The sequence below is a fragment of the Nelusetta ayraudi genome, unplaced genomic scaffold (genome assembly GCF_046127955.1).
Source record: "Nelusetta ayraudi isolate G7.1 ecotype Tasmania unplaced genomic scaffold, CSIRO-AGI_Nayr_v1 ptg000011l, whole genome shotgun sequence".
NCBI classification, from domain to species: Eukaryota; Metazoa; Chordata; class Actinopteri; order Tetraodontiformes; family Monacanthidae; genus Nelusetta; species Nelusetta ayraudi.
The window spans coordinates 5,035,091-5,096,038 of NW_027466061.1; the positions used below are offsets into that span (position 1 = coordinate 5,035,091).

General features: G+C 42.7%; 7 protein-coding genes across 10 annotated transcripts in view; all 7 read left to right on the plus strand.

The window, feature by feature from the left end:
• The window catches only part of flrt1a (fibronectin leucine rich transmembrane protein 1a), a 15,080-nt gene extending 13,402 nt beyond the window's left edge, over positions 1–1,678 (plus strand). Inside the window, exon 2 of the mRNA XM_076020200.1 lies at positions 1–1,678. This exon is cut by the window's left edge and continues 2,617 nt beyond it. The gene's annotated coding sequence lies outside the window, so the exon portion shown is untranslated.
• Positions 1,679–17,140: 15,462 nt separating this feature from the next.
• Positions 17,141–21,157, plus strand: zfpl1 (zinc finger protein-like 1). 2 transcript variants are annotated; one of them, XM_076020217.1, is made up of 8 exons: positions 17,141–17,324; positions 18,415–18,530; positions 18,905–19,016; positions 19,352–19,545; positions 19,676–19,754; positions 19,837–20,016; positions 20,125–20,248; positions 20,334–21,157. In XM_076020217.1, exons 2-8 carry the CDS (start codon positions 18,429–18,431, stop codon positions 20,518–20,520), a joined length of 978 nt encoding a protein of 325 aa, XP_075876332.1. In that variant the 5' UTR covers positions 17,141–17,324; positions 18,415–18,428; the 3' UTR covers positions 20,521–21,157. The 2 variants fall into 2 exon arrangements, with proteins under 2 accessions (XP_075876332.1, XP_075876333.1); XM_076020218.1 differs by having other exon boundaries at positions 18,420–18,530.
• Positions 21,158–21,307: 150 nt separating this feature from the next.
• LOC142884511 (uncharacterized) lies at positions 21,308–28,521 on the plus strand. Its single transcript, XM_076020201.1, has 9 exons — positions 21,308–22,164; positions 22,866–22,972; positions 23,189–23,460; positions 23,613–26,073; positions 26,419–26,447; positions 26,635–26,796; positions 26,926–26,992; positions 27,084–27,188; positions 27,523–28,521. Exons 2-9 carry the CDS (start codon positions 22,901–22,903, stop codon positions 28,315–28,317), a joined length of 3,963 nt encoding a protein of 1,320 aa, XP_075876316.1. The 5' UTR covers positions 21,308–22,164; positions 22,866–22,900; the 3' UTR covers positions 28,318–28,521.
• Positions 28,522–29,445: 924 nt separating this feature from the next.
• rom1a (retinal outer segment membrane protein 1a) lies at positions 29,446–32,988 on the plus strand. Its single transcript, XM_076019710.1, has 5 exons — positions 29,446–29,561; positions 29,777–30,006; positions 31,086–31,516; positions 31,681–31,927; positions 32,143–32,988. Exons 2-5 carry the CDS (start codon positions 29,857–29,859, stop codon positions 32,356–32,358), a joined length of 1,044 nt encoding a protein of 347 aa, XP_075875825.1. The 5' UTR covers positions 29,446–29,561; positions 29,777–29,856; the 3' UTR covers positions 32,359–32,988.
• Positions 32,989–33,811: 823 nt separating this feature from the next.
• On the plus strand, positions 33,812–44,235 carry frmd8 (FERM domain containing 8). 2 transcript variants are annotated; one of them, XM_076020225.1, is made up of 12 exons: positions 33,812–34,007; positions 34,408–34,457; positions 35,078–35,175; positions 35,336–35,503; positions 36,190–36,291; positions 37,164–37,222; positions 37,398–37,564; positions 39,194–39,409; positions 39,497–39,620; positions 39,752–39,901; positions 41,533–41,758; positions 42,117–44,235. In XM_076020225.1, the coding sequence occupies exons 3-12, from the start codon at positions 35,085–35,087 to the stop codon at positions 42,230–42,232; spliced, it is 1,419 nt and encodes a 472-aa protein (XP_075876340.1). In that variant the 5' UTR covers positions 33,812–34,007; positions 34,408–34,457; positions 35,078–35,084; the 3' UTR covers positions 42,233–44,235. The 2 variants fall into 2 exon arrangements, with proteins under 2 accessions (XP_075876340.1, XP_075876339.1); XM_076020224.1 differs by lacking the exon at positions 34,408–34,457 and having other exon boundaries at positions 33,813–34,007.
• Positions 44,236–44,695: 460 nt separating this feature from the next.
• vps51 (VPS51 subunit of GARP complex) lies at positions 44,696–50,693 on the plus strand. Its single transcript, XM_076020223.1, has 11 exons — positions 44,696–45,141; positions 45,590–45,719; positions 45,808–45,954; positions 46,042–46,261; positions 46,644–47,562; positions 47,659–47,874; positions 47,973–48,056; positions 48,164–48,298; positions 48,407–48,528; positions 49,534–49,621; positions 49,703–50,693. The coding sequence occupies exons 1-11, from the start codon at positions 44,950–44,952 to the stop codon at positions 49,961–49,963; spliced, it is 2,514 nt and encodes an 837-aa protein (XP_075876338.1). The 5' UTR covers positions 44,696–44,949; the 3' UTR covers positions 49,964–50,693.
• Positions 50,694–50,934: 241 nt separating this feature from the next.
• On the plus strand, positions 50,935–59,984 carry tm7sf2 (transmembrane 7 superfamily member 2). Of its 2 annotated transcripts, none has more exons than XM_076020226.1 (11): positions 50,935–51,031; positions 51,926–52,009; positions 53,477–53,673; positions 53,834–53,888; positions 54,282–54,476; positions 55,302–55,405; positions 56,272–56,391; positions 56,476–56,644; positions 56,735–56,815; positions 57,765–57,887; positions 59,532–59,984. In XM_076020226.1, exons 2-11 carry the CDS (start codon positions 51,937–51,939, stop codon positions 59,690–59,692), a joined length of 1,278 nt encoding a protein of 425 aa, XP_075876341.1. In that variant the 5' UTR covers positions 50,935–51,031; positions 51,926–51,936; the 3' UTR covers positions 59,693–59,984. The 2 variants fall into 2 exon arrangements, with proteins under 2 accessions (XP_075876341.1, XP_075876342.1); XM_076020227.1 differs by lacking the exon at positions 50,935–51,031 and adding an exon at positions 51,138–51,196 and having other exon boundaries at positions 51,932–52,009.
• Positions 59,985–60,948: the final 964 nt, after the last annotated feature.

A 60,948-nucleotide genomic window follows, 5' to 3' on the forward strand; every position in this document is an offset into this window, starting at 1 on the left:
TGCCTCAACTATATTGATGTGCCCTACCAGCTATCCAAGGAAAGGGCTTTTGTAAAGCTGTGAATTGTTCTATTTCAAACAACCCAATAACCACATGTCTTAAAGTAGGCTTGTATTACTTAATTCAGTTGTTGACAGGTTGAAGCTCTTATCAGAGCAGGTCAGCCTTGGTTATACCTCTCAAGTCCATTCACCTGAAATCAGTATTGTAGTGCTGCGTCAAGAGATGCGACACTTGTGTTGTGTAGATAATTTGTTTAGATACAGACTGGGCTGTCTTTCAGAAAGGCTTTGCTATTTTTATCAGTGATTTGTTTAGTAATCAAATCCTGCAGAGCTTGCTTTCTTGATTCATTTCTTTCTTTCTTATGTGCTGTTTTTTATTATTATTATTTGGTCTCTGTTTAAATATTTTTTAAAGAATATTTTCACCCCGATGCTTGTCGTGACTGTTGAAACTTGGCTTTGATAAAGCATTTCTTTTATCTTAACAATAGAATAATAGAGGTGAAGAAAATATCCTGATAGCTGTCTCCAGGTTCACATTTTCTCAAAATGAGCAAAGTGTTTTTCTTAATACACAGTTTGAAAATTAGACCCCGTCAAAAGGACTAGCAGGACTTTCTAGGACAGGTAGAGAAAATAACCTCATTCAGTCTTTTTTCATTTTTGACTCTCCGACCCTGTGAACTCCATTGCTGACTTCTGGCTGCAAAATGAAGGCTCTGACAGCATTCACCGAGAATCCAGACTGGTCAAAATACTAATGCGGATCCTCATGTGTGAGGCGGACTCTAATTAAGTGAACCTTGAAATAAGGGCAAGAACTGTGAGTGAGACTGAGAGGACTCAAACCGTAACACTGTTGACCTGCACTGTGGAGCAGCAGCCCGGCTACGGCTGCAAGGACGGACTGGTGAGAAAACTTGCGGGTTGGGGTGGGCTCCTCAGTAAAGTGATTTCATTGCTGTTTGTTTTAGCAATGTCAAAAGGTCTCCGCTCATTCCACCTCTTTTATTACTGAGCAGCACTAAAAATGTAAATGTGTTAGCACTTAGCAGGGAACTGGGATAAATGTAACGACAGGTGCGGTGAGACGGTGGGTACAAAAACATCTAGGGGGCCTGGGAAAGACTTGATGAAGACTGAAGAATTGATGACTACGGTGCGGTGGAGTTCAGCCATGCATAAATCTGTTCGTCATACTCCGCTTCACACCTTTGGGTTCAATATTTTTCATCGGTTGTTTACCACTGTTCGCTTCTGAAGGGGAAACCAATTGTGCTTCCTTGACTCTTCTGTCCGCTAGAATTACACACAGTGGTGTCGGATAATGTCAGTGGAATGTATTTTTTCTTTCTTTTGTTCCTTGCACCCAAAATCACTGGCTTAAGTGAACAGCATTCTGACCCAGCTAATTCTGTTTTGGGGGAATGTTGATGTAGTCTAGTTACTACCTTACAGTGGGTTTATTCGAGTCACATACATCATTTGTACAAATAAAATCATGGCCACAGCCACATGAATATTTTTGCTGGTGAAATTATAGAGTTACGGTGCCATAACCTTGCGTTTTAAAAGAAAAGAAAAAGAAACTTCTGTGAATCTGAGATATGTGTGGAATTTGCTTTATGAACTCATCTTCAGAGGGGATCAATAAAAAATTTTATAATCTTGTTATTACTGTAACCTCTTATTTCACCTCATGCCCAAGGATAGTGTTGCTGTCTCTCTGCTCTTAAGGAAACATAGGGATGCATTTTCTATTTCAAGAAACTGAGCAAATATCTGGCCTACATATAATTTCCATTTGATGAAGGTCCTGAGTAGTGCTGGGATACAATGAGGCCAACACCAGCCTGAGGCCAGGCACTTGCAACTTGCTGAGATGCAGCGTGGAAGTCAACAGGCAGCTGCCCTTCGTGACTGCATGTTGGACACGCAAAGCCTGAGACTCCAAGGCTGAATAACCTTGGCTCCAAATAAACAACTTCATCAAAAGGTTTCAAATGGAGGAGAGACTGAGATTTCGGGCCTTTCAGTACTGAAACTCGAGAGTGAGTTGAGAGCAAATGTTTTTTGGGGGGGGGTTGTTTATTAACTGCCCTGCCTGTCTCCATATTTCAAGTGTATTTCAGTTTTGATCGCGCCGTGTCGACGGAGAGTGAAATGACACAAAAATGATCCCTGCTGCACCTGTGACCTCGCCTGTCAATACCCTCACGTTTCCGAGGACACACAGCGCACGTCTAAATTCCTGCAACAAGGTAAAAAATGTTACCCTTTCTTTGAGAACACCCAGAGTACTGAGGCTAGGATAATAAAAAAAAAAAAAAGTCAAATATATATATATCTATATATAAATGTTGCCAACTGTGCACAATTATGTTATAACCAAGTGTTGTGAAATGAGGTAAAAAGTTCTGAACATGTATTCAAGACAATTGTGCCAAACACATGTGCAGATGTATGGTGCACATGTACAGCATGTGCCACTGCACGTGAACAAACATTTGTGTAAGTGGTCTGAAAAGGAACATCTACTTACTCTTTATAGTTTGGTAAAGTAGCTGAAATTCTCAACAATTACTGCTATTGTTTATTTTTAATTGAAAGGGATTGACAACTAAATCACATATCCAAATACAACAGATCAGGTTTGAGTCAGCACAATGTGCTCATCAATCTAGAAAAAACAAAACCATCTTTTTTTTCCTTCTTCTTTTGGCAGCAGGCTGCTACTGCAAATAAATGTGACATTTAGGTCATAGATTTAAAAAAAAAAAAAAAAAAAAAAAAACAATTATATGGTTGTCAAATAAAGAGGCTTTTGAAAAGCATCTTCCAAACCCTTCTATCAGAAATGCTAAAAGTTTTTGTTCATAGAGTGATCTCTTGTGGGCATGTGTTCACTAGCAGTGGTTCCACTGCCATCACTACATATGCTTTGGATGGATTTTGGCCTCTGTAAATCCTCCCGGATGTCTTTTGTGCTCATAGAGGTTAAGAAACTGCCCTGCTTTCATGGTCAACAGGATCATTACTTAAATGATATGGCCTGAAGGTTGACCGGTAACTTAGTCCCACATCGCTCCCATGCAATTTAGAAGGGTCCGCTGTAAATCTCTCTGTGCAGCGCGTAGGAGGGTGGGTCTGAAAAAATTAAAGTAAAATGAAGCCAAAGCTGCGCTTGCCATTGAATCACTTGGATGTCATAAAATAATGTCTTCTCAGGTTTCAGTGTAATAAGTAAAAATGATACATCGACGGCGCGACCACCCAAAACTTTTACGATATCATAAATCAAATGGGGAGAATTCAATGAATTAAAAAAAAAAAGAGGGTCATCTATTATTGGCAGCTCAATGCACGGTGGGCAGCACGATAACTGAAGACTGTGAGTTTCATTGAGACGTCTCACTGAGCAACTCAAATCAAATGAATGAGCTAAAACCCACCAGAAAAAATGACATTTCTTTTTTCTCCAGCGCTGCTTCATCCGTGATCATACATTCTGGCCCAAAAATATGAAACCTTTCGGCATGATTAAAGAGGAAAAAGGGCTACATCAGAGAAATATCAAAAGGAAAATGTAGAGATCATTCGGTGCCAGCTGCACCAACAGGAATCTGGGAATTACAGCCCGTCACGTCGCTGCGTCGTCACGATGATTGCGCTGACATGTTTCTCTGCCGCTCTGCCAATTTTTGTTTTGTTTTGATTTTTTTGACACTGACCACAAACAAAGACCAAACTCAGAAGCCGGTCATAATCCCCATCCCCAAGAGACATATGGATGAGCTTGTTAGCTGGAGCTTGCTAGAGTGACTGTGGCCTGAAGTGCACCTCAGTGCTGCACATTGAGGGAGAAAAAAAAAACAAAAGAAAAGAACAACAGCAGCTCTGTGTTACTCTCGAAACTGCCCCGACTTCAACCGTGCCCGCAACCACACTGCTCCCAATTGGACTGGAACTAAAAATATTTACGTATCCGGTCCCGAACGTATAACAGTATGCGCTCTTCCCATTTTTAGCCTGTGTCTTCCTCCAAATGGTACTTGAGCATTTTCAGGATTTCTTGCCCGTGGGCGTTTTGTTCCGGCTCAAAGACCCTACAGTAAGAACGTCTCCTGTTACCCTTGTCTGCTCCAGGACATCAGAAACAATCTGCATTATGTATGATGAGCTGCTCTCACGCTGTTTTCTTTTGATGTGCAGAAATACTAGCAACCTGGGGTGTGTGTATGTGCCTGAGTGAGTGCATGCGCACACTTGCAAGGAGTCCAAGAAGAGAGAGGGCTCCGAAAAAAGAAATGGGTTGCATTGCCGCACACGCTGCAGGTAGCCTGGTGTCTGTATGAAGTGGGCTATTTATTGTGAAGTGGTGGTAATCACGATGATGTGGTTCAAATTGCTGTGGTGGTGCTCCAGCCTGGCTTAAAATTACATTGTGTAAAGCACTTTAGACTAGATGTTTTACAATTAGATCAGGGGAATATTACTGATTTGGTTGTTCTGAAATGGCCCAGATAATAAATACCGTCTGCAGAAGTCACTCAATAAAACTAATACCATTAGGAGCTTATGTACATGCTGGCTGAACACGGCCACTCTTTGAGGACAGGCAGTGAGTGTGTGTGTGTGTGTGTGTGTGTGTGTGTGTGTGTGTGTGTGTGTGTGTGTGTGTGCCCATGATGTTCAAGAGAAAGAGCAGCACAGATGCAGCCGATGCTGCATTGTGTTCTCAGGAAACCCAGCAAGCAACACCGTCATCATGACTTCCCTCTCCCAACCAGCATGTCACTGTAACTCCACTTCCTGTCAAGAAACCATTTCCAGGAAAAAAAAGTTATAGCTTTTATTCTGACGTGATACCAAGTTGTCTTCATCCTTTCCTTTATTTCATCCTGTGAGTTGTTTTTTTCTTCTTTTTCTGTTTCTTTTGACTGCCTTTGAACGATCAGACTTTGCCTTTGTGGTCCAATGAAGGGAAAAATAAATATTTTCCGCACAGGATGTTTCATCACTAGCTGATTAAATGTGAGTCACGGGCTAAAAGGAAAGGCAATTTATGTTGCTCCAACCTTTTTAATAGTGTTTTTCTTTTGAAATTATTCACAGTGTAGTATTGAAAACACAGCTGGTGTGCAGCTTGCTGGTCTGTCACTGACACCCATGTCCACCTCAGATGTTTTGTAATTATTTCACTTTTGCTTTTCACATTCAGCGACCAGTGGATGAAAATTACCATCTGTCAAGAATTTTGGTTGCATGACTAAATACATAAATAAATGAAAAGGCACCTCAATCGTGAAACTGGTGATGACAGAGTGATGAAGGCGAGCATTAAGATCCGCGTCTAACCAGTAGTACGCTTGATCACGCTTTGACATGTTTTGTGTGTTGATACTGAAGGTGGTATAAGCAACATTTATACCTCCTCGCCAGTGGGGGTCACACTCACTCTCATATCACTGTATTTAGTCAGAGTAATAATTTGCTATATTAACTCATATCATTTAAAATTTAGAATATCATGTATGACTGGATGTAAATGTCGCTGTTGCTAAAGTAGCCAGTTAATAATTGAACCTGATATTTATAATCTAATGGACAAGCCTGTTAGGACTGTGGCTGTCATTATTTGCGCAACTTCAACTTTGTTGAAACACACTTTCATGTTCTGTTTTTGTTTGTATGTTTTGGCTAAGAAACCTATGGACAGCCTTCGAAAAAGCCTAAGAACACTGTGGGTTGTCGCTACTGCCACGACAGCCGCTTTTCAACTCCAGACGAGACCACCGAGGAAAGGCTGAACCAATATTTACCCAAGTTTGCTGGTGCCACACACTATACTATATGAGATGGATAGTGAAGTGAAGGGGTCTGTTCCATTTATTCAGTCAACCCAGACTCTTGCAAATCCTGACCTACTGGCAGGAGATTCAAATAGGAGCTTTTTCATATATAGTTTATCCTCTGTAACATCATCAGAAGTCCATTATGTTTTTGTTTTGTTTCGTTTTTTGTCAGGGTGTACAGATTGGTACACCCTGACAACTGCTCTTCCCGCGCATGAGATTAATAGCTGAGCTGAAAAATGTGGGCGTCTTCAAAAAAAAGAAGCATGTTAGCATTCTAACCAGCGTAAAGCACACAGCAGCACTGATGCTGCGGATACCTCGCTTTAAATCTCCAAAGCCTTGTTGCAGAGCGGCCCCAGGTGCGAGTAAATGCTTACCGTAGATTTGAAAGAGGCTGCATGGGTGAGTAAGCAAACAGACAGCAAGACCCAAAGTGCTACAGAATCACAACATGCTCAGTACAGCAAGTTACTTGTTAAAGTACTGGCTTGGCAGCTTGTTTAATACTCTCCAAGCATGGGGTCAAACAAAATGAATGTCTTCCATGTAACATGATGTTTAAGTAACATAGCAAAATGTTCCTACTACGCTTGGATTTTAGAAAGCAAGTTCACTGATTCACAACTGGCCTCTTATCCCCCATACTACTACTACAAGCCAAATTGTTGGCACAATTAAAAAAAATCAATTTAGTACCACAAGATTGACTCGAGCACCATTAGAAAACCTGCTTACTGCACCTGCCTCTTTGTTGAAAGCTTTATTTAGCTATGACCCCATTTACAGCCTGTATTAAACTGTGATTTTTATCTGTATGAGCTCTTCAGATAATGTAGAATACCTGTTAGTGCAAGACAAAGCACATGAGAAGCATCTTCAGGAAAGAACAAGACTGTGTCTTGTAGATCATATTCAGACATTGTCTGGCTTGCATTGTGTGTGTTTCTGAGGAAAGCGTGAATACAACCCATACAACATGAAAGCAAAGGCTGTAGGTGGTGAAATGCACCTTCAACACAGTTTTAAAGGCCAACATTAAACCTAAGAAGGACCGGCATCAACTCACAGTGATCGCTGGCCACCATGCTATCTTTTCATGCTGGGCTGAATACTTCAGATGACACATTCCTCAAAGAAAATATAATAAATAGGCCTTACATGTCCGCATGCCTCTCACCTGCCATGTTAACAAGGCACGGCTCAGCTGCAGCCGCCACTCCAGCTCAGTTGCAAAAGGTGATCGATAGCAGGCGGCATCGCTGCAGAGATCCTATCGCAGTGCGAACGGCGAGAACGCATTAGAAATTCTCTGTGTAAACACACATGCAAGATTGGATCTTTCCTTATCTGGATAGCTTATGCAGATCGCATTTTAATGGCAGGTGTGAATGGGGGTGTAATAGATGCAAGCACTCTTAACAAAAAAACAAAAAAACGACTTACCCTCACCTGCCTTTTTGCAGATAGAACGCTCTGCACTTAATCTGCCCAACACAAAACCTGAGCAGGGCGCTTCAAGGATGCACCTCCCGCCAGAGCTGTTGGATGCAGGTAATGCAAAGTTAGCTCTAACGAAGCCGTGTTGTACCGCTGTCACATCTAATTCCAGAGGATGCAGACTCTCTCGGCGCTGACACGGACCCCGCCGCATGTAGGGCACCACTTTCAGCGAGCTAAAGTTCCTCACTGTCATTTGTTTGCAAAGTTCTAACAACTTGAGACCACTGGCCTACTTTTTGGAAAACGTGCTGCTCACAGTAATCCAAATCTGCTCCGTCTCAGGAGCCCTTGTGTGTCTTACAGCTTTATCTTCAGCAGATAAACTGTTACCGGGCTTCGAGTCACAGATATTGTTATGACAAATTCACACTGACTAGTCATCTTAATCTCAGGAGTTATTTTCTCAGTGCGACAGCTCCGGCGAAGTGTTTAATCATTCGAGACTCGAGCGGCGCCGCGATATTGTCGACACAGGCGCTTTGACACATCACAGGTAGGTGGTAGTGACACGTCACTTTAATGGTTAATTTCCCTTCACTTTGACTGAACATTACATTACATGGCGAAAATGATTGTAATTAACCGTATGCCTTGTGTTTATCTTTCATGTGTGGCACAGTGGGTGTAGATGTTAGGACACTGAAAGAGGTTTTGGCACAGCAGGTGTGTTTGGCCATGTCACTCTTTTGCTACGACATTGAAGGTCAGGTACAGTTTAAGCTCAGTTAGCCTGGGCCTAGCAGAGCTACCGCACCACAGATGGCTCACTTGCCATCGCACAGCTGCTGGACAAATGAGGGGTTCTGCAGAAGAGAGAAGGCGCATGCATATTCCTGCTTCCCCGCCTTCATGAATAGCAAGGGAAAAATAAACAAACAATACCCTCTTTAGTAAAATCCTTTGCTTTTGTTCTAGCAGTTCTGCCCAACTGCACCTTTAAACCAGCGATTCTAAAACCTTTTTGAGCCAAGGCATCCCGTATTTTTTATCAGCAATGGCTCACGTAAATTAAAATAGTAATTTTGACTATCCACACTCCTAAATTGACAAAGCACCAGTACCTTTATTTTAAACGTGTAAATATTCAAATGTGAATTCATTTTTTTCTGATAGAAAGCACTTTATGGTGACACTAGTAAATAAGTAAAATGCCCAGAATATTTTACAAATCACAAAAAGAATGAAAAAAATACCATCGGCAACAGGGCAGAACAATCGGTGGCAGCAGCTCTCTGCAAACAGGAGACAGCAGCAGGTGTGACATTGGAGGCCAGTAAGAAAGGTGTGAACACAGTACATCCACTGATGGACACATTCTCACTGATATTCTTGGAACCATCTGGTGTGTCAGGTCTTTAATCAGCCCCCGCTTGTGTCGATCTTCCAACAGGTCCATCAACTCAAACAAAACAACTTGTCCTGCGGACTCCCAGAATCCAGGACATTTGTCTGCAGGATGGAGGGAAACTTCAGCTGCTGCCAGTCCCTTGCTGAAGTAAGGAGGCCTGCATGGGGTCTTTTTTTTTTTGGCAACATTTGCTTTCAAGGGAAAAAAGGTTTTCTTTCGAAAGATTGCCCATTGTGCCGTGTATGATGTAATACAATGTTATACTAGGCTACAAATGGGATAAACAACATTTTTAGATCATATCTTATCTAATTTCAGGTGATCATTTTCTTCAGTTTCAAATGTAGACCTGCATCAATAAAACCAAGAGTCTCATTGCAATAGAGATGTAATAAGATCTTTTCACAAAGGCATGAAAAATAGAGCAAAGCAGATGTGGAAGGAGGTTAGGACTGTGGAGTCTGGCCACAAGTCGTGTCATTTGTAGAGAGCACAAGATCAAGACTATTATTTAGCAGCACAATAAAATGTATTTCTTATTTATTACTTCTTTGTTCTACACTGTGTTGGATCCTGTGATGCATTACAAAAATGAAATATAATGAATAAATCAAACAGAGAATTTGTCACTTTGTGAACCATTGCAAGTAACAACAGTGACTTAGTAAAGGCCTTGGGATCCCCAAGGCAACTGAGTTTTTTACGACCTTAAGAAGGCGGTAAGAAAGAAAAGCAGTTTTCCAACTATTTATGCAAGGTAACCAAAGCATTGTGCATATACATGCAAAAAAGAAGTCAGACCAAATTCTTAGTGCGAATTTGCCACCTGTTTGTTATTCTAATCATGGTAAGTCTGCTTTGTAAAAAGGTATAGCTTGGAGGACCCAGACTGAGCCAGCGCACGTTTCGCCTCCATGATGCCTGTTTCCAAGCAACCAAACTTGAGCGTCACCATCACAGGCGGAACACTTCTTAATATGTATGACTGGACTACATATGAGGTAAATACAAACAGTGTAGGCGCCTTTTAAAGGTTGCATAAAGTTGGCAGTTGATACCTTTCTGGGAAAAAATAGAAAAAACAAACTGAATTCTAATTTTTCAGGCTTCCTCTCACTTTGGTGGAGCAAAGTCAAAACTCGGAGCTTTGTCGTACCTTAATGACCCCACATCCCATGGATTTTAACAATCTAGTATGATTAGTAACCCCACAAAAGACATCTCTGTAGCATATTTAGCCCTTTGTTTTTAGCCTCCTGCAAGAAAACAACAATATATCATCCTACTGCTAAAACTGATGCCCTGATTTATGTTACTCATGTCTGGGAAGGCGACAGTGAGGTGGCCTCAGAGGGCAAGTGAAAATCTGGGTGGCGTTGCCATCACTTAGGAGTGGCATCAGGGAGTTATCAGTGCCTTGTGACATCACAAAGAGACTGCATACAAAACGTGGGTGTTTTAGTACATGTTTAATGAGAGGTGGAGCAAGCAAAGCAGGTAAGTAAGTAAAGGATGGGCAGGATGGAGACAGGCACAGCTGGCTAAAAAAGATGGGGTGAAGTGAATTCTGTGTAATATGGGACCTTCAACATCCGCATTATCTGCCCGGTGCTAGCAGTTAGCTCAGCGCGGCTCTTCGTCCTCAGCTGTTCGGCCTTGTAATAATAAACAGACGACCATGATTAGAGATTAACTGACGATGCCCCGCAGCATCAACCGTCCTTATTGTGTTTTATTGATGCTCTGTTCCGTAAGCAATCAATCAGAGCTGGGGTGGTGCCCACACGCTGACACCCTCCTCAAGGTTTCTAATATTTCCTGGTCCATCATTGGGTCTTCCTGCGAGCTTTATCTCATACACACTGAGGATCCCGCATTGGGGAGTGTCAATTTAATTTACTGTGCCATAAAGCAAGGCCCTTTGAGATTTTAATGGTGATTGCGGGCCATCCAGAGAACCAATAACAGCTGAGTGCTGGCATGGGGGAGAGTACCTTCATCCTCTGCACAGCTTCACCCCAGAGCACTTGATCCTTGCCTCACCGCTCTCTGTCTTCTGTCTCCCGCTGATGCTCCTGTGTAAACACCAGACACCGCATTCTCTGGTTGTATTTTCCCTCTGCCACAGAGTGGAAGAGCAGGACTCTGCAGAACTGCCATGCTCGCTTTCCTTATATAATACAAAAAAAAGGAACACAAAAAGTCCGGATAATTGATCATTGTATTGTTCTGGTTATGATGCACTCTGGATTTAAATAAAGCTGAGGCAAGGCACCGATCTAATTGCCTCAGGATGTGTGTGAAAATGTTTTCAGACTTAAACAGCGGGAGGAAGTCATAATAAGGCAGACGGGGCGAATCCTGTGTGGAATATAAAACAATTTTGCAGAGTAATAGAAACTTTGGAGAATTCTCTGCTGGGTAAACACACTCATCCGGGAGGTGAGCAGTGTACAGCAGCAGGCATCTGTCAAAGGAATTATTTCTCTGTTAAAAAAACAGAAATAATTCCTTTGTGTGTGTGTGTGTGTGTGTGTGTGTGTGTGTGTGTGTGTGTGTGTGTGTGTGTGTGTGTGTGTGTGTTGGTAAGAGATCAGGCTGGTGTGCAGGATTGATTCAGTGTCTCATGGAAAGAAGCCCGTTTCAAACAAGCCTTTTGTTAATCCCTCTTTTCCAATGCCCTACTTGATCTCACATCTTTCTCATACCTGCTGTGGCAAAAAAAACATTCTTCAAAAACTCTCATTCTGGACTGCCGTGGATAAACAGTGGCACAATGTCCTTCTTAAGTGGACTCTGGCTGTTTTTGTGAACAGAAATGGCTTATTACAGGCAAATGAAAACACATTTCTTGTGTATTCAACCAAAAGCATACAATCTTTGTGTCCATTAGATGCCAAGAGATGCCTTCCAATGTCAGACGTCGGGCCTTTAATCGCTCATCTTGAAAACACATCTGTGTTTTGCCGACGCAGACCGCTCGGACACTTCATAAATGCAACCTGAGAACGCGTGTCTTTTGTCCGGCGGTGACGTTTTATGTTTTGTCTCCCGGCGTCCCTCGGCGAGCTCGTGTGACGCGGACGGTCTAAGTGCTCCAGACCTCTCAAGCTTTTATTGGATTACAGGCAGCAAAATTAAATAGAGGCATGTGCAGGGGTTGGGAGGCCAGCGGGGCCGAGGTAATGCCGCTGTGCTTTCTGATCTTTATTGAGGGCGACACAGACAAGAACCTCTCCCTCCAAACACGCTCGCCCGCGCGCACGCGCACAGTAACACAAGCCCACACGAGCATTTCCCCGTATTGATTGGTCGGGGGGAAAAAGGGTTGAGGTCAGCAGGCTCATGTCTGAATTTCTTTCTCTCTGTCTCTCACACTCCATTTGTCTCCGTCTGATTCAATACTCGCCTTCCCCCATCAGGGGGCCTCGCTTCATCTATAGCTCTGCACCCCCACCCCACCACCCCCTCGACTCCTCCCCCCCACCTGACCCCCCCGCACTCCCATTCCACACCCGGTGGTCTGTCTTTTGGCTCGCATCTCTTTGCCCTTCACTTGACACACATTAATCAATCAGTCCGTCGCATTTCATACAGAGCGAGGCCTGATGGATATGCCTCTGAGCCGCCGCCCTGATAAAGTAACAGTCCAATTACCTCCGAAACGGGTGATGTGGTTATGACCGTGGATTTAATTTGGATTCATTTTCAACTTGCAATGCAAAAGGGGGGGAAAAAAGAAAGAAAAGCCCGAAGGGGAAAAGCAGAACCAGCACAAACAAAGCAGAATCAGAAAGAAAAAAGCATCCAGTAGCCTGAGCTCACCCCGAAATGTGGTAAACACGATTCAACTGGGGAGTTGGACCCCCAGCTGAGGCACTAGATTGTTTCAGCTACTGCAGTTGGCGGGAACAAGTCACATTTCAACTGTGTAAATGCAATGTACAGTGGAAGTAGTGAAGGCGAACTTTGTGTGGTCTCAAAAATACGGATTTTATTGACTTTTTATTAGAGGAAAAAAAATTCAGCTTGCGTTCCCTCAACAGTCTGTGTACTTAACAAATTTGCAGAACCTCAAAAAGCAGTAAAAATGATTGAAGCCAGAGAGAGAGACAGAGGCAAGAGAGGTAGAGAGGGAGAGAAAGAGAGTTGCATCTCATCTTGAGGTCTGTCAGACACAAGGGTGCCGCAAGTTTTTCAATTTAATGAGTCACTTTAAAAACACTTTTAAAGATCCTTGCCGCAGATGTAGCAATTACATTCAACTCATCCAACTCTAAAATGGACCTCTTGTGTTTTTTGCAAACATGAAAGTAAAAGTTGCCTCATTAAAATTGTCAAACACCTGCTGCACCTGCTGCACCTGCTTCCTCTTGACATGAATGACAGTCACACCATGACGCTGCACTCACCCTCTTAATGTTGCACATGATTAAGTATGTTTTTATTTTCTGGTGATTTATATATATACGTATATATATATATTTATTTTTTTGCTCATTTGCCCTGTGGATGTGAAATAAATGTAATGTGGATCCTCTGCATGTCTTCGACATTGAGTAAATTTTATCAAGTTGACTTTGACACGAGTGTGTTTAAGAGTAACATTGAATAAAGCCTACTGCTGATTTTAATGTTATTCCCTGTTGTCTGACTCGTCACTTGATTCCACCACTTTATTACACCATCTGTTACATTCACTCTAACTCACAAAACCCTGAGAAAATTCATATTCACGCATGCTATGAAAGCATGCTACCACAATATGGTTGCTTTCTTTCAATATCATTGCAAATGAACACACAGCATTTATTAATTAGTAAGTTAAGTTTTCATTAAATATATATAAATATATGTATGTGTATACATATATATATATATATGTATATATATATATATATATATATATATATATATATATATATATATATATATATATATATATATATATATATATATATATATATATATAGAGATAGATATAGATATAGATATATATATGTATATTCATGCCAATATGGTTCTAAAATGTTACTGAATTGGGATTTAACTTTTTCTTGCTGCAAAGCACATTGAGAGCTTTAACAGTGACTGTGGAACCAGTTAAAGAAGAAAATGTGTTTTTACTGAAGGTGGGTTTTGTTAAACAGGAATATATCAGTGTAAAATAAAATTGCACCAGCCAAAAACTCCATTGGTTTAAAAATCTAATTAATTTCTCATGCCAAACCAAAATTAAGGTCCCCGCCATTTTTGCCAATGAGAACTGAAAGGAAATTAGGTTTTTAAACTATAGGGAATGAGCGTTTGGGAGGGATGCGAGTAGAATATAATGATGAGTGTGAAAGGTCTATAATTAAGGTTACATCTGTAAACACAACCAGACATGGTATTTCGGAAATCATTTTCTCCAGTCTGGAGGAAAAAAAACAAAAACAAAAGAAAACATCAACACCCATCCCAAGTGATGCCCCTGAGTCATCCACCCACACGGTAAGCAAACTATCACACTCCACTCAAGTGCACGCTGCGAATCTCAGCCTGTGATTAAAGTTCGGTGTCAACGCGCCGCCTTTTGAAGGTGCGCGTGTCGTGTGTCATGAGCTCGGTGAGCAAGAGCCACCGTAGAGTCATGGATTTTCAGCACTGCCCTGATTTAGGGCCAATCACCTACAGTAACATAGGAGAAGCCATTCATTACACGAGCTGCGCCTGAATCTTAACGCTCTCCCTCACAGACGGGGTTGATAGCTGATCAATAGTTGCCAGACTCGATCAATCAATGCCCCCCTCGCCCCCGCCAACCTCTCCGGTCACTTTAGGCCCAGCTGCATCAGCTGCAGGGCTGATTTGTCCTCCAGTGTCTCTGTCATTTGTCTTTACATTTCCCTTCCATCTGATAGCTCCAGCGCTTCACAAACGCCCTTCCAGCATGTCCTTACCTCCCGTCAGTGATTTATACGCGTCCCTGATCATCGCGGAGGACGCTGCAAGTTCACGCTCATTTGCACAAAAGCCTTTTCGACCGCTAATATTTTGGGGTGTTTGCTTTTCGCTTTTAAAATCCACAACAACTTTTGCCTTTTGCATGAGTCGCTTGAAGGTCGCACATTATGCGAAATTAACCTCTCCAATGTTTTCTAACAGAATGTGTCTAGACTCTCAGTGAAGTCACCATACATTAGAAAAGAGCATCCTTTATTTACTTTGCTCTCTGGCTCACTTTTTCACAAATTTGAACATTTCTGAAAATCTAATTTGTAATGTCACAAAAGGCACTGAAAACACTGACAGGTTGTTGGCTGCGACCCAGGTCAGGTTGCTTGGCTTGCAATGTTTTCATAGGAGGCTGTAAACTGCAGGTTTAAGATGAGCTTGTATGCTTTTTTTAATATAGAAAATTAATTAAGAGAGGCTGCACTCCATTGATGAATTCAATGACCTTTACGTGTTCAATTTTATTTCAGTTTAGTGTTTTTTCTCAAGGCCGATTTAAAGGAATCCGACGAGGAGGATTAATTTTTAATTATTATATATTTTTCCCACATAGCAACATTACAAGGGTTTTTCACCCATTGTTGCATTTAATAACTTCTTATATCATCAGTTAATTTGCCTCTTCAGACTGTCTAATATGCACATTACAAATCTTTGTCTTTCATTTTAGCTCTTCCATTCTGTCATTTTTGTTGCACTCCACTCCAAAACAGGCAATTCCCATGTGCAGTGAACTGTGGCCGAAAAAATTTGTACCCTCATTCTCAAATCAATGCACGGGCCATTTACACGGACAAGCATGCGCGCGCACTGCACACACACAAAAAAGGTCATTATTATGCATGAGCAGGCAGCGCCATGCTCATGTCGATGTCACAGGCATTTATTAGAGAAAAAAAATACTTGGCATGGCTCGATGTAGAAAAGTCATGAATGCTCAGTCCCAACTTCATGACGAAGCTGCTTTTAAGCACTGTATCATAGCCATTTGCTTCAGGAAGGGCTTTTATGAGAGGGGTCACTTCTATTTACTGTCCCCCTTTTTGCCCTTTTATATTCATTTGTTTGCGCTAATGAAATTTAGACTTTCTCTCAGGCAAACTCAAAATATTACTCATTATGAACATCCCATCAGATGAACTGTAGACACACATGGCTGCAGTCATATATCTCAGTAATAAAAGCATGAAAACTGCAACACTGTATCAGCCCACATCTCTCCTTCTATTTTTACTTTAAATTGTGCCAGTGCCCTTATTTACAGGCTTGTGATTGGCTGCAACACACAACCATTTATTACCTCATCTATGTAAAAGACTTGAGCAATAAATGGCCAATCAAAACTCTATCTTTCTGATTCTAGCGTCCTGGAATCGGTTGTACTGATTAAAGGTTAATATCTTCACGGACATTGTAGTGCCATTGGCCAGTGAGGACTTGGGCTGTTGGTAATTGCTGATGCTTTATATCAGTTGTACACCATCTGCTGACTAAACACATTAACTGCAATCCGATGCAAGCCCTGCTCGGTACATAAAGTGTCGAGGGAAACAAGGAGCCTTTTTGCTGATGTCTTATGTGTGAGGACAAAATGTGACAGCGAGACAACAATGACAAATTGCAGTTTGGCTCTTTGTAGCACTTTTATTGCAGCTCTTTTTCTATTCAAAATGCATTTGCCTGTTTTGAGGCTGCACATACTATATATATGTAATGCATTCTCACATTATTGATTGATCATCATGAAAACAAATGCAGAAAATTGACTGATGACATGCAGGTGGTCGTGGCATCTTTAATAAGGTGTATTGATATTATTTGTTAAAAAGTTTAAAGTTTACTTGCTATCAGCTAAATATAAGGATGATAAGACAGGATGCTTCACTGAAGAAAAAAAAACCTCATGAACATTTAAATGTAAATGCATCACAAAAACAGCAAATAGAATGTAGGACTCTCACATGTGAAATGAAAATAACACAAAAAAACAAACAATTACAACAGAAAAGCCTACATACACATGGAACAAAAGCAAGATTTTAGCTATTCACAAAAACTGGAGCAAAAAGGGAAAAGAAAGTATGGATGTGTTTGCATGTCAATTCGTATGCAAACGTGTGATTAGTCACTTGAACACAATTTGGCACCTGTTTCCGAGCAAAGGGGAGCCTCGCGCTGATTCATACACACAAATGAGAAATAGGGGGGTGGCGCGTGTCAAACCGTGGTGTTGAAGGTGATTAAGTGCAATTACTTTGTACGTGCGTCGCATTTGAAATAATTCGTCACAGTTGTCATGTCCTTGGACAGTATGAGCTGTGTTGGAGGGGAAATTCTCGACCTAGTTGGTGATGCTGAACGTACTACGGGGCACTAGGGGGCAGAATAATTTCTTCGTGCACTTTCACACGGCGACACGAAGAAGATGCAGAAGCGGAAGAGACGTGGCACATAAACAGTAAGGGAGGAAGGAAGGAGGAAACCAGGTAGTTGCGATTTAGTTTTTCCAATGACAGCTCCCGCAGACGCCAGCTGCATGCATTTCATCACAGCGTTTAAATGAAAGCACAACACCGCCTGAAGCCGACGAGACTTAAATAAAGTCTACGCGACAGGTAATTTGTTACAATTCATCATTCGTGTTGGAACTTCCTGGACTTCACTAGCTAGCTAGCTGGACTAGCTCGCTAACGCTGCCTTTGCGTGGTAAATTTAAGCGACGATAGCAGCGATTGTTAGCTCGGAAAATAGCGTTGCAAAAGTGTAATCGATGACAACCGACGTGAGCTTCCGGGAAAAGTCTCAAGTACAGCATTTCAACCGACCTAAAGTCCAGTGTGTGCGATAGAATTTTTAAAGCAGGCAGCTAGAGCCACGGCTTATTGGAAGCAGGTATGTGGCATGTTTTGCTGTGTTTAACGGACAGCTCGTTGATGAAATAATTCCAAGCATGGTTGTATTCAATGTGCTGCTTTTGTCGAACAATATGGGGATCATTTCAGCAACCAAATAGTAAGCGTCTCATGGCATCGTTATGATTTACTTACTGTCGTCCAAGGCAGACGGTCAGTGGCTGTGCACTTTTTAGGAGTGGTCCAGCAACATATCAAGATGACAACACACAGTAGGTGTGTGTGTGTGTGTGTGTGTGTGTGTGTGATGATGATGACAAGCTACAATTGCATTGTATTGTATACACGATGCAATATGATGTATTGACAAAAGTTTTGGACGATTACCATAGTAGTGCGACGTTGGAGTCAGGACTGAAATCATAGTTCTTAACAGTTTGTTCATGACGGTACGTACTACATCTCAGCCATTTTCCAGCTTGGATTAGTCATTATGGCATTGTGGGGGAAAACAAAACTAAATAAAAAAAAAAAGGTGGCAGTTGAAAATGGAAAGTTTGAATTAATTGCATAAGCTACGTTGTCAGTTCTTCCCAACAGCAGTGTAATAATTAGATCTTGGGTACTCAGATTATTTGAATTGTATCCATATTTTCACTGTACAGTCAGTTTTAATGATCTTCTTTTGAGTAGATTACTTATACTGACAATAGCCGGATCTCTTGTTGATGTTCACATTCTGGATTGTATTGTCATTTTAGTGTTTTTTCTTTTCTCCCCTCTACATAAATTGTTGGTTTGACTTTGAGCATCGTGTATTAATATTTTTTTATATGTGTTTTTGAATTGTCAGTACAGCAGGTGGCCATGGGTCTCTGCAAGTGTCCCAAGAGGAAGGTGACCAATTTGTTCTGCTTCGAACATCGTGTTAATGTGTGCGAGCATTGCCTCGTCTCCAACCACAACAAGGTCAGTGTGATCAAGTGTATTCACTGTCTGTGAATTTTAATAGATCTCAATTCTTCCTACAAAGCAAAATCATCCAAAATTGTTTACTAACTAATGCTGAATGCTCAATTTGGAACCACAGTCTGCATTACTGATCAGGGCTCAGCAGTTAGTGGTGACCTTTCATCCCTGTTTTCTAGCTACAAATAACTAAATCAAAATCAAACTGAATAGATTTGAGGGGGAGGGGGGGGATACCATTTGTACATTGTGTCTTTACTTTTCTGTCAATCAAAATGTATATGCTAAAATGTTTTAGGTTTGTGTGGAAGTAATTTGTAAAACTGATTTGTAAATCTACACTAAAAGTCAAATTTCCTCTCATTGTCTTTCAGTGTATTGTACAGTCATATTTGCAGTGGCTCCAGGACAGTGACTACAATCCCAACTGTACACTTTGTAATATTCCACTGAGCGCTCAAGACACTGTCAGGCTGGTCTGCTACGGTAAGATCACTCAGTCTCTGTCTTCTTTTTTTTATTACACACTGAGACCTGCCAACTATCAACAGTTTAGGTCCCAGTGCTATTGCACAATTCACTTTACCAATATTGCTCTTTGTTTAATCAATAAAAAACATCCATCATTTACTTCTTTTACTTGGTCCACTTTCAAAATAAATTGTGTACTTGCAATCAGCACCTTGTGATATTACAAAGGGTTCTGACAGCTTATCTATGCGAGCGACCACAGACTCTGCTGAATGTTCCTGTGCATACAGCATTGAACAATACATCATACCTGGACTGACATGTTTTTTTACCCTTCCTTTCCCCTGCAGATGTCTTTCATTGGTCCTGTCTCAATAGCCTGGCATCACGACTGCCCCTCCACACGGCTCCAGCAGGATACCAGTGCCCCGTCTGCCAGGGTCCACTGTTTCCTCCTTCAAACCTGGCCAGTCCTATCGCTGATGTGCTGAAAGAGCAGCTGGCCTCGGTTAACTGGGCGAGAGCTGGTTTAGGATTGCCTTTGGTAAGAACCCAACTGTAGAAAATGAGCCCACTGGGCAGCATAATTGTAAAATCATTCCAGAGAGCAGATGAAATGTCGCAGGAATTAAAAATCAACTTGGTTTTAAAACACTCCCAATTCCCTTTGACAGATTGAGGAACCCGTTGGGGTCCTCGAGGAGACCACAGCCAATGATGTCACAGATTACACAGACTGGTCAACGTTTGATGGTGGGATCTAATGCTCTTAAATCAGTGCATGCATCATCAAACTCTGAATTTGTTTTTGATCTTTAATGTTTTCTGTTAACAGCACAGGATCAGAGCAACATTTATCCCTCCCAGTCGTACGACACCAGCGTCAGCCCTGCACCAAACTCTGTTTCCCCTCCAGCACAACAAGATCTCGCAGCTCCTCGTAAAAATGGAACACAGGAACACTCAGTTGTCAACTTTACCCCTGAGACTAGTGACACAATGACAATACACGCAGGTACAGCAAGAGACAGCGCTGTCTATTTGCCATATTTCATTGAATTCAAATCAGTTCTGACACGCACACGTACCTTTTCTGTCATATAATTATCACTTTATTCTCCAGCATCGTCGCCAAGAAAAGTCTACGACACTCGAGACGGTGGCCACAGTTCCGTCACTCAGATTGATTTCGATGATGACAAGTACAGACGAAGACCAGCGTTGAGTTGGTTTGCTCGAATTCTCAAGTTAGTATCTGGATCTAAAAAAAACGTATCTCTATTTGCGAACAAAATCGTAAAAATATTTATTGGTGAATCTTTTCTCTTGTAGAAATCGCACTGGGGGAAAGCGGACACCTTTCTCACGGAAGCAGCGGATTTTCATGCTTCTCCTGGTGGGAGTATTAGGATTCTTCACTTTGATAATCATCATGGCCAAACTTGGACGGGCCTCTGCTGGCTCGGACCCAAACTTAGATCCTCTTCTCAACCCCAACATCCGCGTTGGGAAAAACTGATGGCAAGCAAGCATTGCTTCCTCTATTTTCCTCTTTGTTACACAATTAAGCCTGTGCACAAGTCGGACTGTCAATTACGAGTTTAGTTCAATAGAGGGAGCTGTTTACCCAAACCTAAATGGGGAACAGGAGAGACACTTCACCTGTCTAGAAAATATGGCTTCAGGACAGACCAGAACTTTTTAAGGCGATACAGGCAAAATGTCAAATGTAACCAATGTGATGCATTTAGACAAAGGATTGTGTATTTATTGCTTAATGAAGTTAGTGATTGGGAGGGGTAGTATTTATTTTTTCTGTGTCAGCTAACATATATTTTTTTGGCTTTTAATTTGCAGTCCAATCTAAAATACTGTAGATGTTGAAAAAAACATCATTTCCTGGGAGGAAATTGGGAATGTGTCCAATCAGCGTTGAAATGCTTGAAAGAATGATTCCTCCAACCGAGTTGGTTCTTCTGAGGACCTTGAAGAAGACTCAAAACGGATCCCTCATGTCCATTTATGGATGTCTTCATTACTTACAGACAGAGTGCATCGCTTTATGATTTGCAATACATATTGTATGTTCATTTTCTTGGTCTTTGGTTTGTTTGTTTGTTTTTTTGGACAGGTTATTAAATGGGAATACAACAGTGTGTCAATAAATAATGTTTTGATTAAGTTTATAAATCTTGAACACTATCTTCTACTGCACACGTGTCAGCTTTTTCTCAATAATCAAAGTAACTTATTTCAGATGTGAAAAATTACAAACTGCTTTGCACATTTAAATATAGCTTTTTTCTGTTTTAGTCAATACTAGCCGACTGATTTGCATATTGCTACTTCACAGACCAGTGACACTCGTAGATAGTGCTTTTGTGCAGTATAATTTCCACACAAATGACTGTTAATTTGCAGCTGCAGGATTGTGCAAAGTGACACATAGCTGTCTAGTAGGACTATAAGTTGTTGAACTCAGTTCAGAGGCTTTGATTGTTTTACATGAAACTGGGAAACAAATGTTTATGTGACCACATTGCCAGCAAAATAAAAAGTTTATTAATAAAAAAAAAATGTGGGCAGAAATTCTGGAATACGGTTGCTTTTGGTAAATTTTCCTTTATGTGCAAGCTTATGACTGAAAGGTGTGGATTTGAAACAAGTGAGTTTAATTTCAGACTCTTTTACCTTGAACAGAAAAAACGTTTTGAGCTGCTCTTAAAATTGCTGTAAAAGTTTGGAAACTCTTTAATCTTGTGCTATAATTCAAAGAGCAGTGACACAAAACATCCCTTAAACCTCAAACTAATTGTCCCATTTCACAAAATGATTGCTTGTTTCAAAACTTAGGTCTTTAATACCTCAACTGTCAAAATTGCCATCACATTTAAAACATATTTCAGTGTAAATATCCATACAACAATACCAGCACTCATGTGATGTGACTTAGTCACATGCTGTCCTGGTATCAACATTGTGTTACAAATGTTCAGTTCTGCATCACGTGCACGCATGTGTGTTGCCTCTTTCAACTTTCCATTGGGTTTGCCAACGCTCGCCATGTTGCTGTTGTGCCATTGATTGCTGGTGAGTCCGAGCCATACTGCATTGATTCGGGGAAAGCTGCCACCGGCAAAGAGGATACATGCTGCAAAATGAGGTGTGGCTGATCGTGCACTGTGTCACACCACAAAGCTGTGGTTCACTGTTGTCTGATATCTACTCTTGTATGAAAAAATTTTGAAGGCACGAGCAATAAATTGGAACGTCCCGTTGTCTTGCAAAGTGTGATTGTCAATCTATTGGAGATCAGTGTGTGATACTGAGTTATTAGTTTTCCCTTTGCAGTGACATAATAGGGTTCTGATCAATAACTTAACACTTGGTAATTAAAATGTATCCTGTAAGCAGCAGGGATGACTGAAGACCGACTGACGTAATAAACTGTTGACCTTTGTTAACTTTGCCGTTCCATTACCTTAAAAGTGAAAACATTAAAATAACAGGCAAAGGCCAACTGCTTCCCGACAACTTCATCATGCTTCTTCATTTGTTGTAAAAGATTACCAAAATTTCCGAACTGTTTTTTTCCCCTGCACATCTCAATCTCCAAATGTACCTTTAGCATTTACGACATGGGGCTGGTGAATTCCTCGCTTTTGAAAAACCCTTCGAAAGCTTGTTGTTACAGCATAATCATTTGTGAAAATGTTTGAAATTTAAGTTTGATGATGTCACTGACTAAGTGATTTTTACCGGTGTTCTGGACATTTCTGCGTAGTGCTCTCATACTAAAGCTGTCAGATATCGAGCTGAATTCTGTTCAGCATCATAACCGTTGCTCTCTCTGTCATTGGACAGCGCAAGAGTATATATTGACGGGTTGGCAGACTCACATGTGCTCACACAGAGAGAAAGAACTCAGAGGACGGAACCGTCTAGGCAATTCCTGTGACCTTCATCAGAATGTAAGTATTAAGTTGAGGCAATATATTGCATGAATGTTTATGTTTAGATATTATACTACAATTATTCTTTTTTAATTATTTTTAGATTTTTTATTTTATTTTTGAGTTTTAATTATTCATTCGCAATGTTTCAATATAGCAATTTTTGGGGGGATTAGATGAAACAATACTTAAAGCTTGTTGAATTGTGTTGTCATGTTCAAACAAACAAAACAGAAATTCCCAGAGGTCAACACATTGCCAGTCTCTCAGGACAACTTTCAGCTACAGCACCAGTTGATGGAGAAGTATTTTAACCCTCTACATTCTCACCGGGATAACCGAACCATCAAAAGTCCGAAGCCTGAATCCTTTGACCATCAAGATAACAAGCACAGAAAGATTACTCCCACCAAATCTCAGAAAATGAAGCATCATCACCCCAATCCAGGTCACCGACCCCAGAGCAACCATCAAGGCTTTCATCATTCAGATGACAATAGCCACGAGTAAGTTTTGATTCTTATTCACTGCATGTGTTTATTTTGACTTTTGCACTTAATTTTATTGAATTTCTTTCTTTAAAAAGTGTTTTTAATTATTATCATCTGCCAAAAGTCTTACGTGGGAATCCAATATGTTTTTACTTGTTTCAATACAGCACCCATTCAACTGCAGAGGACAGTATTGTCAGTGATCATCACACCGACCACAGACATGATAATGACAAGTCTCATCAGGGTCACTCTCGTCATTCCTATCGCAAGCATAACCATCGTCGTGCCTCTCTTCCACACACCCCTAGGAGTTCTTCAACTGGCTCCTCTTCTTCATCTTCATCCTCCTCTTCCTCCTCCTCCTCCACATCGTCCTCTTCTACGTCCTCTTCCTATTCCTTCTCTTCCTCCTCCTCCACGTCTTCCTCCAGCCTGTCTGACTCCAGCAGTGAGTACACAGGCAGGTATTCACTGAAGAAGCACTCACTGTCCTGCACAGACATTTCCAAGAAACACAAGTACTCTGAGGATGGCGATGATACAACACCTCTGATTGATAAAAGCGGTTGTCCAAACAGGCCCCCTGCCAAAGAGGAAACGAAGAAAGGCAAATCATTCCATAGTAACACACTGAAAAACACAAAAAGGAATACAAAAGCCACAGGGAATGGTGGAAGTTTTCGCAAAGCTAAATCAATGGAGGCTCTCTCTCGACCGAAGGAAAAAGAATGGCATGGAAATGAGGAAGATAATGAGCAACAGAGGCGGAAAGGTGAAGCAGCCAAGAATTTAATGAAGGAAAAAATGAAATTTTCTGCTTTTCTGAATGAGATCACACGGCAGGTGCTAAGCCCAATGAGACTCACCTCTCTGGGGGTAACCGATGCTCAGAAAACCTCAGCCGGAACCCGTGAGGCAAGCAGCCGAAGTGAAAGAAAGAGCCGACCTGCCAGCGCAGACTCAACTAGCTCAAGCAAATACTCCCATGCCAGCAAGTACTCCCACAGCAGCAGGAGTGAAGTTTCCCACTCGAGATCTTTACACCACGCCGATGGTCACCACTCTACATCTTCGCCCCATCACGTGAACCACAAGTCCAGACGGCGTTCTGAGGGTAGTTCTTTGAAAAGGCATCACTCCCACCAAAAACGGAACGATCACACCTCTGGTCATCATCATCACCACGGAGAACACCATGAAACAGGTCATCACTCTGACAGACGACACCAAAGACCCAATCATGGAGACCATTACAGTGCAACTCATCATCACCCTTCAGACCACTGCAGTCCAGGTCATCATCATCATCATCATCATCATCATCATCATCACCGTGAACATCACAGTCCAGGCCATTCGCAAAACCATGGAAGGCGTCACAGTCCTGATTATCATCACCATCATAAAGGCCACCACAGCCCAGGCCATTGTCATCACCGTGGAGATCATCACAGTCCAGGGTCCCATCATCACCATGATCCACATCACATTCCAGGCTATTGTCCTCACCAAAAAGGTTCAGCCCATCCCCATCCCCATGAGGACCACTACAGTCATTACCACCATGGAAATCACCACAGCCCAGGCCGGCAACATCACCTAGAAGACCATCATGGGTCAGGCCACCATCATCACCACCAAAAAAACCAGCAGAGCCCAGGCCATAATCTAGAAGACCACTTCAGTACAGGACATGATTATCACCACAAAGACAACCATGGCCATAGTTCAGATCATCATCACCAGCACAAGGACAGTAAAGCTCAAGATCATCACCAGGAAGACCACCACAGTCCAGGCCATCTCCATCACCATGAAGACCACCATGGTCCTGACCATCGGCATCACCATGAAGAATATAGCAGTTCAGATCCTCATCATCATCATCATGAAAACCATCATGGACAGGGTCCTCCACATCACCAGGAACATAACCATAAGGATCATTGTAATTCAGGCCATCACCATCACCACCACCATGAAGACCATCACAGCCCAGGCCATCATCATCATCATGAAGACCACCATAGTTCAGGCCATCATCACCATGAAGACCATCACAGCCCAGGCCACCATCACCACAAAGATCACCATGGTCCAGGCCATCATCACCATGTAGACCATCACAGTCCAGACCATCATCACCATGAAGACCATCACAGTCCAGGCCATCATCACCATGAAGATCACCATAGTCCAGGCCATCATCACCACGAAGATCACCATGATCCAGGCCATCATCACCATGAAGATCACCACGGTCCAGGCCATCATCACCACGAAGATCACCATGACCCAGGCCATCATCACCATGAAGACCATCACAGTCCAGGCCATCATCACCACGAAGATCACCATGACCCAGGCCATCATCACCATGAAGACCATCACAGTCCAGGCCATCATCATCACAAAGACCACCATAGTTCAGGCCATCATCAACATCATCATGAAGACAAACCTCACTCAAGAAAAAATAATGGTGACCATGATGGAGACCACAACAGCCATTTAAAGGGTCATCTGGAGTCTGTTTTTAGCAAGCAAAGTCCATGTAGAAATACTAGCAGCCCTTCCAGTCTGGAGGAGGAACGAACAAGCTTCACAAACTCATCCTTACATAAAGTATGCCATGTCTTTTGTGCTTTGTAGTATAGTGATCAATGGAATGCCTTATTACAGTTAGTCCATAAAGTAATTATTGGAAAGTCAATAGTTGGCTATGTAATACATGCTTGATTAATTAGTTATGTAATAATGTTCCATTCATTTCACTGCCTATTGATTTTAAGGGGAAACTGCATGTCACTGTAGCCAGTCTGTAAAAGAAGCTATTGCGGGTCAATACATTAGTTCAATGCAATACTAGCGCGCAAATTTAAATTCTAAATAATGTGTCCTTCCATGGTTTTTCAATTGTTTTCTTTATTGTTGCACATTTTTAATCTACAATATATTTTTTTAATACAGGAAAAGGCTCATGAGCTGGGTCCCATAATGTAAGTTTTACATAATAACTTAAGGGTAGTTGACTAAGATTGATTGATCGATCGATTGGCCAAATTATTACATGTATGTATGTTTCTATTCCAAAGTATCAAAAGATCCAGAGCATATTATTAGTGCAGTCTCAGTCTACAGTCTGCAAAGTCACACTTTCTTTTTTTCTTTTTCTTTTTGTGATAGGACTCTGCAGGAGCAGAATATGGGACTACATCAGAATTTGCTGAAGACAGCTGTGAGAATGGAGTGTTTAGGTGAGGAGTTCATGAGCAGCCAAAAGGTTTTGGAAGCTGAACTTCAGAGGACACGTTTGGAGCTCTCCAACCTTGCGGAGAGGTTTAGGAGGTAAAGATTTCATTGAAATAATAAACATTGCATGTCTATTAACTATGAAAAGACACTTCAGAGTTTTGATTAGATTTCTTTTTTTTTTGTAATGCTGATAAAATCTTCTCTATCTGTGCCTTTTCTCAGACTAAATGACAGCTGTTCCACAACACAACAGACCAACAGTCTGCTAGAGCAAAGGCTTCAATCGATGGTGCTTCAACAGGAAACTAGAAAAAACAGTTTATAAAGGTCACATACAAGTTCTAACATGCCTTATTTATAACTCCCTCGTTTTTTGGCAGACACAAAAAATGGAATTAGAACGAGAGAGGTTGAACCAGCGTATTTTTGCCTTGACGGAGAAGCTTGCCGATGCAAAGTTCACCGACAGTGTGGAATCATTCAATGTGAGATCCTTCAATATTTAACATATCTATCTATCCACTGTATCTTTGAACGTGTTTTAAAGTCAATTTGGTAATTAGGTAAGGGCAAACATAGACATGTGAATCACACACACGCAATGATTTTGCACGACATCATCTTAATTTAGCCTTAGTGTAAACTACACATTGGTAACCTATTATCGGAGTAATTGTATTTAGATGCAAAATACATTAAAAATGCAGATATCTTTCATTATTGTCTATTTTTGACACTGTGTTATTTTTTTTATTTATTTTTTTTGCCACATCTTTCACATTCGGTAAATAAAGACTTTGTACCTTGTATTCACTCTAGGTAACATCCATGCGGAACACAACTCTCAGTATTCAGTCAGATAGTGTCATTAATGAGGTCATTCTACCCATCACACCTCCTCCGGCTCAGTTCATGGACAGCTATGGAAAGTCTAAAACCAGCGAACAGGAGCAGCCTTTGGGTTCTGTTCCAGAGGAAGAGGAATCTGACTGGTCTGAGATGGGAGAAGAGACCCCGCGCTTTGTACTGACAGGCTCAAATCGAAGTCACGCATGGAGATTCCGGGAAGTAGATGCAGATAAAGACAGTGAGCCAGGGGGTGACGAGGTCCTTAGGCCACACTCCCCACGTCCACTGCAGATACCACATCTGCAGTTCACCATCCACAATGAGAATCTGTCCGATGGCATGACAGGTGAGGGCGTCTACCGAATCACCACGGGTTCAGCCCTGGGCTCTACCATCCTGATCCGGTCAGCAAGCCTGGAGGACATCCCTCTGGCACGGCATCACACACAGGAAGAGTTACGGGATGCGGGGACCATGATGGACCTCCATCACCAAGGGGACAGTGTCATCACAGATTTAGATAATGAGATCATCCATCACTGGAGACAAGGCACTGGTATAGATACAGCTATTGGGAGTTTGAGAGAAGACGGGATGTCAGAGGCGGACAGCAGCATGGCCAGCCTGCAGTCGGCCGAGCTGATGCTCAGCCACTTCATCTGTGATCCGTCGGGTGGAGGGAACTGTCAAGGCAGAACCGAGGTGCATGAGTGGAAAGGAGGGATTTCAGAAAATGTATTGAAAGGGGAGCGAACACAGCTGTGACAGACACCTGGGTGCGTGTTAATCATAAGTGTCTCTATAGTCTGTAAATAAATTCCAATTAGCTGGCCCTTTGTGGTGTCAAAAAGGACACCTGAGACCAACTTGCAGCTGCCTTGTTTTTGTCTTCTTGTTGCAGGTCTACCAAAGCATCAGTATCAGTTAGGCATTACAACTAAATGTTTTTGCAGAATGCTGTAAACAGAGGGCTAATATATATAATATAGAACCTTAAATGTTCTCCCTCTTTATATTTGATATTGGTGAGACTTAAATAGTAGTCTACATCAAATGTTGTCAGCTGGCTTTGGTCTTGAATTGTTTGTTCGTGTGTGAATAGGAATGTCCTTTTTTTTCTTTAAGCCCTCTATTGTAAAAACACAAGGGATAGTTTTCCTTAGTTAGCTGCAGCTCTGTCGCATGTGACTCTTATTTAATTAGAGTACCGGTATGTTGTAATTACTATTTAATGCATACTTTAAAACACTATTAGTAGTTTTCTTCCAATGAGTCATAGAGAAAATCTGAGACATAACAGAGCAATGCAAATGAAGGTATGAAATAGGCATAAAATGTGTATTCGTAAAACAGTTATTTAAGTAAAGTATGAACTTAGCTCTGAAGACAGAAACCTAGCAGAAAAAATACTTTAAACCAAACAGCTTCCTATCGCCTATGTCTATTTTATCCATGTAACATATAATAAAGAGAAATGAAACACAATTAAATGACTGCATTCAATTTGTTTTCTAAAAAAAAAAAAAAAAGAAAATGTGGGGTTTCTGGTATCAGGGTGATGCATTAAGAAGGACAATGTAGCCAATGTAATAAGACAGAATAAATGTAATTGAAGAGATAAAAATTGTATTGTATATACAATTAATTCTTGGCACCGTGGAAGGAAGAAGTTCGGGGGGGGGACCTGAGACTTTTATGTCAAACTAGATGATGTTGTCTTTTGAAGCTATCTCTTGAAAGAAGCATAGCAGATGCTCCGCCACAGTGTATCCACCCTCTTGTCATTTTCAATTAGCCACACTCTCCTTGTGCCTCTGTTGTGAGTGCTGGATGCTGAGCAGACAATGGCCTGGATTCTCAGACCAGTTTAAGAGGATAGGTGGGCATTAGTAGTAAGACGCTCCTCGCATCCTGGTTTACCAAATCCAGTGTGCCAAGTGTGTGGCACACTGGATGGTACATTGTGGCTGGACAAAAAAATTTCTGCAATTTCTGAGGAGACAAATAAGGTAAATTTTACACCACACTTCAGTTTCTATGCTCTGAAATTCTACTCTCTATGGTTTCTGAAAGGAGAGAAATCTGTCTGATTTATCCTACGATTGTCCTCCAATTTTTTGTCCTGTCTTTGTTTCAACAGGTTAATTGTTTATGTATTAAAGTTAGTATTAAATTTTCATTTAATTGTAACCAACATTCATCTAACAATTCCTCTTTTCTGCAGACAAGGCACAGCCCCACCGTCCCCCCATCGCTGTCCTTCCCCTGTTCCCCCGGTAAGACTCTGATTCCCCGGCAGCAGCCATGGTTGTGATGAAGATGAAGTTCCCCTTTCAGAAAAGGGTGAAGTTAGCCCAAGGACTGTGGCTCCTCTCATTGAGTGCCACAGTGGCCGGGGCAATGACCTTCAGCTTGGGATGCGTCCTAAAGACGGAACTTCGCAGGAGGGCAGAGGTACTTGAATTTTTTATGCTTATTTGTATTAGTGGTGGGATTCACTCTGGTTTAATTGCAACGTAAATGTAAACATGCAACTCCACATTTTTCATAATGGGAAGCAAAAATAGCCACACTCTGAGTTGGTGTGATCAGACTTCAGTTATGGGATAGATTTTAACACAATACCAATGGAACTGTTTTTGTGAGCAAGTGCATTTTACTGTTAAATGCACACTAATGAAGTGACTAGACAGCCTGTTTGGCACTTTTGGGTGTCTGCGCAAGAAAAGATGAATCTGGAAAAATGTCTCAAACCAAAAACAGTGAAGCTGCTAACACACATCCTGGTTAAATGGGGACCAGAGGAAGGTTAGCGCACCTGTGACCCAATTCGAAGTCTGACACATCATTTTATAAATGAGGCCTTGTCAGCTCCAATCAGCCTAATCTCTTCTCTGTGGCAGGTAATCACCACTTTGAATTAAATTAGAAACCTATACAGGGAAGATATTTTCTATTTTGAATCTCAATGACCCACATAACTTTTCACAACTGCTTTTCTCTATGAAATACTGTAAATGGATGATATCATTTGAATTAAAGAATATTATGGGTGTCCTGCTTGGAGCAAATCTTGCATAAAAAAACAGACAAAAATACTATGCATTGTCCAATCAGATGCATCAAATGAAATGTTTCATACTGAGCATAACTGCAGATATTAGCTTTTGCGGGGGACGTAGTGGTCTCCATTTCCACTGCCTCCTTTAAAAACTGCAGGCACTGCTGAAGATATTGGGCACCACAGCTGAGTCCCTGATGCATGAGAACTAACATTTGTGCTGTCAAGCTCTTGGCAAACTGTTTATGATCATGATAAAAATTCCCACTCAAGCATCTGCCCCAATACATAGTGAAAATATATTTGACATGTAAGATAGATATGTGAGTAAGGGTTAAATGTTTCAAATCAAAACAAACCCATAATGGACTTAAACATGTTTATCATCTTCTCCCCTGTACATTAAGATGCTAAATTAACAATATTGTGATTTGTGGAAGTCATAACTTTAAAAAGAAACATTCCTGTACAGGTCATGGATAACTCTGACATACATATCGTGCCCAACACTCTCATGATTGTTGGCCTGGCCTCCTTGGGTATCAACTACTTCGCTTCAAAGATCTGTCAAGATGCTCTGGACGCCGGCCGCTTTCCTCGCTGGAAGAACTTCTTGAAGCCCTATTTTGCCACCTCTTGCTTTTTCACCTCTCTCATGCTACTGGCTGTCATTATGAGCTACGCAATGACGGGCAGCTTGGAGTCTTCTCTGAAGGCTGGCCTGAGGAACGGCATTCGCTTCTACAAGGACACAGACACCCCGGGTCGCTGCTTCCAGAAGCAGAACATTGATCGGCTGCAGATGGAGTTCCAGTGCTGTGGGAACAACAACTTCAAGGACTGGTTTGAGGTCCAGTGGGTCAGTAATCGCTACCTGGACTTCAGCTCCAAGGAAGTGAAAGAGTAAGTTGACATCATGACATGCCTTATGGTCAGTGGTGAAAGTATGTCAAGAAAATGCCTGTATGAAAAAGTCCTGTGCAGGCCTTTCACCTACCTTGAGTATTTCTATACTTGCAACCTATTTGCTTCACCACTGTACTTTGGTCACTCCATTGTTTTCTTAGCCGCATCAAGAGCAACGTAGACGGCCGGTACCTGGTGGATGGAGTCCCGTTCAGCTGCTGCAACCCTAGCTCCCCAAGACCGTGCATCCAGTATCATCTCACCAACAACTCAGCTCACTACAATTATGATTACCAAACTGAGGAGCTCAACATCTATGTGCGAGGCTGCAGGGAGTCCCTGGTCCACTATTACATGAGCCTGATGAACACCATCGGGGCCGCAGTGCTTTCAGTCTTCCTCTTACAGGTATGTGAAAGGAGAACTGCACAGTTTGGGGTGATAGGGCAGGCTTTGAAAGAAGTGAACGTTCCTTTGGAGATTTAAAGCAACCAATGTGTTACAATCAAAAATAAACCTGTGATTCAATCACAGTGTTCTTGGGACAGTGTACACTGACTCTTTGTGATGCCCTTAGGTGAAATAAACATCTAACATTCTCCACCTTTCTTCCTCCATCACAGGGCTCTGTGCTGGTTAGCTTGCGCTTTTTGCAGACATCTATGGATGCAGTAGCAGGGAAGGAGAACACAGAAATTGAGACAGAGGGGTACTTGCTGGAGAAAGGAGTCAAAGAGACCATCAATGAGTACCTCGACCCTGTGCTCAAGTTTTTTCTGATCAAAAACCAGGTGGAGGAGGGAACCCCAGCTGCAACCGCAGCTCCAGCAACTACTTAAAACATCACAAATTATGTACAGTCATGTAAATAATTTTTACACAATGTTGTCATCTCATTCATGAAAAGTCTCATCTGTAAAGAAAACTAAAACCAGTTATTAATTTCAATTGCAAAGATTTAGATATCGCCCTTTTTACGGACAGATCAATGTGAAAAACTAAGGTGAATGTACACAATATATCCACAATAAGTCCACCAATTCATTTGAATTTCTCATCTCCCTGTAATGTGAACAGAGTGAAAGTAATAGGATTATGAAGATTGGTTAATCAATGTCAGTCATGCAGTGAAAGCCATCAAGTGTGTCCTCTGTTCTGACACCTCTGTTAAAGCTTTTAATCCCATTTGGTAATACTCAAACTGCTGTCTTTGCAACTAGACACCTGCGTCAGGTGGATGTGGAAGTTGTAAGAAGCCAAGGCTTTGTGCGCTTGAAATAAATAAAACAAACAAACAAACAAATAAAAAAATAAATAAAAAAAACTTGGCAAATGAATTGCACTCAGTACCTGGTAACTCCTGAGGACTGTTGCACTTCATACAAATGTTACTAAAATGCAAAGTCGTTTCTTTCATGGGTTCAATTATTCTCAATCTATTTAATTAGCTTTATTAAAGATCCTTTTTAAAACCAGACTGTTTTATTATTTCTCCGAAGTTGGTGCACTACCTGAGGTCTGTCTGTGTATTTGAAAAAATGATAATATAAACGTTTTTGAAGGATTGGAGAAATAATTTTTTTCCACCTGATTTACACTGTAAAATCTTATCACGTGCATGAGTCAGAAACGTCACAGTTGTTAACGCTGAATTAAATAAATAAATAAATAAATAAATAAATGAATAAATAAATAAATACTGAGACCAAGGGATTAATCAAACTCGGTCATGTGACCACCAGACGTCGCTATTTTTCCGCCTCAGTCTTGAGATTGATACATTTGTAACCGGTCTAGTTTTAGATGTGTTCACGCTGTCTTTTGAACGCTAAGCACCGTTTTCTTTTAACCATTTAGTTAAATGACTTATTAAGTGACCAGATAAACGACGAAGACATTGTTACAAATGTTGCTTTCAAACCGTTCAACTGTCACGCCCAATTCATCGTGGTTCAACGTTATCCAATCATCTGCCCGACAGTTGTGCGCTCAAACTGTTGCAGCTGCCACGTGTTATGCGGATTTCTGTTACGTCCAAATTGTATGAGCCGCGCGGGAGCGAGTGCGCCGCAAACGTAGCCAAATTAACAATAACAGTGATTATTATCTGTTCATTTCAGTTAAGTTTTCATACCTTATGTAGTGAGTTCGTTCGTGGGACAAATGTGCGAAGTGAAATTACTCGGACCGTCGGTTTCTTTCGTAATAATGGCTACAATGTCTAAAGTGTAGCGATTAAGACGTTTGATTTGGTCCCAGTCTTCTTCCGTAGTCCGGCTCTCGCGAGGTCTGTGGATCTTTTTGGCAGGTATGCAGATATCGACACAACACCTAAAGCTAGTTTTAGATGCCTGGCTAGCCACAGCCAGGAAACAACAACGAGTTGTTTTCTTATTTGGCGAATACATTCAGGGGTGGAATATCCAACGTCATTTAAAAATAGATATAGCGTTACCCGAACACAGAGGGGCTTTACGGCAACCGGCAGGTAGGTTGACAGCAGCAGATACAGTTTGTTCCCTCAATTGTTATTAACAGTAAGTTGTGTCACTGTATTGGGCAAAACACTAGAATGACGCTAGCTTTGCGTCTAAGTTTATTCTGCTGGCATACTTGTGTTTAACTGCTAAATGAGGATGTTGTAGTTCTGCCAAAGGCAGTTGATAACCCCTCTTCGATGATGACTTGGTTAGCATAGCTGTTTCTCATGTAGCTATTCAAATTCAACGTTATGACGTTTAGGAGTTCGCTGGGATATTTTGACCATTGTTGGTGTATGTTCGGCATCCGTAGGACATTCTTCAGTAGCTAGCTAACCAGCCCGTGTCCAACAGGCCTCGGGACAGAGCTGTTTACATCCACTGACCATCTGTATTTTGTATATACAGCTAAAGTTCCACTGACTGTTTCAAGCCGCCCGGGTCTTGTGTTGGCCAAAGTGAGTTAAGAACGATGATGATTTTCATTCCGTTAAGATGAGCTGTAGTTTAATAGGATATTGCGTTTGTACCACATGGTGGCGCTCGTGCGTATAGGAATTTTGCACCATACTTCTTGCTGTAATGTGATTTAAATGATCGGAATAATGTGGTACGTGACAGCTGTGATATTAGCATTTATTATTTCAGTTTATTTACCTCTGATGTGTAAGCCAACGTTAATTTCTGAAGGATGTAAAAGTAAATGAGTTGAACAGTATTACTGATAGTATTACTTTAACAATATAAATGGCACTTTTTCTTTGTGTGACTACCACAGACGTGGTTCACACAAATGTTTCCATAAACAGCTCTTGCCCCACCTCATTTAAACTAGTGAGGCAATGCATTCTTCAGTGTAATTAAGTAGAAGAGTTTACATACCAGAAAACCCAAACAAAAATTCTAAAAAAATTCTAAAAAAAAAAAAAAAACAACAACAACCATAAGAAACAGCATGACAGTGCTTGTCCATTTCTAACCACTTCTCCAGTCATTGCTAAACCAAACATTTGTAGTACATGTTGTATTACTATGTGGAATAAAAACATAATACCGGTTTATTTTGTTTGTATTTTAGGATCGAGATGGAGGGAGATGACGGCAACTTTTCTCAAGACTCTGCGGATAACGTCTCGCAAAGAGGAAGTGTTGCTTCCTCTGCAACACTTAGCCGTGGTATGTCGTAACTAATATTAGTTGAACTGGAGGGGGCTAAGACAAGTCCTCAGTCTGTCATTGTGTTAATACACAAAAAGAAAATTGTTGAAAGTGGTGTTCCATAAGCTGTATGTCTTTTTTGTGTATATTAAACAAAAATATTTGTGTCTCTGCATAGCCCAAGATGTGCTGGTATACCTGTTTGGAGAAAGCGCTGTGCATTTAACCATAGAAGGACTCGGCAGTGTCAATGCACAGGAGTTGGGCCGCAGCGTTCGTGAGGCTCTCCACATTGCAGAATCTGCACAGGACACTTTTTCCTTCTGGCTTTGTTCTCCGCTGCTTGGTAGGAGCACCTTTCCTCACAAGCTCATAAATACTAAATCTGCCAGAAATTAATGTTATGCCAGAATGTTATGAAAAGCTTGTAATGTGGTAATGCTTGCCTTCCTTTTTGAAAACACAATATTCTGTGTGCAAATAAGCTTTTATAACATATATCCTTATATATTAGCAGGATCTTCTGAGACACAAGAACCACAAACCTTTATTCAGGACAATGTTTTTTTTTATGTAAGGTCAAGTGGGACATGCAACATGCTTTAGGTACCACTAAGTCACAGTTGGTATTTAACCACATCAATGACCTTGAGTTAATAAAATCATCATCTTGCTTTAGTGTTCTCTCCGGGTTCTCCGGCTTCCTCCCACACTCCAAAAACATGCATGTGAGGTCAATTGAACATTCTAAATTGCCCGTAGGTGTGCATGTGAGTGTGAATGGTTGTCTGTTGCTATGTGGCCCTGCGATGAACAGGCGACTCGTCCAGGGTGTCACCCTGCCTTCGCCCTAAGACAGCTGGGATAGGCTCCAGCAGACCCCCGTCACCCTGAGTTGGAATAAGCGGGTATAGAAGATGGATGGATGGATGGATCTTGCTTTAGTGGAAGCACAGAAGCTGGTGCCAATGAAACAAGACCCAAAGCAGTTAAACCGAGACATCTCAATTTTCTTTCCTTATCACTCCTCAGAGTTGCAGTTGAAGACGAGACATCAGCCCTACAAACTTTGTCGTCAATGGAACGACCTGCTGTATCGCTTCACTGATGCTTCTGAAGAAGATATATCACAAGGTGACAATGATAATCAGACATGTACATCCCATTAAAAACCATATTCCAGCTTGGAAGCGAGCATTATAAACCTGTTGGTTTGTGTTAAAAGGGAGATTTGGCGTTGAAGAAGAAGCACGCACTGTTTCTCTGTACTGCAATTATTAGTGGTAACCATGTTGTGCCTATTACATGAGTCATTCAACCTTAATCACCACAATCATTATGTTTCTTTATTACAATGATTTGAATCAGTTATACTTCCACTGAGTGTAAAAGAAACAAAGCCTTGCTTCATTGCGATATTTCGCATCACTTTTACAGCACACCATAGTGTGCACTTGTTAAATTAACTGAGGACAGAACTGAGGTGACATAAAAGTTTTCTGCCAAAGTTTGTCACCACTTCTGGTTGCCATTCTGCAACATTTGTCGACCAGAATGGTTTTCTGGAGAGCTGTAACACAGCTTTAATAAGTTGTAAAAGAGGTGTGAGGCGCTGACTCCAAGTCTGGTGTTGTTTGTCTTTATTTCTGACAGACAAAGTTTCCACACGTGTCAGTTTGCGGCCTGTCTTTTCAAAGCACTGGTGACTGCAGAGTGTGTTGGCAAGAGGAAAACACAACCTAGACTTTGTTTTTTTGTTGTTTTTTTTTTAAAAAAAGATTGTTTTATCGGCGTTGCATAATCTCCTTAATCCTGAGGTGTTAAGTGTCCGAGCATTAGTTGCAGCAGAGTGGGTTGGAGGAGGGAAGCTCTCTCCAGTCTGCCTCCTCCGTTTTATCTCTTTACTCTCACTCCTGCCCTCTGACCAGCGATGGGGACGACAGTAATAACAGCGTTCAGACAGCCACGTGATCCTAAAGTGTCCTCCTCTTCTGCTCTCTCCTCAGATGAGCCATTTCTCCAGTACCGTCGCAATGTTTTTTACGCAAAATCTAAAGAGCTGCAGGTAATTTTCTCCTGACCTTTCTGCTAAAGCCCCCTGAAGGGCTGGTAATTCGTCAAGTTGTCCTGATACTGAAGGTCCAATTGAATAGTTCTACAGATGAAAACAAAATTCTGATTGAACTTTGCTGACATTTTTGCCTGTCTGAGCTAATGACTGTCGTCACGGCTGCTCTTAGATGGAAGACGAGGCCGTGCTGAGGCTCCTGTACGAGGAGGCCAGGAACAACATACTGACTGGCCGCTACCCCTGTGACCCTGAGCACAGGGCGGCTCTGGGGGCTCTGTCCCTGGCTCTCGATGAAGGTCCTGGCCTTAACGATCAACAACTGACCACTACTATAAAGTAAGTAGAGATCCAGATATTTTATGTGTGTATAATTGAATGTGTAAAATCATCCATCATTCTCACCAGTACGTTTTGGAATGTGGATTGAAAGAACCGCTGCGCATAATCCACAGGAGTCACAAGGGTTGTTTGAAGTCCATCTCCATTTCATTTGATATTAAACAATATTGCAGAAATCGCAGGGCCACAGGTGAAACCAGCCTATCTGAGTTTGTCCAAAAACAGCACTTTTTGTAGCGATTATGTGATATTCTGACGTTTGGTTCAAACCAAGACATGGCTGACATGGACAAAGACGGTATTAAAACATAATAAACACAACAGTAAATCCTCTCCAGCTTGTTGAAGATTATTAAAGATTTTGGGACACAACATATGGTGTTGCATTAAGTATAATCTTTGAATCTCTGGAGAAAGGATAGAGTTGCAGCCAGTTCCAGGAGTCACTCGTCTAACGTCGAGTCACCAGCCTAATGGTCTGAATTCCAGACAGTTGGTTAAAAAACAACAGCAAAAAAAACCAACAACAAGCAAACAACAAAAGCCACACGTTGAGCTCAAACAGTGATCCCACTCCACTGTTCCTTGGCTTGGGATCTTGGTTAAAAGAACATTTTGTTTTGTCAAAGTTAACTTGGTTTGATGCCTCTTTAGAAAATTGAACAAGTTTGTGATGGTCCCTGCTGTTCATTCATCCAGTTGCACTGGGAGGAATTTTCACTCTGGCTTAATGCGCTGGAAGATTACACACACACACACACACAGAGCCAGACTCATGTCCCCCATCTAAACATTTTCAAAGGGCATTTGGTGGATTGAGTGGCTTTGAGAGCAATCAGCGTCAGTGCAGAGGAATTTGACGATCATCCAAAGGCGTTGTGAAAAAGGTCAACAGTGCCTCCTCTCTTTGATTTTATTTATTTTTTACATTTTGCTTACACCCCTGCTGCCTGAGTTTTAGTGCATGCTAGTGGCAGGTGCACAAAAGCACTGAATGACACTTCTGGTTGGAGTTGGAACGATAATGGACGTGTTTTTCTTTGGAAATCCTCTGAGACTTTGATCCTAATTAAAATGAAGATTTGTCTCTGCCTAGTAACTCCTTGTTGTTGATTATGTAATTCTACAGGCAGGAAGATGGGTAACTGTGATAATTAAAAGTTGACTGGTCAGGAATAGGACACTGCTGTGCTGTTATTTACGTCCTGCACTCATGTATGAGTAGCAAAGCCAGATTTATTTGCTCAGTGAAGTAATAGTATCTTTGTCACTTTGGTTCTCTCTCTTTTTTCACAGCCTTGTTGAAAAAAAAATCTTTACTTTTTTGAATGAAATATTGGACTAAAAATGACCGCTCAAGGGCTCTGCTGTCTAAAAACGTAAAGACTTTGCCCCATAAATCTAAAAAGCACTTAGTATCGGCTGACTTCGTCAAGGTCCTTTCAACTGAAATGAGAATTTATTATCCTCCTGTCTCAGCCGCGCACAGCAGGGAACAGGAGGAGAAGACGGAGGTCACGATGACCGGAGATGAAACAGAAAATGTTTCAAAGTTCTGCAGATCCTTCAAGTCTGCAGGCTGAGATTGGCTTCGACTTCTCTGAGTTCCTCTCTGCTGTCTCGCAGAGAGAAGAAGCTGTCCTCGTTCGTGCCGGCCCACGTTGCCATGGGGGGCGGAGGTCTCTTCTCCACTCTGAGGGGGAAGTCGAGCCGCCAAGCCGTGCTCGAGCAGAACCTCCTGGAGGAGTACAGAAAGATCGCCGCATCTGCCGGAAGCCCTCCGGAGCCCAAACGGCTCCTACAGCAGTACCTCCACACGTGTCACACTTTGCCTTATTATGGGTAAGTGTTTGTTTTATTTGTTGTAGTTGTTTTTAAACTCTCTTCCCCAATCCAAGTTTCCTCAAATGTCGATGTCATGTCAACCAGGTGCGCTTTCTTTCCCGGGGAGATCGATAAACCAGCTCAGGGGCTCCTCCAGAGGGGGAAACTAAAAGCAGTCAGTGTCGGGATCTGCCTGGAGGGCGTTTACGTCATGGACGTCAAGGAGAAAGTGAGTCTGACTTGGATCTTCAGTCTTCAATCTGCAGACACAGTCACTCCTTATCTCTCTCTCTGTCTCTCTCTGTCTCTCTCTCTCTCTCTCTCGCTCTCTCTCTCTCTCTCTCTCTCTCGTTCTCGCAGCACGTGCTGCTCGGCCTGCGCTTCAGTGAGCTTTCCTGGGACCACAGCTACCCCGAGGAGGAGGGGGACTCACACATTCTTTGGCTGGAGTTCGACGGCGAGGAAGACGGCACTCCTGTGAACAAGTTGCTGAAGATCTACTCCAAACAAGTAAGAACCCGGCGTCGGCTGGACAGAACACAACCGGACACAACTTCAAATGGGCTCGGCGTTGTATGAAAACAAAGATCTATCGTCACTGATAGCTTGATGTGGGGCTGCTTCGGCCTCTCATCTCAGATCACAAGCTTGATCTGTCTGCTGTTTCGTTATTTATGTCCAAAGGAATTATTTTGTATTCAATTTGAAATTTGTGACAACAAAAGTCAAATGTGAAACTGCCGTTATATTGTCTTTGCTTGGATGTGTAGTGCTGCATTTGCGTCAAAGCCGGCGTTGCAACAAAACTTTTTTTTGTACTTAAATAATGTTGTATATCGCAAATCTCGAGCCACTCCTGACTGGCTCGCCACATGTTGTACCCAAAGAAAGACCCAAGGCCAGTGCTTTCCGGGTCCTCCTGGACAACTGATGTTCCATAGCTTTCCATAGTTGCTGAGCAATCAGTTCAGGAGTTGAAATGAAGCAAAGTAGTCAAGGATCAGAGGCATTTCTTGCAGGTTTACTGACAGATGAAAAATTGTACAGCAACCTGGGGTCATCCAGAATTACACAAAACAAGACAACTACATCCTATGACGCACTGACGATGCACACACTGATGAACCCAATGATGAACCCAATGATGAACCCAATGATGAACCCCTAATGTGCCCATTATGATGCTGGAGTACATGCAGTTTTAAAGAGTCCAGCATGTCAAAAATATAGTGTCTCCTGTCCTATGGACATCCCAAGAAGGTGTTGTTCTTGGACCAAAGCTACAACTGCTCTCTTCCAAAGAGTGGCTATACCAACAGATATCTAGCTTGTCTTGCAACCTCTGACCTGCTATGGTGTATTCTTGTCTTGTGGTCACTCGCCAGCTGCAGATGTCCAACAAGGGACAGACTATTTGGCGCTGGGCAGTGTCCTTGCTGCTCAAACCATGTATATTCCATTTTAAACCACCACAATAACATAACGGGGCACAATTGTGTGACACCTGCTTGTGTTTTGTGGCTGTGTTGGATTGTGAGGGAAGCTCCAGCTTGTTAGCTGCTTCCTGTAGTAGATCCTTCTAGTAGAGACACCCAAAAAAGCAGAAGTGGCCTCATTGACCAGACCAACTTTTTTTTTTAGTGCCTTTTAGTGCACGCCTGTTGCTCATTATGCTGTGGCAATAATAAAGGTGTTTAGCATTAACAATAACGGCCTTAATCGCTCAGATTAATTGTGTTATCATCACAGGTCCCCTTCCAAACCAGCATCAGTTTAAGGAGACCGGGTGTGTGCGCACGTGTGTGCGTGCCACTTCAAAACGCCGACGTCCCCAGAGAGCCCGGTGCAGCTGGTGTTTTTGTGTCTCTTGGAGAAGCTGCAGATGCTGCGGCACTTTGCTTCATCTAAACACCTCACAATCATATTGAGACTCGCAAGAGTTTCTGTCACTTGTGGCAACATATGGAGCAGCATCACGCAGCGCAGTCAGGAAGGAGCGCGTCGGCCACCAGATGGTGAAGCGACGTTACGTAACAGTTAAAGCAGCGCTCCCGCTAAACCCCCCTTGCCGAGGCAGAAAGCAACGTGCAGCTGTTCCAGGGTCTCTGCTCAGCCGTGTTTTTATGCTCTCCGTCGACCAGGCGGAGCTAATGAGCGGCTTCATCGAGTTCTGCGTGGAGCTGAAGTCCGCGTCGGAGGGAGCGGCGGCCGCCGCCGACGTGGACGGCGCCGTCCCTCAGCCGTCCACCGGCCACGAAGGCGGCAACAGGAACGGCCGAGGAGGCCGGCGAGGGATGCTGCACAGGCAGAACAGCGTCGTGTGCAGCCGGGTTCACACACTCAGCACCATCAACTACGTGGATAACGGTGAGCGGCTCAGAAAAAAGTTTTTCAAACTCCCTTGAAATCTTGTGGGGGTTATCGTTTATAAGTCTAAAAATTAATAAATAAATAAATAATTCTTAAATACATTTTCGTTATGTGTCGTGCCGAAACAGCCGGTTCTGGACAGAACAGAGCATGTGCAGAAGCGTGCAAGATAATGTGGGTGACTCTCTTAAAAGATACTGCAGTTCAAGAGTTGTTCTTCAGGCCAATGCATCACAAATGCACAGCCTATCCCAAAACCTTTTTTCCCCCCGTACTGTATCATCCTCAAATGAAGATTGAGAAACTTGTCAGTGTGATACATTCTTCATCGTGTGCGTCCCTCTCGATCCTCCAGGCAAAGAAATCAAGCGGTACAAGCCAAAGAGAGCCGCATCCTTTTTCAGCCGGCAGCCGTCGACAGCAGCAGCGTACTCTGCCGTGCAGGTGACAGAGAGCCTGGAGCAGGGCTGAACTCTCTGATCTGCTCCGCACCATTCCCCCCCCTCGCCAACCCCCCCGAAGACCAAACATGAACATTAAACACTGACGTTAAAAGAAAAGACTTGAGACATTTAACCAACGACGCATGAACAGTGAAAGGACCAAGAGAGGGATCGACATCGAGTGTGAGGGACATCATTTACCATCCTGAGTTGTGTACATGTGGACAGTGCAGCAATGTGAACTGTTGCGGATTTTGAAATGTGCGCCTTAGAAAAATCCTCTTCCAGTGACTCTGGTTGATGACTGTTTATCAGCACTTTGAACTTCCTGCAGAGTTCTGGTGCTGTTGCTGTAACTCAGAAAGGTGAAATCCTGTCTGAGTGTCAGCACTATGTTACCTCTCCTTATTCCAAATACTACTTTAGAATTGAACATCTGCTTAAATGAAAGTTTCTCTCTTAATCTCTTCAGAGTGAGCGTGACAAACTGTTTTGTTTGTTTGTTTGTTTTTCCAAGTGGATGCTGTTACCATCCTACTTTCTAATATACTGCCAGTGCCTTGTTCTCACAACAGTGTGAAGACTAAAGCAGTGGTGGAAATATTTCCTCTTTTCTTTGACTCATGTTGCTGACAAAGGTGCAAATGGGAGCACAGTGTGATGTGGAAGCACTCCTTGGAGAGTTTTACGCCAATGACATGTTTATCGCAGAAGAAAGTGCAGGTAGCACTCGTCACTTTGTATACTAAGGTGATTTTTGCGTGAATGTATTCTCTGATTAGGGAGCAAAAATGAATCTGCATTTTTATCAAAGGATTACATTTTCTAAGAGTTGGCGAGTTTGATGAATTGGAAGTGATTCTTTTCAGATCTTTATCCCTTAAGCAAATAAATGAACATGGCAGTGAACAAAGAAACACTCTATTATGTTATATTAATGCACCACTAAATGTAACTTAGACTTCCAGGTTTTGTTTCATACGTTATGACATTTGACAAACACAGTATTTTACAAGATAGCTGATGAACATAAACAAATTCAAATTGCAGTGTACTCTTGTTTTTTTTTAGTTGACTAACAGTACAAACTTCCTTGTTTTGTTTTGGGTTTTTCATTTGTTGATCTTTGGTTTCCATCTGAAATGCGTGTGTGGATGCTAAACTAAGCACGCCCAACATGCTGCAGCTCAGAATTTTTACCTTGACTCAGCAAAGATGGGCGTGTCCTCCAAAACTTCCTCTTGATGACGCCTCTCTACTTGTGAAGGCCGTGTCGTTGTTTTGCTGTAACTCTAACAAACATCCTCACCTCGCCAGTGGTCCGAGTACAGAGAAGTACCTTGAAATAATTCTGCCTTCCACTTGAACGTGTTTGAATTCCAGGGGTGTCATGTGTTTTTCTGGTACTCCTGAGCATGCAGACTGCAGAATGTTCCCGCTCCTCTGTGCTTTCTTTGACTTGTATACTCATCAGCTACTGTCTGTAACCCTGCTGCAGCAGCCATGTATGTTGTTGCTGATCCACACTATGCATGTCACATTGTAGTATAGCCATTCCAAAAGACTACACGCCATGTGGTTCTGCACTAAAAATACTAATCCATTGTCTGTTAAGCTCTGGTTGTGTTTCCTAAATGTGCTTTTATGAACATGCTTTTTTTTTTTAAATGTTGTTTCCGTTATACATCTATTCAACGTTTGTACAGAAGAATGAAGAAATAGGCAAGCATTGTCTTCTCAAGCAATCACTTAGTAGAAGCATCAAAGTGCCTTTTTGTTTTTACTGTTTTGGTCATTGGAAATGTAAAATTAACTTTTTTGTTAATGTTATTGCTACAAACCTGATTTGTATATAACATGTTTCCGGCAACATATTGCATTTCACTTAGTAAGCTGATGTGATTATATGAATACAATGATGACTACACTGGACTCCTGTGGATTAGTGTATTGTGGGTTCCTCTGCCTTCTTGAAAATATACCTAGTATGTTTTTAATGAATAAATGCCAAGTAGGCTCATTTCTGTACAACTTTGTAAGTGTGTTTATTACTGTGCTCTCAAAACGTCCCTTTAATCATATTTGCATTTTCACAAAACAAAATAATGGATAATGCTATATAATGTTTTTTTTATGTTTTATGTAACAAAATTACCATTCATTTTCTGGTACTGAATACTGAGTTTTTTGTTGTTGTTTTTTTTTTTTAGCCAAAATTAAGTAATGTCTTATATCAGTAGACATAAAAAGTAAGTGATATATAGTAAGCAGCAATGAATCTTCAACTGAGCAGAACTCCCTTCTTAAAAATAATATTTGTAAAGGGAGAGATTGTAAAAGGAGCCCAGCTACTGTCGTACAGTGTTTGACGTCTTCAGAACGGCATTGTGATACGTGTTCTGTGATGCACGGCCCATCCGAGTCACCAGAGTGAATCATCTTGACTACACACACACTCTTTGATAGCGAAGCAGCTGATAGGCTACGAAACCGGAAACAGGAAGGGAATCAAGCTCGCTGCTAAAATGGCACGGAAACAGTCTACACTGGCTGCTAGCGTTACAGGGAAAATGTAACATTATAAAAATAATATTACATTATTTAATACTGAAGGGAGTCAGTGAGGGTACACGTTTGGGCTTCTCGCTGGTATTCTCAGACAGTGGCCGATACTCTTTCGTGCGGCCGTCATCTTTGTTTACCAACGTTTCAATTAGTCATTTCTCCACCGGTCGCCTTTTAAGTATGGACGCTGATACGAACGGTTCGGCGGAGGTGTCGGATGGTTCCGGGCCCGACAGGAGGCGAAGGGTGCACGGAATGTTGAAGCTCTACTATGGGCTAAACGAGGAAGGAAACCCCGACGAGCAGCCGATGTCCCTGGACCCCTGCGACATCAACGGGCCTCATTTCGACCCAGAGCACTTCCTAAACAAGGTTGGAGACCGCTGTTGTCATTTTAGCGTAACATCTCACCTTACGAACACATTCAGTATGATTGTGTTGACTGCATTAACTTACTACATTTTTGTACCTGGTTTCTGGTGTAGATAAACAAAAAAACAACAACAACATGGATATTTAAAAGAAAAGAAAAAAAACCCGCCCTGAACCTGAAAATGAACGTTTACTATGGAAAATACATGCCTAAATGAATGGTCACTTTACTTGAAGGGCTTTTCTAACTTGTATTAGATGTCACAAATTAATATGTTACCGAAAGAAAAGAAGAAACTTGCATAACATTAGAGTGTGTATTTTTTTATTATTACATTGTTGTTGCCATATCCTTACGTGTGTGTGTGTGTGTGTGTGTGTGTGTGTGTGTGTGTGTGTGTGTGTGTGTGTGTGTGTGTGTGTGTGTGTGTGTGTGTGTGTCTTGCAGCTCAGACGGGAGTGCTCTCTGGCAGAGCTGATGGACCAGGAGACATGCATGGTGAAGCAGATCCGCTCTCTGGACAGTGACATGCAGACGCTGGTTTATGAAAACTACAACAAGTTCATTTCTGCAACAGGTGAGGAAGCGTAACTACAAATTAGTTAGTTATTGGTTTGTCAAATGTGCACCCTAAGATACCCAGACCTCTCACCTTTCCCCCCCAGACACTATAAGAAAGATGAAGAATGACTTTAAAAAGATGGAGGATGAGATGGACTGCCTGTCAGCCAACATGGCAGCGATCACTGACTTCAGCGCTCGAATCACTGGTACTCTTCAAGACCAGCACGCACAGATCACAAAACTCTCTGGTGAGCCTCAACCCTGCAGTTGGATGTTGATCCTGCCTTCTTAATGGTCACGGGCTGAATTCTGTCTGTAACTACGTTTGATTCCAGGTGTCCACACCCTGTTACGGAAACTCCAGTTCCTGTTTGAACTGCCCGCCAGACTGAATAAGTGTCTGGAGCTGCAGGCTTACGCCCAGGCGGTGAGATCCCACCGGCACGCCCGCTGTGTGCTGCAGCAGTACAGCCACCTGCCCTCGTTCAAGGGCATTCAGGACGACTGCCACGCCATCATGGACAAGTTGGCGCAGGAGCTCCGACAAAAGTTCAGGTGGGGATCTTTTCACTAAGAGCTGACAGCATGGAACTGTAGGGCCATGTTGACAACCTGTGAACTGTGAGTGTCTTTAGACTGGGTTAGATCTGCCTGTCTATGTTTAGAATAAATGAGATGTTGATCCTTAAGATGTGACTAGTGTGTGATCAAGGGGGTCGTCGTCTGAAGCGCGTTGGTCATTATCAGTCATGTGCACTGATTCAGCAATGTGTGACATGGCTTGAGTAGAAATTAAAAGGAATACAAACAAACTGAAGTCACTGGTATAACTGACCACTGTTTCTCAGTGCCATTTATGAAGGAATGCATTTGCTGTGCACAAAAGTAGATTTTCTGGGTGTGCTTAATCTCCCCCTGTTTTGTTGTTGCCATGCAGGGACGGCGGCTCGAGCGCCAAAGACTTATCAGAATGCGTGGAGCTGCTGCTCCAGTTGGACGAACCCGCCGAAGAGCTGTGTGATAAATTCCTGAGCCACGCTCGGTCTCGACTGGAGTCGGACCTGCAGGGCCTGGAGGCAGAGATAAGGCCGTACCCGTCTGCCGCGAAGGAGGCCTCGGCGCGCAGGTTGTCATCTGCGGCAGCGCTGGCGGTGGCTGGGTCGCCGTCCCACGGCTCCCCCAACACGAGCGCCGTACCTTCACCCACGCTGAACACCGACATCCTGGAATTCATTGACCGGGGCTGCAATGAATTTGTCAGCAGCCTGTGTTTAGTCATAACGTCCTACCAGGAACTCTTCGTCAACCACGCCCAGCCGGGCGAGCTGGCCTCCAAAAGCATCGCGCAGATGGCCAGCGGGAAGCTGCAGGCCTTCGTGGACGACCTGGCCGCCCGCTACTTCTCGCTGGTGGAGCGGCGGATCCAGGAAGAGAAGGGAGTCGCCGACAACTCCCTGCTGGTGCGCGCGCTCGACCGCTTCCACCGCAGGCTGCAGGCGGTGGCCAAGCTGCTGCCGGGCTCCGCCGTGCAGAGCAAGGGGACCGAGATCGTGATCCGGGCGGCGACGGAGCGGGTCAAGCAGTACCTCTCGGCCCTGCAGAGCTTCTACATGGACAGCCTGACGGACGTGAGGCAGGCCCTGGCCACGCCCCGGCTCTCCGTGGCCGGCGCCGCCGCGGCTGGAGGCGGGGCTCTCCTCGGGGGGCCGGCCTCCGGCAGAGACGCCCCGGGCAGCCTGCCGGAGCTGCTCTCCTCCCTGTCGGCCTCCATCCTCAATCAGATCAAGGCGGTGCTGGCCTCAGTGCATCTCTTCACCGCCAAGGACATCACCTTCTCCAACAAACCCTACTTCAAGGTACTGTGGAAAGACGCCGACCATTAAATAAAGGAACATTTCTATTTAGTCTTCTTTCCGTACGGTGACGCTGCCGGTGCTTTCGTCTCCTCGCAGGGTGAGTTCTGCAGTCAGGGCGTGCGCGAGAGCCTCGTGGTGAACTTCATCAAGTTTGTGTGCCAGTCCTCTCGCCAGTTCTGCGAGAGCGCCGGGGAGAAGGGCGGCTCGACCCCGCCCGCCCTCCTGCTGCTGCTGTCCCGCCTCTGCTTGGACTACGAAACCTCCACCATCTCCTACATTCTGACGCTGACCGACGAGCAGTTCCTGGTGCAGGTAAGGCGTACATCAGAACTCTGTCACTGCAGAATCAAACTTTAGACGGACGATTAGAAGTGACGTCAGGTTTCCTTTGTGTCCCTTTACTTTCTCAGCACCACAGCCCCGTAACGCCCGTCACAACTTTGTGTGCAGAAGCCAGGGAGGCAGCACAGAAGCTACTCAACCATTATGTTAAAGTATGCACCTGCAGACACCACTGGTTATTTTCTTCCTTTTCTCAAACCATTGAAACACAACCTCTGCGTCCAACCTTTTCTCACAAATGCGCGTGTCTGTTCTTCAGGTGCAGGGTCTGATTATCTCCCAGATGTTAAGAAAGAGTGTGGAGACACGAGACTGGGTCAACACCATCGAGCCAAGAAACGTCCGCGCTGTGATGAAGAGGGTGGTGGAGGACACCACCTCCATCGACGTGCAGGTCACTCTTGCCTCTGAATATTTATAATCCATGCCTGACACGTTAAGTCATATTCTATTTCTTTAACTATGTGCCAGGAAGTTCTGATTCCGCTCTACTTCCCCTCAGGTGGGTCTTTTATACGAAGAAGGTGTGAGGAAAGCACACAGCAGCGACTCCAGCAAGAGGACTTTTTCCGTCTACAGCAGCTCCAGGCAGCAAGCGCGCTACGCTGCCAGCTACACTCCGAGGTGAGAGTTGCTGCAAGCATGCGGGAAATGATAGACTGATGTGCACCTCGGTTGGGTTTACCCACACTAGTCTGTTTTATTTTTGGTACTGCCACCAAAGATACACATACTCTAAAAAATACACTTTATTGAATCAAGAGCCCTCACTCCCATCAGTTTCACATATTTGATGTTCATGTTTGATGTTATTTATAAAGGGGTTAGAAAAAAATGAAATGGACATTTCTCTAGGAAGAAATGTTTTTTGTCCAGATTGAAGCAGTAATATATGTTCTGCGTTTATGTAGTAGGGCTTGATTTTTATCATGCAAAAAACTTGCAATTATGGAAAATAATCTTATTGCGATTTTTTTTTTTCCCCTCAATATTGCGATTGCGATTTAATAGTTTCATTACACATAAATCTTTCTTTTTCATAGGCTAGATTTAGTTTAATACTGTTGACTTGTATGAAAACACTGTCCTAGCAGAGAAAATCTTGACGCTGAAACGACCACTTGAGTCACAGAGTGGTTTATTATTAGACAAGAATATCCGCACAACTTCAGTCCACACACAGCACAAATCAGCAGCAACATCCTCATTTAGCCAGTGTTAACACGCTAGTGGCGTTAAAAATCACTATAAAACTCGAGGCAGCAGTTCACTGCCAGCGAACACAACTCCGACTGTTGCGGTCCTTTGTGCTTCATTAGTCGCTCGGCATTTCTTTTTAAAATTTCTCACGACACTGTTTTGCTGAACTACGCCCACCAGCTGCGACACCAGGAAGACTTTCTCATTACGTGTCGCTCCGTCCATCCTGCTCGTCGCAGCATCGCCTTCTCTCGCTACCTACTTTGCCTTGCTTTGTGCCGCTCGCAAGCTCAAATCGCAGCCTTTGCGGTTAGGAAATCTCGTTTTGTGCTATTGCGATATTATCGCAAATGCGATTCACCGTTCAGCCCTAGTGTAGGCATGCAGTCGCTGACTGAACTGACAGGTCTGATGTGTGTCTGCCTGCAGCGCCCCCATGGATACAAATCTACTGAGCAACATACACAAGCTATTCTCGGAGAGAATAGACATCTTCAGCTCGGTGGAGTTCAACAAGGTGAGCGCTGCAGCTTCGCTGTGCTTTCATACAGTCTTCAGTCAGGAACCGTCACTCACAAGCACGCTTGCCGTCCCCCAGGTCTCTGTGATGACGGGCATCATCAAGATCAGCTTGAAGACGTTCCTCGAGTGCGTCCGCCTGCGCACGTTCGGCCGCTACGGGCTGCAGCAGATCCAGGTGGACTGCCACTACCTGCAGATGTACCTGTGGCGCTTCGTCTCCGACGAGAACCTTGTGCACTTCCTGCTGGATGAGATAGTGGGGAGCTCCGCCCACCGCTGCCTGGATCCAGCACCGATGGAGCAGAGTGTGATCGAGGTCATCTGTGAGCGAGGCTGAAGCTTGAAGTGCAGCGTAGACAGCGACAGTGCCCCTGACAGCGCATCTAAAACTCTACATGTTGACACGTGAAGCCTTTTAAATTATTGTAGATTCTAATTACACTGTAAGCCATGTTGTGCAAAGAAAATACAGTTGTTGGTCACTGCCTCAGGATTTGTGTCACACAAGAGTTACTCCTCAATGACTCAAGCCCTGTAAGTAGAAGACTTCAATTCAGACACAGTCTTATTGGGCATATTGAATTGTCGTGTTCAGGGTATGGGCATTGCACTTTAATTACTGTAAAAATATGAATAAATCAACACTAAGAGAAAACCCACAAAACCTGACTTCTGTGAATTGGTTTCAATGACTATCTTAGTAAATTTTCGGCAGATCAAACTTTTTCTACTAGAGAGAAATATGTAATGAATACAATCCAGGGTTAGTTTTAGCAGATTGACTTGATTGGATTTGAGTTGTCAGGGCGTAAAGCAGATCCGAGTGACTAAAATAGAAATTAAAAAAATGTGTCCCGTCAAAATCTAATTTATTGATAATTGCTCTTCGGGGAGATATGAATGCAATGTGAATGTAATCTAGTGATTTGAACTTAACCTGACATTACAGACGTATTATGATTTACAGTTGCTCGCATCCGCAGGTTTCCACACAGATTAATATAAAAAAAAGTTGAATGTTTGAAATGTGTCTGTGCAAAATAAAAGTTTATGAATGTATTTCAAAATTATTATTATTATTATTATTATTATTATTATTATTATTATTATTATTATTATTATTATTATTATGAAAAGAAATGTCAAGCGGATAAATATATAGCCGATATGCTAATGCAGGTGTTTCGCAACATCTCGCTGCCCCGCACAGCCGACTGTCGCCACCTGATGTGCAAATTTGATTGGCGGGAGCTGCAATCCCCACCCTCTTCTGATGACCATAGAGAGATTTGATTGGCTGAGAGACGGCTTCGCCCTGTTTTGGGGGCGGTTCCATGTGTGGACTGCGGGATGGTTGTAGTTCAATATTAGTACAACACAATTCACACCGCCAGGCTTTCGGCAGGTAAGGCACTGTATTTATCACACAACAGGACACGACACTGGTGTATTGTTTGTGGTTTTTCATTCTTAATCAAGCTGTTTTAAGCTGTATCGGCCAAACAGCTTCTGTTGTGCAGGTTCTTGACAGAACTTGCGGGGGAACACATGAACTAAAGCCGAGATCCGTGTGTCCTGAACTTTGTCTCCTTTATCTGTGACACCGTTCGCAATGTATGATTTTTATCTAATAATCCCATCTGTTCATCTGCCGTGACTGAAACACCAGCTCACACCGGTTATCAGCCATAAGCATGTGTCATGTTTCGCTGCAATTGTCATCTACTGTGTTGCATCCCCACAATGTGTCTTCAGGTTTATGAAATGTCAGAAAATCACAACCTTACCCATCACAGGGTGAAGACGGAACTAAAGGAACCATTAGTAAACAAATGTGCGAACAATGTGCACTGGACACTTACAACTTGTATGGAAAATGAGGATGCCTTAATATTGTCCTCGTTAAGTAGAAGTTATATTAATGCAGTCTTACCAGTTTTCATTGAAATAAAACCTATATTAAGCTGGTGGGTTATATGCTTTGATTGTAATATGTGTTATAGCTTGTGGTGTACTCTGTCATATGTCATATGTCTCTGTCCTCAACTGACCTGACCATAATGGATGGTGCATTTAGTGTGCACTGATCATTAATACTTTAGATCCACAGGCTCATTTAAAACTGATATTTCACTGCAAATAGAGATGAATCCAAGGTCTGTGTGTGATGAGTTTGAATATATTCAAGTCCATATATTCTTAGCAACAGCAATGCCCTTATTCCATTGCCACAGTACTGCCATTTGTCTGCTTTGTTTGGACTTTGATAAAGCTTCTATCTCCTTCTTTGACTTTGCAGGGGAAGCGATAATGAGACCCACTGGTCAAAACCACAAAGACAAATCCTCTCATGGCACGGAGAGGGAATTTGGAGGGACTCTGGGTGAGACTATCGCTATCACTTCATCACTATACATCAGAGGCTGGATAATCAACCTCAGCAGACACTTAGTGTCATGTGTGGACCCTGGTCCTGACACTGTCCTGCCCTACTGCACTGCCTATGCCTCTCTGCCACAAAGGGAATGTTTATGTACTTGCCATTACATTTTCTTGATGATGCCATATATTTTTATTTTTCTTGGGGATCCAGAGTAGAGAGCTATTGGTTCATGAGTTGGTCATCTTTCTCACGCTTCGGACCATACTACATATTTGCCTTGAAGAATTAACTGCCATGAATCCTCTGATTCACGGCAACAGTTGCTTTCAAGACATTTGTCACATACACTGACGTAAAAAATACAACATTTGTCTGTTGTTTTCACATGGTTGATAGCTCCTGTTGCACCTTTTCTACTGTGAATTGAAGCTGGACCTGAAGTAGAACATATTCTAGAGTTACATGCAAGTTACTTTACAATGTGCATGTAATATGTAAAAAAATTCTGATGTGGTGAAACGAGCCAACAGCAGCCAGTGTGTGAGGCACACTGATTATTCAAGCCTTTTTTTCTTCTTTTTTTTTTTAACCATAAATAAATAAATAAAAATAGGTCATTCCAGTGTTTGCATAGTTCTGTTGCTAAGCATGCCAAATGGTGCCATTGAGTTCACTGCTGGATTTTCTTATTTGTGTAGCCTTAAAATGTATGGTGTGTTTTTTTTTCTTCAGTTTTGGTTACTTTTTTTATTTGGTTTACTTTAGAAAACACAGCCAATTCATATTTTTGATTTATTTTATTGTTTATGAAAGTTAAGTAAATGTTCATTGAAATTCTGTGATTTTTGTTACATGTTTATCTCAATTGTTGTAGTTTTCATATGATCAAATTTAAATATTGCTCTCTGGCTGACTTGCAGTCTTAATATCAACATCAGTGACACCATTGTCAAGGCAACCATTGATATGTTGCCATTTGAAACTTCTGCAACAAATTGCTGCCACGTTGCAAGTAGTAAGATGACAAACCTCCTGCTGTACCCATAACAACACTGCAGTAATAATCACGGGTTTTCACAGCAGGAGTGCACACAGGACACATCATTAAGCTCTAATTAAGACTCATCACTCCCACCCACTTATCATTGACGCCAAACGCAACAACAAGTGTTATATTGGGGCCTTTGCAGTTTGTTTGTCTACGGACCTCATGCTGTCTTATTCTTGGATCCATATGCTGGCTGCTGTTAATAAGTGAGACATCACATTGATGACATTACACTTAGCCTTTTCCAGACAGCCATTGTAATGCTATGGATCTGAACCACATGTTCTGCTAGATCCACACTGACTGCACATATTGACTGTGCTTTACAGAGAACTACCCTTGCTTCATCAATCTGTCAACGCTTCTCTTGTGAAGCTGCGTCTAGCTGGCTGCTCTGACACCATACTGTCTTCACTCAGGTGCCATTTGCATTCCCGCTTTTCTTCCCCTGACTGTGCTGTTCCTGATCACCATGAGTCGATCCCCGGAGGCCAGCGTGTTCCAGTGGCCGCCGTCCCTGCCTTCCGCTGACCAGCTGTGGGCCCCCCTGGCCCCTGTGGTGCTGCTGGGCTGGGTCGCTCTGCACACCCTCATCTATTTAATGCCAGTAGGAAAGGTACATGGCACACTGAATGAGTCGCTCAAGTCACACTTGATGAATTATTATGATTGGAGACATTGTAAGATATGCCACTAACAGGAGAATTATTTCTTTATGGGAAAAAAAAAAAGATTTTTCTAGGATTGAGAATACAAGTATTCATATTTCCCCGCAGGTTTCTGAAGGATTAGTTCTGAGGGATGGAACTCGTCTCAAGTATCCCATTAATGGTAATGTTCTTAACTGTTTGTGGTCTCTCTTGAGTTTTCATTTTTTTTTTTTAAATAATAATTGATTCATATATGTTTTTAAATCTGTCTTGAGTCATATGTGGTCATGAGACATCAATTTCTACTACACTAAGGAATGAAAGATTTGTTGTTGTGACCTGATCCCAGTCTTGTCTGTCATGTATTTAAACAATACAAATGTGCACAAACACATATTATAGCTTTTTAGTTTTGATCCAGTGTGGTTAAACCTGTGCACTGACTTTATCTGACAGCAAAGTTTACAAGAGTTGCACAATCTTGCAGTCCCGTCGGCAGCGACATTTGCCTGTATTTTTACCCGACAGTGTCAGCCTGCAACAACTTTTTGCTTTGTCTCTGTTTCTCCCCCAGGTTTTCACAGCCTGTGCATCAGCAGCGTGTTGCTGCTGTTGTGCGCAGGGCTCGGGGCTCCTCTTGGGTATCTGTTTGAGCTGCTGTTGCCGCTGGCCGTGTGTGCAATTGCCGTGTCCTTCCTGTTCTCTGTCTACCTCTACGTGCGCTCCTTCTGGGCTCCTTCTCACGCTCTCGCTCTGGGGGGCAACACTGGTGAGTGCAAAGGGTTCATTGTGAAATGAAGGAGTCACTCGAAATACACTGTTCAGACGCAGCTACTGCTGAAGCACCGAGCGTTTGTAGGCTTGTTATCCTGTTTGCTGGAGGATTTTTGGTATTCCTGTGGGTAATTATCTAACAGTCGAGCTCTCCAGGAAGCCCCAGGCAGCGGGAACACTTTATAAAGTAAGCTGACCCTGATACACCGGCCATGCTGTGCTCTGCCGCATCTGAAGGCAGGAACCTGAGAGCGCGGACGGCGATGATTCACATTCTCCTTCGGTTTGGGGAAAGAAAAATAAAACGATTTTGCAAAGATGTTGCACTCAGTGCCAGGACGCTGTTAGAGCAAAATTAATTTGCAAAACTTGTGAAGCAGGTGTTTTCATGTTTGACTAGAAGAAAACTGATGATAACTCGAGGCAGACTGGTAGGTGTGGCTTCACATGGAGCCTGGAAGGTCAATGTTGGAGCAGATGTGATAATAATATGAATTAATTATGGCAGGTAGAGCAGAGGTGGGGCTATGCTGATTGTCTATCTCACATTTAAAATCTGCTCAGGCAGATCAGAATGTCTGCTTGTACCCAGCAGTGTGTAAATAATGTGTTAGATTTTAAAACTACATGTAGATTTGTTCAGTTCCTATTTAATGAAATGTTAAATTAACTCATTTGAAAAATATGTACAATACTATTGACTTGGGTTGTCATGGTGTATCTGTAAATGTGATACTACAGAGGTAAATCTTAAACGTTATATCGAGGTGAATTCTTCTATAATGTTGAATTTATGCATTCATCTCTGTGTGGTCTTTAGGAAACCCCTTGTATGACTTTTTCATCGGACGGGAGCTGAACCCCAGGATTGGAAGCTTTGACCTCAAGTATTTCTGTGAGCTCAGGCCTGGTCTCATCGGCTGGGTGAGTTTATATGGGGTAACCAGATGACACTAAAAACCAGCAGCCTAAATGGAAGGAAGATTCAAACTGACCTCAGAAAAAGAACGTGCTTATTAAATCATGGTTTTAGTTTTAGCTCAGGTGTTCATGTCATCATGTCTTTCCTCTGCTATCAATTCACTGATAAGATTTACGGTTGCCACGTATGACCAACAGGTGGCGATGTTGCACTCTCTGAATTTACAACGCAATTTGTGGCTGTGCTTTATCACAATCAGGCCAGTGAGAACCATTTCCTCCCGTTAACCTGACCCAGTAGGACATTTTGACATTCACATTGATATTTGTGTCTGTATCTTCAGAGCCAACAGGACGAAATCCACGATTTCAAATGAAAACCAAAGCAACGCTGCAACGTTCTCTAGAATTACCTCTCGGGCCTCGTCACACGTCTAAGAAGCAGATCAGCGGAGACAATTAAAGTTCTGTGCTTTTTCAAAATGATTTTCAGTGTTCTCAGTGTACCCAGTGCAGACCTTTGCACTTCTGAGTGTTTTGAAGCCATATGCGTAGGTGAGGACAGAAAAAGCTTCCACCGACTGACGACAGACAGTGTGTGGGAGACTTTTGCTTCCTGTTGAATATGGAAAACTTTCAGCTTTCAGAATCATACAACCAGTTGATAATGTCCCAGTGAACCTTTTAAACACGGTGAGCAGGATCAGGAGGTTCCACAGCACTTCCACACTAAACAAAGCGACTGGGACACAGTGGAATCTGCAGTCCGTTGGCTGAAATGATACAAAGTTCCTTCTCAAACTCTTTCTCAGATAGTGTTTGTAAAGTTTAGGTTTGAAAGCGATATTTTTATCTGTTGTTGCTCTTAGGTGGTGATAAACCTGGGCATGCTGATGAAGGAGGTGGAGCTCCGAGGTTCCCCATCACTGGCCATGATCCTGGTCAACAGTTTCCAGCTGCTGTACGTGGGCGATGCTCTGTGGAATGAGGTGAGGGCGGGGGGGCAACAAAGACGATGAATGCTGGGCTCATTCTGTTCCCGCAGACACTTAAAATGAACCTCTCCTTGGCAGGAGGCTGTTCTGACAACCATGGACATCGTCCATGATGGATTTGGCTTCATGCTCGTCTTTGGGGACCTGGCCTGGGTGCCCTTCACGTACAGCCTGCAGGCTGCCTTCCTGGTCGTGCACCCGCAGGCCCTCAGCTCCTCTGCAGCTGCTCTTATAATTGCACTCAATGGTAATGCAATGTTTGCACCGGTCTGCACTCATGAGGCTCTGACGTGTGTGTCAATGTAACTAACAATAATGTTCTTATTTTGGCCTCCAGGCATTGGATATTTCATTTTTAGAAAATCCAACTCACAGAAGAACCAGTTCAGACGAGACCCGTCGCATCCCAGCGTCGCAAGTCAGTCATCTTAACACTCAACTGCACGTTAAAAGGCCCCATATTTTGCTGATTTGCATTACTGATTTTCAGATCTTTGTTTCCTTGACGAGAGTTAAACAGCTATATTGTGCTATTCTAGAAAACAGCATTTTTAGCCCTCTGTTTGTAGCCTCCCCCTAAAACTCTGAAGCTAGTTGTACCTTCTAAATCTAAAAGGGAAGAAAACACGACGGCCATGAGGCAATTTCAGAAGATGGTACAAATACCTGGCATGGGGTTTTGTCACTGTGTGCCCTTTGCGATGTCACAAAGTGCTGATTTCTCTTTTTTAAAAGGACAAATGTTCACAGAAAGGCTGGAGACATGCTAATGTTGGAAAAGACTGGTAAAGAAACTTAATACGGGGCATCACTTACCCACTTACCTCTTCACATTAAAAGTTATTCTATATAAAACATGGATTACCTAGCTGTTTCATTGTAAACAAGGCATTTTAAAGTAAAATGGAAAAAATGAATGTACTAAGGGGCGCCACGGTGGTGCAGTGGTTAGCTCTGCCGCCTACCAGCAAGAAGGTCCTAGGTTCGATTCTGGGGCCCGGACCTGAGACCTTTCTGTGTGGAGTTTGCATGTTCTCCCTGTGTCTGCGTGGGTTCTCTCCGGGTTCTCCGGCTTCCTCCCACACTCCAAAAACATGCATGTGAGGTCAATTGAACACTCTAAATTGTCCGTAGGTGTGCATGTGAGTGTGAATGGTTGTTTGTCTCTATGTGGCCCTGCGATGAACTGGCGACTTGTCCAGGGTGTCACCCTGCCTTCGCCCTAAGACAGCTGGGATAGGCTCCAGCAGACCCCCGTCACCCTGAATAGGAATAAGCGGGTATAGAAGATGAATGAATGAATGAATGAATGGATGTACTAAGATGTGCCCAGACATTTACTCACAGCTTATTTTTGTACTGCTCAGAGCTGGAGACCATCGCCACAGCGACAGGGAAGCGGCTGCTGGTGTCGGGTTGGTGGGGTCTTGTCCGTCACCCTAATTACCTGGGTGACCTCCTCATGGCCCTGGCCTGGTCTCTGCCATGCGGTAAGTCAGCATCAAAGCCAACACCCTTTTTTTGTTGTAGGTATCTACAGCGGTGAAAAAATAGTTTTTGGACACCTCATGCACTGGTGATGCACTGTATTGAGCTAAGAATCAGTCCTCAGTCTCCAAGTGCAGTTTATTTTAGTGCAGTCACCAAGAGTTACCCACATGCTGCACATTCTCTGTACCATCCAGCTCAGAACTGGATGTTTCCGCAAGATGACGCCCCTTGCAACACATCCACAGTACCAGAACTAGAATTTTAGATTTTTTTTTGTCTCATTAGCAATTAACAAAAAATAATTTCCATTTGATTGTGTCTCTGACGTAGCCAAACATTTGTAATACGAAAAAAAATCTCTCGAATATTTAATGATAATAATTGGAAATTAGTACATTTCTAAGGGTGTCCATTTTTTTTTCACTATGTATTGTAGGATTTATCTTTTGAATTAGCACAGAAGAGTTTCAGATGACGTTTTACATTTATAAAACCATGCAGGGGCCGGTAGAGGGGGCAGACATACAGGTGCGCGTCCTATCATTATCTTTCCAGCAGGTGGGAAGACAAATGGACACAACACACAACAACCTGCAATAAATACAATGAAAGCATGTTGGAGTTGGTCATTATTTTAGGCTGAAACATCTAATTAGTCAGGTAAGTGCTTCAAGGTTCCTGGCTTTCTCTGCGTCTCCTGAGGGAAGCATCTCACCCTTTAGCTGCTAATTGCTACACTTTGTTCGGAAGCCTTGTCTTTCAACAATACTTAAAAGACAAGACTTAAAAGACATTTTTTAACTGAAGTGAGCATTAATGTTTTCCACATGCAAATAAGCTTCAGGCTTTTGAAAATAATGCGCTTCCTCTTTAAGTTTTCCAAAGCCAGCCTCAGAGTCTTTAGATTTCCCACCTGTCCGTTTTAGATAAGGTGCCTATGTAGACTGATATAAGTAACATGGTGGAGAGAGCCCGTTCTCTTTGTTCTGCTGTAAGCTGTCTTACATTCCTGAGGAGTCACTCCTTGTCGCCCTGTGCTCTAGTCTCCTTGAACTCCCCCACCACCGCTCTATCTAAATAGCCCCGTGTCACCGGGCTATACCAACATTACACGACAGGGGTGTGTACCAGCAAAACCATTAATATAAATGAGGATACACCACACATGGTGCCTATCACTTATAGCCGACACATTCTACTTATTGCTATTCTTGCTTCATGTGACTCAACTTGTGGTGCCTCTTTTGCATTCGAGATGTGCTGCGGTCCCCGACCTAATTGTGGCTGCAGAAGTCACAAATTGATAAATTATACATTAAGAAGAAAAGGAATAGCATCATGATGGCATATCCCTGGCGGGTGAAAGCTTCACTGATAAATAAGGAAACACAGTAAGTTCCAGACCTCTGCTGAAGAAAGAGCACGGTCTCCAAAACATGGAGATGAGTCAACAGTGGGCACATTAACTCCAACTGCTAGTCACTGCCGCAGGGTTTTTATATAACAGATGTTGAACAATGCACAGGGCAGGATTGATGCGCAATGGCAGCTTTTTCCCTGCCGTTCCTGCCATGAATTTTAAGGGCGGCAGTAATTGACGGTGTAAAGCTTTATCTTACAGATCTTAATTCTCTCTTCCCCAGGTTTCTCCCATATCCTGCCGTACTTCTACGTCATATATTTCACCATCCTGCTGATTCACCGAGAGGACCGGGATGAGAGACAGTGCAGGGCCAAGTACGGCCTGGCATGGGAGACATACTGTCGCCGTGTCCCTTATAGGATCTTCCCTTATATTTATTAACCGGGGTTTGATGTGGGACCAACGCTGCAATACAATTACCGAGCAAACCTTCAAACCTTCTCAGTCCCGTGGAGCACAACTCAGAGCCGGTGCTACTTTTGTGAATGTGACAGCAAGACCGCAGGTTTAACCAGCAGAGACTCTGCATCTGAGGCTCGGTATCAAACAATGTACTGTTGCTGGAATCTGAACTAAAGCATTCCAGTGTAAAATCCTAAACCTGTCATAAAATATGTACTGAAGTTCTTAAAGGTCCCACATTTTGAACAATTACATAACAAATGTTTTCTATCAGTACAGTGTGTGTGTCTGTCCTGTCAATGAACCCCCCAGAAATGAGAAATGCCCCTGAATGGGCAGTTCTGGATATCATCTCTTTGTGATGTCAAAGAGGGCGCAGGTACCTTGATACCACCAGACAGCTGTTAAATCTGCCCTCTGAGACTTGTTGGGAACACAAAGATCTAAAATGAGGGACCTTTAAAAAAACATCTTTTGTATAAAATATTTTAAGTGACAAAAAGTGTATTTCTGTGCAAACTTCAGTGCCTTTTTAGAGAATTAACACATTTACTGCTTGTAACCATCTTTGAATTAGTCTCTTTTTTTAAATGTGATGTTTTCTGTGAATTTGAAATAAACATACACCACAGTAGAAGAAACCTATTAATGACCCTTTTCTCCACCTCTCGTAAAGTTTTAATAGTTAGGTGTTCCGATTCATTTGCGCTAGTATGTACATAAAAGTGAAGTTTTCCTTATGAATATATATAAATATTTCAGTCCTGACTCTGGACCAGTAGGCAACTGAAAGCTTAAAATAGCTCCACCTTAATCAGCAGGTTGATTGGCGGTGGGGAGGGGGCCCCGCAGGTGGGAGGGTTGTAAACAAACTGTTGCTATTTTTACAAACATTTTTCCACATCGATGCTAGTCACTCTGCAAATGCACCAAATGTCTTATTTTCAAGAGAAAACCACCTGCTGTGGGTGATGCTTGCCTTGCACACGTCTGCGCCAGCGATGTGTTCTGATGTCAGAGCACTCTGATGATGCGCACCTTCATTTTTCACCTTCTAAACCCATTTACTGAGGAGTAGAACCCCGGTTCGCCTACACAGCACTCAAACTATTTCATGTTGTTTTTCATATGCTAAGTGCTAATTAGGAGTCCAGTTGTGTAACACTGTGGCAGCTGTGCGACGGCGGTTTTTATTATTGTTTTCCTTATCTGAAAAATGGAAGCAGATGAAAAGA

What these genes read in the sequence shown, in the direction of transcription:
- frmd8 (XM_076020225.1), top strand. Translation starts at nt 35,085, where the DNA reads ATGGAGGGAGATGACGGCAACTTTTCTCAAGACTCTGCGGATAACGTC. An exon ending in GCTTTGTTCTCCGCTGCTTG is followed by an intron (nt 35,504 to 36,189) that starts GTAGGAGCACCT and finishes ATCACTCCTCAG; the next exon opens with AGTTGCAGTTGAAGACGAGA. An exon ending in TCATGGACGTCAAGGAGAAA is followed by an intron (nt 39,621 to 39,751) that starts GTGAGTCTGACT and finishes TCGTTCTCGCAG; the next exon opens with CACGTGCTGCTCGGCCTGCG.
- tm7sf2 (XM_076020226.1), top strand. Translation starts at nt 51,937, where the DNA reads ATGAGACCCACTGGTCAAAACCACAAAGACAAATCCTCTCATGGCACG. An exon ending in CGCTCTGGGGGGCAACACTG is followed by an intron (nt 54,477 to 55,301) that starts GTGAGTGCAAAG and finishes TGTGGTCTTTAG; the next exon opens with GAAACCCCTTGTATGACTTT. An exon ending in GGCCTGGTCTCATCGGCTGG is followed by an intron (nt 55,406 to 56,271) that starts GTGAGTTTATAT and finishes TGTTGCTCTTAG; the next exon opens with GTGGTGATAAACCTGGGCAT.
- LOC142884511 (XM_076020201.1), top strand. Translation starts at nt 22,901, where the DNA reads ATGTGCTCACACAGAGAGAAAGAACTCAGAGGACGGAACCGTCTAGGC. An exon ending in TCAGATGACAATAGCCACGA is followed by an intron (nt 23,461 to 23,612) that starts GTAAGTTTTGAT and finishes GTTTCAATACAG; the next exon opens with CACCCATTCAACTGCAGAGG. An exon ending in CTTGCGGAGAGGTTTAGGAG is followed by an intron (nt 26,797 to 26,925) that starts GTAAAGATTTCA and finishes GCCTTTTCTCAG; the next exon opens with ACTAAATGACAGCTGTTCCA.
- vps51 (XM_076020223.1), top strand. Translation starts at nt 44,950, where the DNA reads ATGGACGCTGATACGAACGGTTCGGCGGAGGTGTCGGATGGTTCCGGG. An exon ending in CAGAGCACTTCCTAAACAAG is followed by an intron (nt 45,142 to 45,589) that starts GTTGGAGACCGC and finishes TGTGTCTTGCAG; the next exon opens with CTCAGACGGGAGTGCTCTCT. An exon ending in ACAGATCACAAAACTCTCTG is followed by an intron (nt 45,955 to 46,041) that starts GTGAGCCTCAAC and finishes GTTTGATTCCAG; the next exon opens with GTGTCCACACCCTGTTACGG.
- zfpl1 (XM_076020217.1), top strand. Translation starts at nt 18,429, where the DNA reads ATGGGTCTCTGCAAGTGTCCCAAGAGGAAGGTGACCAATTTGTTCTGC. An exon ending in AGACTGGTCAACGTTTGATG is followed by an intron (nt 19,755 to 19,836) that starts GTGGGATCTAAT and finishes TTCTGTTAACAG; the next exon opens with CACAGGATCAGAGCAACATT. An exon ending in TGGTTTGCTCGAATTCTCAA is followed by an intron (nt 20,249 to 20,333) that starts GTTAGTATCTGG and finishes TTTCTCTTGTAG; the next exon opens with AAATCGCACTGGGGGAAAGC.
- rom1a (XM_076019710.1), top strand. Translation starts at nt 29,857, where the DNA reads ATGGTTGTGATGAAGATGAAGTTCCCCTTTCAGAAAAGGGTGAAGTTA. An exon ending in AGCTCCAAGGAAGTGAAAGA is followed by an intron (nt 31,517 to 31,680) that starts GTAAGTTGACAT and finishes TTGTTTTCTTAG; the next exon opens with CCGCATCAAGAGCAACGTAG. An exon ending in TTTCAGTCTTCCTCTTACAG is followed by an intron (nt 31,928 to 32,142) that starts GTATGTGAAAGG and finishes CCTCCATCACAG; the next exon opens with GGCTCTGTGCTGGTTAGCTT.